The sequence below is a fragment of the Zea mays genome, chromosome 4, assembly GCF_902167145.1.
Source record: "Zea mays cultivar B73 chromosome 4, Zm-B73-REFERENCE-NAM-5.0, whole genome shotgun sequence".
NCBI classification, from domain to species: domain Eukaryota; kingdom Viridiplantae; phylum Streptophyta; class Magnoliopsida; order Poales; family Poaceae; genus Zea; species Zea mays.
The window spans coordinates 248,553,322-248,614,269 of record NC_050099.1 but is presented as its reverse complement, the minus strand read 5'-3'; the positions used below and the strand labels follow the sequence as shown (position 1 = coordinate 248,614,269).

At 45.4% G+C, this 60,948-nt stretch overlaps 2 protein-coding genes and 6 non-coding genes across 8 annotated transcripts; 6 read left to right on the top strand and 2 right to left on the bottom strand.

Annotated features, from left to right (window-relative positions):
• Positions 1-1,306: 1,306 nt before the first annotated feature.
• Positions 1,307-3,010, bottom strand: LOC103654975 (splicing factor ESS-2 homolog). Its single transcript, XM_020552963.2, has one exon. It carries the CDS (start codon positions 2,906-2,908, stop codon positions 1,448-1,450), a length of 1,461 nt encoding a protein of 486 aa, XP_020408552.1. The 5' UTR covers positions 2,909-3,010; the 3' UTR covers positions 1,307-1,447.
• A 7,944-nt stretch (positions 3,011-10,954) lies between these two features.
• Positions 10,955-12,663, bottom strand: LOC103654973 (splicing factor ESS-2 homolog). The gene has a single exon (XM_008681791.3). The coding sequence runs from the start codon at positions 12,552-12,554 to the stop codon at positions 11,073-11,075; it is 1,482 nt and encodes a 493-aa protein (XP_008680013.1). The 5' UTR covers positions 12,555-12,663; the 3' UTR covers positions 10,955-11,072.
• Positions 12,664-15,427: 2,764 nt separating this feature from the next.
• Positions 15,428-15,500, top strand: TRNAA-CGC (transfer RNA alanine (anticodon CGC)). The gene has a single exon. It is a non-coding gene; the product is annotated as a tRNA-Ala (tRNA).
• A 1,392-nt stretch (positions 15,501-16,892) lies between these two features.
• Positions 16,893-16,965, top strand: TRNAA-CGC (transfer RNA alanine (anticodon CGC)). The gene has a single exon. It is a non-coding gene; the product is annotated as a tRNA-Ala (tRNA).
• Positions 16,966-18,398: 1,433 nt separating this feature from the next.
• TRNAA-CGC (transfer RNA alanine (anticodon CGC)) lies at positions 18,399-18,471 on the top strand. Its single transcript has one exon. It is a non-coding gene; the product is annotated as a tRNA-Ala (tRNA).
• A 694-nt stretch (positions 18,472-19,165) lies between these two features.
• Positions 19,166-19,238, top strand: TRNAA-UGC (transfer RNA alanine (anticodon UGC)). Its single transcript has one exon. It is a non-coding gene; the product is annotated as a tRNA-Ala (tRNA).
• A 2,192-nt stretch (positions 19,239-21,430) lies between these two features.
• TRNAA-CGC (transfer RNA alanine (anticodon CGC)) lies at positions 21,431-21,503 on the top strand. The gene has a single exon. It is a non-coding gene; the product is annotated as a tRNA-Ala (tRNA).
• A 666-nt stretch (positions 21,504-22,169) lies between these two features.
• Positions 22,170-22,242, top strand: TRNAA-CGC (transfer RNA alanine (anticodon CGC)). Its single transcript has one exon. It is a non-coding gene; the product is annotated as a tRNA-Ala (tRNA).
• Positions 22,243-60,948: the final 38,706 nt, after the last annotated feature.

Here is a 60,948-nt window from a genome sequence, read left to right as displayed (position 1 = left end):
TGTATTTTTATACAAAAAAAACCTGATAGGACCATGGTAAAGATTTCTGTATTGTCTTTGTTTTGGGGATATAATGAGAGCATACCGCTTCTATCTCACATATTCAGAGTATGTAATGTTGGTCAAGCCGTTCGCTTGGCTTTATTCGGTAACAGCTTCTACTGTGTGTTGTTTATATAGATTGCAGATTGTAGCTGTCTGAATAACTCATTTTAATCCGAAGCGAACAAACTAGTAATTCAAAATTAACCCCCGCAAATGCAGGATGCCACATCATTCCAGAATCACAGAAGCATGTCACAAAAATATAATATATTGAACGAAGAATCAAGGATTGAGGATGGAAGTTCAAAAACATCGGAACTACAACGTTCAAAAAATTTGGAGTATGGACCAACAAAAAAATTCGAGAGGCTGAGATATGCAAACAACTAAATATCTTCCTCTGCTGACTGTCTCTGCAGATCGAGCTAACAGCATAAGGACACTACTGCCCTCTCCCTTTTCTTTTCTTTTCCAACCAGTGTTGGTAAACACCAAATCCAAGTGATAAAACCAATGAACTGCCGGATCTGACAGAAGCCTGATCTCAATCTGGTCGATACAACAACAAAAACTTCCACAGAAAGGCGAGCACACAACTGCCCAGAAATCAGCCTGAGGTTTTTGGCTCCCCACCGTGGCACACACCAGCATCTAGCGTGATGAAACCAGAAGCACCACAGCGTCCTCCACAATACTGTCATCTCCCAGAATCACCACCCACCCCCTTCCCCCGACCCAACCAGTGTTGGTAAACACTCTCAAACAGACGACGATTAGAGAAGGCAAGCAAGACTGGAAATAGACAAAAGTCCTCTCCCCCAAAACCCTAGGGCTCTATCACTAGGAGAAGGTGAGGTGTCTGTTTATATATGTTTCCCCCCAATGAAACAAACTATTACAATCGGACTCATTTTGTTATATACTTCTATGCGGAAAAGAGTACAAACATAAGAAATATAAACCCCAAACTATTAGGCTATCTCCAGCAGCTCCCTTATCTCACATCTTTCAAACTCTATTATCAGAATTTTTTTTTTTGCAAGACCAGATGCACAATCTGCCTTAAAAGTGCAGTACAATGACATGGATTTTTTTTTTTTTTTTTTTTTTTGCCAAACCCACTGTTACAAAGACGACAAATGGTCTGCCACTCTGCCCAGACGCCTATGCCTTTGAAATTTAAAATTCAAGTTGGAACTTAGCAATTTAGTATGCAAAGATATGCTCATGACATTGATTTTGGTAAGGGTGGCTCAGATAATATAAGAGTAAATAAGCATCACTTCATCATTTCATGTCTTCCATCATTATACAATTTGTTACAGTACAGGATGGGCCACCTACCCATTTTATGAAATAACATTAAGTGGTTTACTAACACTCACCAGGGAGGGGTGGAACCCTACCTTGTGGATGGAGAACGCGATGCAAGGCCAGGGTCTCGTGAAAACCTTGACTTGGGAGTGCTCGCAGACGGGGTCGAGCCTCTGTAGCTTGCACGGAGAGATTCGTCAATGGCGCTGGAGGACTTTGCCGACTTGGAGATGGCGTTCCTCACGAATTTTTGCGCGGCCCGCGAGAGGGTTCTAGGGCTTGCGCTGACACCCCTCGCAGGGGAGGGGAGGGGCGGCCTATGGAAGGTATTAGACCGCTCCTTTATTTTCCGAGCGGCGTCCCTCGAAAGCAGGTGCGCCTTGACATCGCGAGCAGGAGGCGGCGGCATCTTGAAATGCGCTCTCTCGCTACCGCCCGGCGTCTCATCGGAGTCCAGCCTCAGCGGTGTTCCATCGATCTCACCCCAGGTCATGAACGGCGACTCGTCCACGCCGGGTGCCGGCGACGGCGTCCTCACAAAACTGTACCCGTTGCCGGCCTTCTTGTCCGACTCGAGGTAGAAAGGGTTCGGGGTCTTCCTCAGGTCCTCCAGATCGTACTTCTTCAACTTGTCAGGGTCGTGGTAGGCCATCCCTCCCGGAGTAGAGCCTGCAACCAGCGCGTACAGTATGGCGGCCCCCTCCTCCTCCTTGGGCCTCGCGTCATCAGCCGTGGCTCTGCCATGTAGCCTGGTGTTCGACTTGTTTATCTCCTTGGTCATCCCCCTGAGCCGCTCTGCGCGCTCCTCCTCCGTGAGGGGCGCTTCCCCCTGGTCAGCCGGGTAGTACATGAGCTGGTTCTTTGCCGTGAACTTGGCGACCTCGAGCGTGCTCGGTGGCTGCCCCGATGTACCGTACCCGTCCGTGATCCTGTTGCGCTTGGCGTCCTCTGACGGTTTGCTCCCCGCCTCGGCAGGCGGCGGCGGCTCCAGCAGGTGCGCGTAGCGCTCGCGGCGGCGCTGGTTCACCTTGTCTAGGATGCGCGAGAAGGAGTCGTTGTCCTCGCTGGTGAAGCGGCGGAAGAAGCCGTCGAGGGAGACCGCGGCCGCGACGTCGTCGTCGTGGTCGGCGTCGGGACCTCTCACGCCGCCGGCGACGGATCCGGCGGGGGTGGTGAGAAAGGACGGGGAGCGGAGCGCGGTGGAGGTGGCCGGCGTCGGCGTGGGGACGGGCCCCGCCGCGTGGCGCTGGGCGCGGCGGCGGCGGTCTAGGATCTTGAGCTGCGCGTCCCGTAGGATGAGCGGGTCGTGGGACCGCACGGCCTGCAGCCAGTCGAGGCGGTCCCGGAGGCGGGGCAGGTCGGGAAAGTAGTCGCGCTCGATGATGCGCTCGATGGCGGCGACGTAGGTGTCCTCGTCGAGCACCTCCGACCGGCGGCGCTTCGAGGAGGGGGCGTTGGAGGGGGGCGGGGAGGCCGGGCGAGGGGTGGAGGGCGCGGGTGTGGGCGACGGTGAGAGGAGGCGGGGCGAATTGCCCGGCGAGCGGAGCATCGCGGCGGCGGTGGCGAGTCTAGGGTTACGGCGATTGGGGGATCGAAGAAGGGGAACTTGACGCGGTTTCGGCGTTTCGCTGTGTGTCAGGTACTCAGGTGTCGGGGGATGGGGGCTGGGGCGGGGATGTTATATAATGGCTCGACACGGATTCGGAAAAGCCGTTGGCTTTCTCTTAGGCGGTTAGTTAGTTATGGATCTAGTTTAATGGATTTAAGTTAACAAATACTTAGGTGTTAGTCGAGAATTACAACAAAGTCTATTAATGAAACTTCCTCAGACGTCCTATTAGTTGTCATTTTGAACAAGATTTAAGTCAAGCTTAAAAAAAATTGACTACAAATAACTATTTTATTATGTAGTTTTAAAATATAATGTTTATATGTATCGATTTGTCTTAACAAGTATACTATCGCATCGACCATCATTTGCCAGCAGCTATGATGAATACTTAGAACACTTATTTAGCACTGCTATCTGTTACTGAATTATGTGCCACATATACATATTTAGTGAGTCTTTCCAAAGCTCTACCTTTTTTCGAGCATAACATGTACTCATTTGCAATCACACTCACGCTTTTTGGACAATCACACCGACCATCATTTGCCACCTGCAGTGCTGGTAAGAAACTTGTAAGAGCGAGGTAAGATGCTTACATAATTTGTGTTCCACCACCACCCTTGAGAGTAGTTATAGGGTTTATAGTTTATTTGTTCCCTTTTGTTTCTATTATGTACTAACAATGACAGGACCAAAGACCTAAGCGGACAAGGATAAGGACACTAAGCCTACTGATAGCGAGTGTGTCCTCCATCTGGATTTGAAGGAGATGATGCGTGTATTGACTAAATCTTTTGAGAGCCACACCATTGATGCTGATTTGTCTCCCTCAAGTTCTATATATCCATCTTTCATCCCTTTTGATGCAAATACTACAAATGAATATACTGAGTGGGAAGCAGCAATGGATAAGATTTTTGCACGACGTCGTATATGTGATAGGCGAAAAATTAAAATTGATGCTAATACTTTAACGAATGATTTGTTAGTTTGGGCTGAGGCTAGTGCCGTTATATGACGACTCGTTGACGCAGATTCGAAATATACTAGAAAGCGCGTCGTTGGCGCTCTCTCTAAGAGGCAGTTCATTAGCTATGAACCTGGACCTAACAAATCATTAGAACCAAATCAGACTAACGGATTTGAGTAACAAATAGGTGTTACTCGAGAATTACAACAGAGTCCAATGGTAGACCGTATGGTGTAAACTAACTGGTTGATACAAAAACATTAAGTGACCGAGTAATCTAGGACATTCGGTTTCCAAAGTTGTTTCTTTATGTGTCGGTTGTTGTTGCTATTGTTAGGGAAGAACAAGTTTTTTTGTTGAAATATTACTCTATGGTAATCTACTGATTATTTTTTGTCTATTGCTTAAGGTTAGTCTTGTTGGAGCTATTGTTATATTGATTTTTCTCACTATATACCTTTTTGGGGGTAAGACGTCAAACTGAAGTATGAAGTACTTATGTTATTTATAATACAAAAATCCTTTAATGATTTATCATACTAACAATATATGAAGTGATTTTATGAAGAATCTTCTGCATTCAAGGTTGCGGAAGGTAACAACTTCTGCATTCAAGATTGCGAAAGGTAGATGTTGTGTGAAATCGGTAGGACCAAAACTAGGGTTGTGATCAATGCCTTTTTAAGTAGTTCAAAGGCATGTTGATGGTCTGTCATTCATATAAATAGCACATTCTTCTTGAGAAAATTGAACAAAGGTCTACTTATTGTACCAAAATGACGCATGGTAGAACCCAACCAGCCCCAAAACGCTACATAGTTTTAACCGAGGTTGGAGTCGCCCACTACTCAATGGCCTGGAAGGAGCAGACTTGTCTTCACTGACCATAATTAACTCCACCACTGTTCATTCAAGGACTTGCTTGTTCTGACCATACAAGGTCACGTTAGTTCCACGATAAGGTATTGTCAACCATTTTTGAACCCAATCCACTCTCATCGCCTAAAAGTTTGCAACCAATCCATGTCGACCACCATGTCATAACAATGTAATAGGATGAACAAAATATCCGAGAGAGAAAAAACAATCATGGATTTGTCATGGTACCCTTAACCACTTATCTTGATAGTGTACAACATCACCATTAGCCACCCTGACATTTAAGAAGACTGGCACCACTTTGGTACTTTGTAATTTGTGACAAAGTTGCTCATTGACAAAAGTATGGGAACTTCCACTGTCGAACAAAATGAGCACATGTTGATTTTGGATGAGGCCCTGAAACTTTAAAGTATAGCCACTGTCAGATCCTCCCCATGTTGTCTGGGACATGGACATAAGCACTAGTTCAAAAGTGTTGTCAGTTGTCCATGATTCAGGTTGTTCATTCATCTCGAAAGGTAGTAGACTCCACACCTCCTCCATAGCATAAAGTTGAGCTGTTGTTGCACACATATGCCCTGGAGTCCACTTGTTAGCACATTTATCACACAATACCCTTGCCATCCGATAATGACGCAGAGAAGATAGCTTTTCATCTATAGAGCCAGAGGCAGACGTTGTCACTATTTGATCCCATTTGAAGGGTTCAGAGCATCGTCCCCATTGTATCCTTGACCGGACATCAACTCCTCCTCCTGCACCAATGCCAAGGAACAAGCAGTATCCAAAGTAGGTCTTTGCACCATAATTACAGATTTGATGTCCTCCCGTAACCCGTCAACAAAGCGCATGGTATAGTATAGGGGGTCCGCATTGGATTCATATGCCGATAGATGATCGACTAAATTGGAAAATCGTTCGACATACTCGAACACGGAACTGGTTCGAATTAGCGACCCATGTTGCTCACGACCGAAACAATCGTGTATTTGAGTGCAAAATTCATGCCAGGACCAGTACCGAACGCGGTGCTTGATTGATTGCAGCCAACACACCGCCCTTCCTTCGAAATGCATATAAGCAACGTGAATCCATTTAGCTAGGCCAACATCATACATATCAAAGTAGTTTTCGTAGCGTGTTTTCCACAATTGAGGATTATCTCCATCGAACTGTGGGAAATTGACACGCGGTAAATTCCCTTGGCTGGAACGACACTCCTTACGCCCCCATCCCATTCAATAAAACGCCACTAATAAGACGTATCATCGAAGCGAACATGGGCTAGCTCATGGAACATACCCTTGACTGGGTCGTGAGGCTGAGGAAAATTTTGACCAAACCCATGCTCCCTGTAACGATGATTGAACCGATGGTCGTTTGGCCCGTCTACGGTGGAATTCCGAGCAGGTGGGCGCTCGTACGTTGATTTGATGTTGGTGATGAGACCAGGCTTGGTGAAGTCTTGCACCATGGACTCACACTCCATGAACTTGGTTGTCCGTGACATTTCCAGAGACATGTTGTCGAGTCGCCTCTCGACTCCAGGACACCATGCTTCAATTTCCCCTAGATCCATCTCGAGGGAGATCATACGTGCCTCAGTCTTCTCATCAGAATCCTTGGCATGCTGTTGCAGTGCCTGTAGCGACCCGTCATCGCCTCGGTGATTCGAGTCTCCATCAGCGACATTTCGTCGAGCAGTCGCTGCATAATCACGTCCATGCCCGCGACGACAGTGGAACGCGGGCGCCGGTCAGGTACTGAGATGAAGCGTCTAGGGTGGAACCTCCTCTGATACCAAATGTTAGCTCTGATCCATAAGCGGCTAGAGAAGAGGTAGAGGAAGGAGGGAGAGAGACTTAGGGAAGGGGAAGTTGTATTCCTCTGATACCAAATGTTAGCTCCTCTGCCGACACATCTTCCTTGTAGTTGCTAACAGAGGTCAAGTCTGACATCGGCTTCACCTTTGTTGCCACTATTGATGAGAATCAACATTCAAGTAATTCACTTGAGAGACCTCCGTGGCAAAAAAAAAAGAGCAGAAATCATAACAATATTCTAACATCAATACAATGTATTTATCATCGTTTGGAGTAAAAAAAGAAATAAAGAATCCGAAAGAGGCAAGGAGGTGGAAAATGCGGAAGGAAGCCTTCACATATCATGAAGATACTAATAATAAAGTTCTAGAACCATTCGGCGATAATATTTTACATAAATCTAAGTTATTGGACGCGTGCCAGAAACTGAAAAAAAATAAGATAGGGAAAAATGAATGGAATGGTGGTGGTGAGGCTCTCTCGAGCCGCGTTCCCAAAATTTTATCCCCTAATAAAATAATACTCTCCATCTTTTACGACACGTTCTAAAAGATCTTATTCTCTATATATTCTTCATCTCCGGTAGCGTCCTCTAAATTTGATTCTATATATCTACCGTGCTAATAGATTTGATAAACTAATTTATTTATTCATCATTTCGTGTAGAAACAAAATTTAAATTTGATTTTTCACGATAAAAACATGTTCAAAATATGTTGTGATGGAAAATTACTCATTTTCATATGTAGCCACTGTTGATGAGAACCAACATTCAAGTAATGCACTTCAGAGACCTCCGTGTGGCAAAAAAAGAGAGCAGAAATCACAACAATATTCTAACATCAATGCAATGTATTTATCATCGTTTGGCGTAAAAAAAGGAAGAATCCGATAGAGATAAGGAGGTGGAGAATGCGGAAGGAAGCCTTCACATATCTTGAAGATACCAATAATAATGTCCTAGAACCATTCGACAATAATATTTTACATAAATATGAGTTATTGGACGCGTGCCAGAAATAGAAAAAATTAGATAGGGAAAAATGAGTGGAATGGTGGCGGTGAGATTCTATGCAGCCGCGTTTTCTAAATTTTATCCCCTAAAAAATTAGATAGGAAAAAAATGAGTGGAATGTGTTTTACGGCATGCTTTAAAAGATCTTATTCTCTATATATTCTTCATCTCGAGCAGCGTCCTCTAAATTTGATTCTCTATATCTATCGCGCCAATAGATTTGATAAACTAATTTGTTTATTCATCATTTCGTGTAGGAACAAAATTTAAATTTGATTTGTCATGATAAAAACATGTTCGAAATATTTTTGTAATGGAAAAATTACTCATTTTCATATGTAGCAAACAAAATTTGCCGCAACTTTGTATCATATATTTAACCGGTTTTGTACACAAAAAAAATGGAAGTGCATGTCAAAATTGAGTTATGGAGAACATAAAATAATTACATATCGTGATCTACATTGGTAATCATTTTAAGTACACCACATTCGTTTATGAAAAAAATAATTGGATATACTCATAACATTGATTTTGGTAAGCGTGGCTCAGATAGTAGAAAAGTAAATAAGCATCACTTCATCATTTCTTGTCTTCCATCATTTTATACAATTTGTTACAGGACAAGCGTCTCCTAGTTGACTTTCTGGCGTCAAGAATGGATTTTAGATCCTGTTATATTTATCTTTTTATTTTGTAAGACTTTCGTTATGTAATAAATACTCTGATTATATTGTGACATTTATCTCTATACACTATGTTATTATATATGTTGTCTTCTTTGACGCATGTATGAGATGCACCCGGCTTTGTCTTTTAAAACCGGGTGTGACACTATTTTATGAAATAACATTAAGGCTTCGTTTGAGTACTTACAATTCACATGTATTGAGATAGATTAGAATGTAAATTAGTTTAATTTACACCATAATTTACCTCAATACATGTAGATTGAGATTAATATACCAAACTAGTTCCAAGAGGTTTACTAACACTCACCAGGGAGGAGGGACGTCGTTCTCGTCCTCGCCTGACATCGCTGGAGTCGGCCGACGGAATAAGAGTTTGTTTTTGTTTGGCTTCCTACCTATCGTATCGTACGTATCACCAGATGGCAAGATACTGTGCATCATAAAAGAATGTTCTTAACTTTCAGGATGATGAATCATTTGGGTGCCGATAACAATGTTCTTAACTTTCACCATTGAGCAGTCATGTCCATGGTGGTATACTCAGTTTTCATGCACAGTTGATGAACACTAGCCCTCCGATGTACTATTAGTTATCGTTTAGTACAGCGACACTGTTTCCAAAATATAAAATTAACCAATTTTTTATATTAAAATATAAATAAACTCTTAATACATTTATACTTTTATAAAAATAATTGTTAAAACAAATCTGTACATATAAACATTATGTTTTAAAACTACATAACAAATTAGTAATTTATACTCAAAATTTTATAAATTTGACTTAAACTTTATCTAAAACGATAACTAATAACTTAAACCTTGTCCAAAACTAACAGAGGCTACCCTAATTCCTATAAGCTGCCGGTGCCGAGTCTCTATAACTGGGTTCCTTGCATCGTCTGGGATGTGCGGTGGAACTCTCTCTATAACTAAGAATGTTTTGGGTGGACACCTCTATATCAGATTAATTAATTCCAAAAGTTTTTATCATAGAAAAGCTCCATTTTCTGCCATCGAATTGTATTTTTATACAAAAAACCTGTGTAAATCTGAATTAGGTAGCAGCAACTCACCGTGCCTGTTATTTTGCTGTTGGACAGGTCTTGCTGTTGGACAGGTCCTATGTATAGGACCATGGTAAAGATTTCTGTCTTGTCTTTGTTTTGGGAATATAATGAGAGCATACCACTTCTATCCCACATATTCATCAGAGTATGTAATGTTGGTCAAGCCGTTCGTTTGGCTTTATTCCGAAACAGCTTCTACTGTGTTTTGTTTATATAGATTGCAGATTGTAGCTGTCTGAATAACTTATTTTAATCCGAAACTAGTATTTCGAAATTAACCCCCACAAATGCAGGATGCCACATCATTCCAGGATCACAGAAGCATGTCACAAAAATATAATATGTTGAACGAAGAATCAAGGATTGAGGATGGAAGTTCAAAAACATCGGAACTACAAAGTTCAAAAATTTTAGAGTATGGACCAACAAAAAAAATGGAGACTGAGATATGCAAACAACTAAATATCTTCCTCTGCTGACTGTCTCTGCAGATCCAGCTAACAACATAAGGACACTTCATTTTGAATATGACTCCACGATCTAAGGCCAGAAGACGCAACTGAACTTGAAACCACCGCATGCAAGTGATAAAACCAATGAACTGCCAGGTCTGTCAGAAGGCTCATCTGATGTCATGATCTACAACTCAACTCTCAATCTGGTCCAATAAAAAAAAACTGCCCAGAAATCAGAAGCACCACAACGTCCTCCCACACTACTGTCCCCTCCCTTTTCTTTTCTTTTATTCTCCCAACCAGTGTTGGTAAACACCAAATCCAAGTGATAAAACCAATGAACTGCCGGATCTGACAGAAGCCTGATCTCAATCTGGTCGATACAACAACAAAAACTTCCACAGAAAGGCGAGCACACAACTGCCCAGAAATCAGCCTGAGGTTTCAGATTGGCTCCCAACCGTGGCACACACCAGCATCTAGCGCGATGAAATCAGAAGCACCACATCGTCCTCCACAATACTGTCATCTCCTAGAATCACCCCCCCCCCCCCCCCTCCCCCGACCCAACCAGTGTTGGTAAACACTCTCAAACAGACAACGATTAGAGAAGGCAAGCAAGACTGGAAATAGACAAAAGTCCTCTCCCCCAAAGCCCTAGGGCTCTATCACTAGGAGAAGGTGAGGTGTCTGTTTATATATGTTTCCCCCCAATGAGGCAAACTATTACAATCGTACTCATTTTGTTATATACTTCTATGCGAAAAAGAGTACAAACATAAGAAATAAACCCCAAACTATTAGGCTATCTCTAGCAGCTCCCTTATCTCATTCCTTATCTCACATCTTTCAAACTCTATTATCAGATTTTTTTTTTTGCAAGACCAGATGCACAATCTGCCTTGGAGTACAATACAATGACATGGAAGTTTTTGCCAAACCCACTGTTACAAAGACGACAAATGGTCTGCCCAGATGCATGACTTTGAAATTTAAAATTCAAGTTGGAACTTAGCAATTTAGTATGAAAAGATATGCTCATGACATTGATTTTGGTAAGGGTGACTCAGATAATATAAGAGTAAATTAGCATCACTTCATCATTTCATGTCTTCCATCATTATACAATTTGTTACAGTACAGGATGGGCCACCTACCCATTTTATGAAATAACATTAAGTGGTTTACTAACACTCACCAGGGAGGGGTGGAACCCTGCCTTGTGGATGGAGAACGCGATGTGAGGCCAGGATCTCTTGAAAACCTTGACTTGGGAGTGCTCGCAGACGGGGTCGAGCCTCTGTAGCTTGCACGGAGAGATTCGTCAATGGCGCTGGAGGACTTTGACGACTTGGAGATGGCGTTCCTCACGAATTTTTGCGCTGCTGGCGAAAGGGTTCTAGGGCTCGCGCTGACACCCCTCGCAGGGGAGGGTAGGGGCGGCCTATGGAAGGGCTTAGACCGCTCCTTTATTTTCCGAGCGGCATCCCTCGAAAGCAAGTGCGCCTTGATGTCGCGAGCAGGAGGTGGTGGCATCTTGAAATGCGCTCTCTCGCTACCGCCCGGCGTCTCGTCGGGGTCCAGCCTCAGCGGCGTTCCGTCGATCTCACCCCACGTCATAAACGGCGACTCGTCCACGCCGGGTGCTGGCGACGGCGTCCTCACAAAACTGTACCCGTTGCCGGCCTTCTTGTCCGACTCGAGGTAGAAAGGGTTCGGGGTCTTCCTCAGGTCCTCCAGATCGTACTTCTTCAACTTGTCAGGGTCGTGGTAGGCCATCCCTCCCGGAGTAGAGCTTGCAACCAGCGCGTACAGTATGGCGGCCCCCTCCTCCTCCTTGGGCCTCGCGTCATCAGCCGTGGCTCTGCCATGTAGCCTGGTGTTCGACTTGTTTATCTCCTTGGTCATCCCCCTGAGCCGCTCTGCGCGCTCCTCCTCCGTGAGGGGCGCTTCCCCCTGGTCAGCCGGATAGTACATCAGCAACTTCTTTGCCGTGAACTTGGCGCCCTCGAGCGTGCTCGGTGGCTGCCCCGATGTACCGTACCCGTCCGTGATCCTGTTGCGCTTGGCGTCCTCTGACGGTTTAGTCCCCGCCTCGACAGGCGGCGGCGGCTCCAGCAGGTGCGCGTAGCGTTCGCGGCGGCGCTGGTTCACCTTGTCTAGGATGCGCGAGAAGGAGTCGTTGTCCTCGCTGGTGAAGCGGTGGAAGAAGCCGTCCAGGGAGAGCGCGGCCGCGACGTCGTCGTCGTGGTCGGCGTCGGGACCTCCCACGCCGCCGGCGACGGATCCGGCGGGGGTGGTGAGAAAGGACGGGGAGCGGAGCGCGGTGGAGGTGGCCGGCGTCGGCGTGGGGACGGGCCCCGCCGCGTGGCGCTGGGCGCGGCGGCGGCGGTCTAGGATTTTGAGCTGCGCGTCGCGGAGGATGAGCGGGTCGTGGGACCGCACGGCCTGCAGCCAGTCGAGGCGGTCCCGGAGGCGGGGCAGGTCGGGGAAGTAGTCGCGCTCGATGATGCGCTCGATGGCGGCGACGTAGGTGTCCTCGTCGAGCACCTCCGACCGGCGGCGCTTCGAGGAGGGGGCGGTGGAGGGGGGCGGGGAGGCCGGGCGAGGGGTGGAGGGCGCGGGTGTGGGCGACGGTGAGAGGCGGCGGGGCGAATTGCCCGGCGAGCGGAGCATCGCGGCGGCGGTGGCGAGTCTAGGGTTAGGGCGATTGGGGGATCGGAGATGGGGAACTTGACGCGGTTTCGGCGTTTCGCTGTGTGTCAGGTACTCAGGTGGCGGGGGGCTGGGCTGACTGTGGGGCGGGGGCTGTTATATAATCATTGGTTGACGCGGATTCCGAAAATATACTAGAAAGTGCGCCAACGGATAGGATGTTCCTAACTTATCTAATATTTTAGATAGATATACATAGAATTTAAAGTTAATTTTCGGCAATGTTATTAAAAATATTATGAAGTATTTAAATATTTTTTTGTATAATCTTTTATGTACATTATTTTCTCCCTACAACAAAAAAGGTGAAAAAACATCCGAATCCGTATTCGAATAGACATCCGAATTTTATATGAATTATTTAAAAAGATATAGAATGGATTTAATGTTTATTTTTTGTGAATATTAATAGTCTCAATGCTAAAAACAAGAATATAAATTTACATAGCAAATTCTATATGTTAGTTGTTCACAATCGAAGAAAAAAGACCAAAAAATGACATCCAAATAAATATCCGGATCCATCCCTACCAACGACGCTCTAGGCGGTTCGTTAGGTATGGATGTGGCCTAACAAATTCTTAGAACTAGAGATGGCCAAAGGGCCGCCCGGCCCAGCCCATTGAAGCCCAATCTATTTTGGGCTCGGTCCGTCTGGCACGTTAGAAAATCGGTGGCTGAGATGAGTGTGGTGCGGAGGCTTTTATATGGCCCGTTAGTTTCCGAATTCCGATTATTTCGGGTTCGGTTGGCTAGAAACCGCGCGTCGCACCTAAACTGTAAAACAATTGAACGGTTGTGCTGCACAGGGCAGAAGTTGTGACAGGCCGCCTGATTGACGACACGTGGCAGGCTAGCGCATCCACAGCTAACGTTGATGACCTCCTGATCGCTCTTTGGCTTGGCTTGTTGTTCGGCTCTGTTGTTCCAAAAACACGCACGCAACTTATGCCCTATTTGAAAGTGTAATATTTTTGTAGTTTTAAAATAATACTATATTATTTAATGATACTATAATATTAAAACTCAAAAGTTGTTTGGTTTGTCAAACAAAACACAGCTTTAAATACCATTGTTTACAAAAAACATGGTATTTTTGGAGTTTTCGAAACTCCACTAAAGAATCTCAGTTTTCTTCTCTTGTCTCTAAATATACCTTGTTTTTCCAATTGAATCAAAAAGATCTCGTTTTCGAGCAATACTATGGTTTTACTGTGGTAAAGTAATACCGTAGTATTTGTGTCATGTACAATTGTAAATTATGGTGTATCAAAACTACAGTATTTCAAAACTCCATTTCCAAAACAGGCCCTTAAGGGTGTTTGAGAGTAAAGTTTTTTTCATAGTTTGAAAGAATACATTATTGTCAAATATTACAGTATTATATATACAAAGGTGTTTGGCAAGGTAGTTGTTTTTAAAACTGAAGTATTGTGAATATTGTTAGACCTCAGTTTTCAAAACTGTAATATTTTAAACTGTGTTATTGTTGTGACTAGAATATACTGTCGTATTTTCAAAAAATGTGGTTTTCAAAAACTTGGTTATCAAACAGTGCCTTAGTTCTTCTCGGAAACACACATGGGCACCTCCCACTGCCATCGTTTAGTCAGGCGGTCAGCGTCACCACCAAGGTTGTCATCATCATCGACATGAAAGGACACCACCGCTGATGTCGTTAAGGGAGGTCGTCATCACCACCGTCACCGTGGCACCATTGTCGTGTCTGCTTCATGTCCTAGGCTGTGCAGTATGGTGATGCAGGCTTAAAACACTTTGTGCTCCAGCACTTGAGATGTTCGATGAAATGATCAGCGATGTGAAATCATTTAACTCATTGTATATGCCAAAAAGTTAGCTCATGACTTGACGTATATGAAGAAGGTGATGCGACTTCACATCGTCGAAGAGACAAAGGTAAGGGGGAGATGGGCACAACAAAAAAGACCTGGTATTGTTTCGATTAGCCTGACATTGTATATGAAGATGGTGTTGCACAACAACAAAGACATGATATTGTCTAGTTTTTTATGTTTTGTTTCGATTAGTTTGATGTGGCTTGCAAATAGAATGCATCATTTTCCAGTTATTAAAATGGTTCAACCATATTGCAAATAAGAAAATAGATGTTAGAGTAACATGACGATCAAGAATATCCTAATCTGGTAAATTAGTCCAAACGAGTTTATTAATATGATGCCCCGATACAGTACAAAATTGAGCTTTTGATAAGGATCCGACAAGGGGAGTTGCAAGGACTATGGTATCAAATTTTTTAATTCGAGTATCTACTAGAAAAGAATTCTCTAACATTTGATTCCTTACTAACAAAGTATTTATTGGTACACTCGAAAGGTACCCTAGAAAATCGAAGCAAGAGTTTGTTAAAAATGTATTTATTTTGTTGAGTTAGATATAACTGTGTTTAGAGACCCTATTGCTGCCGTGTTAGTTAGGTAGTGAATAATTTGTACATGAAACAAAAATGTTGTAACGAAGATTGCATGTAGATTGCATGTGATACTTACGACAATGAATTTTTAAACAGGTCTAATAACAGAATGTGCTCTTTGGAAATCCAGTCATCCAAACATCTAGATTCTAACCACTAGCTTCTTCCCACAGTCAGGTTTCCAAACATCTAGATTCTTACCATTCATTTTCTCACCACAGTTAGCTTCTCTACACAACCAGCTTCTCAGAAAAGCTTATGAGAAAAAAGCCAATCCAAACAGACCCTATGACGACTCGTTGCGCGGATTCAAGAAATGCTAATGACAACATTAGTTTATTTATTCTATTAGAGCATAATAGCTCTACTTTACCATATCATTGGGGGTGTAGCTCATATGGTAGAGCGCTCGCTTCGCATGCGAGAGGCACGGGGTTTGATTCCTCGCACCTCCACGTTTTTATCCTTTGCTTTTTATGCTCTTGCTACCTTGGTCCCACCTAGTAGTGGACTCTATTTTATGCTCTCGCTACCTTGGTCCCACTTGGCAGTGGACTCGATTGGTCACGTCTGTCCTGTACCACGCGATAGGTCGATAGCATGCAGCTATGAAAAATATCGAAAAATAGCTAAATTGGTTTTGTTTTCATATTTTTTTTAATGGGACAAAAAACGAAAAAGGAAAACCAACGGTCGAAATACACGATCGGAATTGTCAATTATTCAAAAACGTTCGAAAACGGTAACTCTAGTCGGAAAGACACATATTTTGTAGTTTTCACAAATACATAATAAATTTCTATTTTGTCTAATTTTTAAGATATCAAATACATTAACAATTCTTCTTCATCATTCAAATTATTTAGAGTAATTATAACTCTTGTTTTTCTCTTACTCATTCACTTGAACACAAGTATATAGCTTGCATAAATCATACGCTAAATATACCTAATGTTATATAAAAATGGTAACCAACTTCTCAAAAAAGCTTATGAGAAAAAAGCCGATCTAAACAGACCTTGTGACGACTCGTTGACGCAGATTCGGAAAATGTTGATGACAACATTAGTTTATTTTTTCTATTTGAGCATAATAGCTCTACTTTACCATATCCTTGGGGTGTAGCTCATATGGTAGAGCGCTCGCTTTGCATGCGAGAGGCTCGGGGTTCAATTTCCCGCACCTCCACTTTTTATCATTAGCTTTTTATGCTCTTGCTACTTGGTCCCACCTAGTAGTGGACTCTATTTTACGCTCTCGCTACCTTGGTCACCCACTTGGCAGTGGACTCGATTGGTCATGTTAGCCCTGTACCCCGCGATAGGTCGATAGCATGCAGTTTGATCGAAAAAATAGCTAAATTGGTTTCGTTATCATATTTGTTTAGCGGGACAAAAACAAAAAAAGGAAAACTAACGGTCGAAATACACGATCGGAATTGTCAATTATTCAAAAACGTTCGAAAACAGTAACTCTAGACGGAAAGACACATATTTTGTAGTTTTCACAAATACATAATAAATTGTCATTTTGTCTAGCTTTTAAGATATCAAATACATTAACAATTCTTCTTCATCATTCATATTATCTAGAGTAATTATAACTTTTGTTTTTCTCTTACTCATTCACTTGAACACAACAAAAGTATATAGCTTGCATAAATCATACGCTAAATATACCTAATGTTATATAAAAATGGTAACCGGCTTCTCAAAAAAGCTTATGAGAAAAAAGCCGATCCAAACAGACCTTGTGACGACTCGTTGACGTGGATTCGGAAAATGTTGATGACAACATTAGTTTATTTATTCTATTGGAGCATAATAGCTGTACTTTACCATATCCTTGGGGGTGTAGCTCATATGGTAGAGCGCTCGCTTCGCATGTGAGAGGCACGGGGTTCAATTCCCCGCACCTCCACTTTTTCTCATTTGCTTTTTATGCTCTCGCTACCTTGGTCCCACCTAGTAGTGGACTCTATTTTACGCTCTCGCTACCTTGGTCCCACTTGGCAGTGGACTCGATTGGTCACGTCGGCCCTGTACCCCGCGATAGAACGATAGCATGCAGTTATGAAAACGATCGAAAAATAGCTAAATTGGTTTTGTTTTCATATTTGTTTAGCGGGACAAAAAACGAAAAAGGAAAACGAACGGTCGAAATACACGATCAGAATTGTTAATTATTCAAAAACATTCGAAAACGATAAACTCTAGTCGGAAAGACAAATATTTTGTAGTTTTCACAAATACATAATACATTGACATTTTGTCTAATTTTTAAGATATCAAAATACATTAACAATTCTTCTTCATCATTCATATTATTTAGAGTAATTATAACTTTTGTTTTTCTCTTACTCATTCACTTAAACACAACAAAAGTATATAGCTTGCATAAATCATACGCTAAATATATCTAATGTTATATAAAAATGGTAACCAGCTTCTCAGAAAAGCTTATGAGAAAAAAGCCGATCCAAACAGACCTCTTACGACTCGTTGACTCGGATTCGGAAAATGTTGATGACAACATTAGTTTATTTATTCTATTGGAGCATAATAGCTCTACTTTGCCATATCCTTGGGTGTAGCTCATATGGTAGAGCGCTCGTTTCGCATGCGAGAGGCACGAGGTTCAATTCCCCGCCCCTCCACTTTTTATCATTTGCTTTTTACCCTCTCGCTACCTTGGTCCCACCTAGTAGTGGTCTCTATTTTACGCTCTCGCTACCTTGGTCCCACTTGGCAGTGGACTCAATTGGTCACCCACTTGGCAGTGGACTCGATTGGTCACGTCGACCCTGTACCCCGCGATAGGTCGATAGCATAGCATGCAATTATGAAAACTATCGAAAATAGCTAAATTGGTTTTGTTTTCATATTTGTTTAGCGGGACAAAAAACGAAAAAGGAAAACCAATGGTCGAAATACACGATCAGAATTGTTAATTATTCAAAAACATTCGAAAACGATAAACTCTAGTCGGGAAGACAAATATTTTGTAGTTTTCACAAATACATAAAAAATTGACATTTTGTCTAATTTTTAAGATATCAAAATACATTAACAATTCTTCTTCATCATTCATATTATCTAGAGTAGTTATAACTTTTGTTTTTATCTTACTCATTCACTTAAACACAACAAAAGTATATAGCTTGCATAAATCATACGCTAAATATATCTAATGTTATATAAAAATGGTAACCAGCTTCTTAGAAAAGCATATGAGAAAAAAGCCGATCCAAACAGACCTACACGACTCGTTGACGTGGATTCGAAAAATATTGATGACAACACTAGTTTATTTATTCTATTGGAGCATAATAGCTCTACTTTATCATATCCTTTGGGGGTGTAGCTCATATGGTAGAGCGCTCGCTTCGCATGCGAGAGGCACGGGGTTCAATTCCCCGCACCTCCATTTTTTATCATTTTCTCTTTACGCTCTCGCTACCTTGGTCCCACCTAGTAGTGGACTCTATTTTACACTCTCGCTACCTTGGTCCCACTTGGCAGTGGACTCAATTGGTCACCCACTTGGCAGTGGACCCGATTGGTCACGTTGGCCCTGTACCACGCGATAGGTCGATAACATGCAGTTATGAAAACGATCGAAAAATAGCTAAATTGGTTTTGTTTTCATATTTGTTTAGCGAGACAAAAAAGAAAAAAGAAAAACCAACGGTCGAAATACACGATCAGAATTGTTAATTATCCAAAAACATTCGAAAACGATAAACTCTAGTCGGAAAGACAAATATTTTGTAGTTTTCACAAATACATAATAAATTGACATTTTGTCTAATTTTTAAGATATCAAAATACATTAACAATTCTTCTTCATCATTCATATTATTTAGAGTAATTATAACTTTTGTTTTTCTCTTACTCATTCACTTAAACACAACAAAAGTATATAGCTTGCATAAATCATACGCTAAATATATCTAATGTTATATAAAAATGGTAACCAGCTTCTTAGAAAAGGTTATGAGAAAAAAGCCGATCCAAACAGACCTTGTGACGACTCGTTTACGTGGATTCGGAAAATGTTGATGACAACATTAGTTTATTTATTCTATTCGTGCATAATAGCTCTACATTACCATATCCTTGGGGGTGTAGCTCATATGGTAGAGCGCTCGCTTTGCATGCGAGAGGCACGGGGTTCAATTCCCCGCACCTCCACTTTTTATCATTTGCTTTTTACGCTCTCGCTACCTTGGTCCTACCTAGTAGTGGACTCTATTTTACGTTCTCGCTACCTTGGTCCCACTTGGCAGTGGACTCAATTGGTCACCCACTTGGCAGTGGACTCGATTGGTCACGTCGGCCCTGTACCCGGCGATAGGTCGATAGCATGTAGTTATGAAAACGATCGAAAAATAGCTAAATTGGTTTTGTTTTCATATTTGTTTAGCGGGACAAAAAACGAAAAAGGAAAACGAACGGTCGAAATACACGATCAGAATTGTTAATTATTCAAAAACATTCGAAAACGATAAACTCTAGTCGGAAAGACAAATATTTTGTAGTTTTCACAAATACATAATACATTGACATTTTGTCTAATTTTTAAGATATCAAAATACATTAACAATTCTTCTTCATCATTCATATTATTTAGAGTAATTATAACTTTTGTTTTTCTCTTACTAATTCACTTAAACACAACAAAAGTATATAGCTTGCATAAATCATACGCTAAATATATCTAATGTTATATAAAAATGGTAACCAGCTTCTTAGAAAAGCATATGAGAAAAAAGCCGATACAAACAGACCTACACGACTCGTTGACGTGGATTCAAAAAATGTTGATGACAACACTAGTTTATTTATTCTATTGGAGCATAATAGCTCTACTTTATCATATACTTTGGGGGTGTAGCTCATATGGTAGAGCGCTCGCTTCGCATGCGAGAGGCACAGGGTTCAATTACCCACAACCTCCACTTTTTATCATTTGCTTTTTACGCTCTCGCTACCTTGGTCCCACCTAGTAGTGGACTCTATTTTACGCTCTCGCTACCTTGGTCCCACTTGGCAGTGGACTCAATTGGTCACCCACTTGGCAGTGGACTCGATTGGTCACGTCGGCCCTATACCCCGCGATAGGTCGATAACATGCAGTTATGAAAACGATCGAAAAATAGCTAAATTGGTTTTGTTTTCATATTTGTTTAGCGGGACAAAAAACAAAAAAGAAAAACCAACGGTCGAAATACACGATCAGAATTGTTAATTATCCAAAAACATTCGAAAACGATAAACTCTAGTCGGAAAGACAAATATTTTGTAGTTTTCATAAATACATAATAAATTGACATTTTGTCTAATTTTTAAGATATCAAAATAAATTAACAATTCTTCTTCATCATTCATATTATTTATAGTAATTATAACTTTTGTTTTTCTCTTACTCATTCACTTAAACACAACAAAAGTATATAGCTTGCATAAATCATACGCTAAATATATCTAATGTTATATAAAAATGGTAACCAGCTTCTCAGAAAAGCTTATGAGAAAAAAAGTCGATCCAAACTGACCTTGTGACGACTCGTTGACGCGGATTCAGAAAATGTTGATGACAACATTAGTTTATTTATTCTATTGGAGCATAATAGCTCTACTTTACCATATCCTTGGGGGTGTAGCTCATATGGTAGAGCGCTCGCTTTGCATGCGAGAGGCACGTGGTTCAATTTCCCGCACCTCCACTTTTTATCATTTGCTTTTTATGCTCTTGCTACTTGTTCCCACCTAGTAGTGGACTCTATTTTACGCTCTCGCTACCTTGGTCACCCGCTTGGCAGTGGACTCGATTGGTCACGTCAGCCCTGTACCCCGCGATAGGTCGATAGCATGCAGTTTGATCGAAAAAATAGCTAAATTGGTGTTGTTTTCATATTTGTATAGCGGGACAAAAAAACGAAAAAGGAAAACTAACGATCGAAATACACGATCGGAATTGTCAATTATTCAAAAACGTTCGAAAACTGTAACTCTAGTCGGAAAGACACATATTTTGTAGTTTTCACAAATACATAATAAATTGTTTTTTCTAGCTTTTAAGATATCAAATACATTAACAATTCTTCTTCGTCATTCATATTATCTAGAGTAATTATGACTTTTGTTTTTCTCTTACTCATTCACTTGAACACAACAAAAGTATATAGCTTGCATAAATCATACGCTAAATATACCTAATGTTATATAAAAAATGGTAACCAGCTTCTCAAAAAAGCTTATGAGAAAACGCCGATCCAAACAGACCTTGTGACGACTCATTGACGTGGATTCGGAAAATGTTGATGACAACATTAGTTTATTTATTCTATTGGAGCATAATAGCTGTACTTTACCATATTCTTGGGGGTGTAGCTCATATGGTAGAGCGCTCGCTTCGCATGCGAGAGGCACGGGGTTCAATTCCCCGCACCTCCACTTTTTCTCATTTGCTTTTTATGCTCTCGCTACCTTGGTCCCACCTAGTAGTGGACTTTATTTTACGCTCTCGCTACCTTGGTCCCACTTGGCAGTGGACTCGATTGGTCACGTCGGCCCTGTACCCCGCGATAGAACGATAGCATGCAGTTATGAAAACGATCGAAAAATAGCTAAATTGGTTTTGTTTTCATATTTGTTTAGCGGGGCAAAAAACAAAAAAGGAAAACCAATGGTGGAAATACACGATCAGAATTGTTAATTATTAAAAAACATTCGAAAACGATAAACTCCAGTCGGAAAGACAAATATTTTGTAGTTTTCGCAAATACATAATAAATTGACATTTTGTCTAATTTTTAAGATATCAAAATACATTAACAATTCTTCTTCATCATTCATATTATTTAGAGTAACTATAACTTTTGCTTTTCTCTTACTCATTCACTTAAACACAACAAAAGTATATAGCTTGCATAAATCATACGCTAAATATATCTAATGTTATATAAAAATGGTAACCAGCTTCTCAGAAAAGCTTATGAGAAAAAAGCCGATCCAAACAGACCTTGTGACGACTTGTTGACTCGGATTCGGAAAATGTTGATGACAACATTAGTTTATTTATTCTATTGGAACATAATAGCTCTACTTTACCATATCCTTGGGGGTGTAGCTCATATGATAGAGCGCTCGTTTCGCATGCGAGAGGCACGGGGTTCAATTCCCCGCACCTCCACTTTTTATCATTTGCTTTTTACGCTCTCACTACCTTGGTCCCACCTAGTAGTGGACTCTATTTTACGCTCTCGCTACCTTGGTCCCACTTGGCAGTGGACTCAATTGGTCACCCACTTGGCAGTGGACTCGATTGGTCACGTCGGCCTTGTACCCCGCGATAGGTCGATAACATAGCATGCAGTTATGAAAACGATCGAAAATAGCTAAATTGGTTTTGTTTTCGTATTTGTTTAGCGGGACAAAAAACGAAAAAGGAAAACCAACGGTCGAAATACACGATCATAATTGTTAATTATTCAAAAACATTCGAAAACGATAAACTCTAGTCGGAAAGACAAATATTTTGTAGTTTTCACAAATACATAATAAATTGACATTTTGTCTAATTTTTAAGATATCAAAATACATTAACAATTCTTCTTCATCATTCATATTATTTAGAGTAAGTATAACTTTTGTTTTTCTCTTACTCATTCACTTAAACACAACAAAAGTATATAGCTTGCATAAATCATACGCTAAATATATCTAATGTTACATAAAAATGGTAACCAGCTTCTTAGAAAAGCATATGAGAAAAAAGCTGATCCAAACAGACCTACACGACTCGTTGACGTGGATTCAAAAAATGTTGATGACAACACTAGTTTATTTATTCTATTGGAGCATAATAGCTCTACTTTATCATATCCTTTGGGGTGTAGCTCATATGGTAGTGTGCTCGCTTCGCATGCGAGAGGCACGGGGTTCAATTCCCCGCACCTCCACTTTTTATCATTTGCTTTTTACGCTCTCGCTACCTTGGTCCCACCTAGTAGTGGACTCTATTTTACGCTCTCGCGACCTTGGTCCCACTTGGCAGTGGACTCAATTGGTCACCCACTTGGCAGTGGACTCGATTGGTCTCGTCGGCCCTATACCCCGCGATAGGTCGATAACATGCAGTTATGAAAACGATCGAAAAATAGCTAAATTGGTTTTGTTTTCATATTTGTTTAGCGGGACAAAAAACAAAAAAGAAAAACCAACGGTCGAAATACATGATCAAAATTGTTAATTATCCAAAAACATTCGAAAACGATAAACTTAGTCGAAAAGACAAATATTTTGTAGTTTTCACAAATACATATTAAATTGACATTTTGTTTAATTTTTAAGATATCAAAATACATTAACAATTCTTCTTCATCATTCATATTATTTAGAGGAATTGTAACTTTTGTTTTTCTCTTACTCATTCACTTAAACACAACAAAAGTATATAGCTTGCATAAATCATACACTAAATATATCTAATGTTATATAAAAATGGTAACCAGCTTCTTAGAAAAGCTTATGAGAAAAAAGCTGATCCAAACAGACCTTGTGACGACTCGTTGACGTGGATTCGGAAAATGTTGATGACAACATTAGTTTATTTATTCTATTGGTGCATGTCGGAGAGGAAATTCTCCGGCCAGGTGGCGGAGTGCACCCCCCTAAATCCTAAGATGAGGAGGGGCTTAAGCGTTTCGCCGGTCGTGCTAAGCAAACATCAAGCACATGGACACGCGAGAGTTTAGAGTGGTTCGGCCCACCGGAGCGTAACACCCTACTCCATTGTGTGTTGGATTGCTGTGGAAACTTGAGGGTCTAAGCCTCCAGATTGAGCTTGTTTCGTAACGTCGTATGCCTCCCCTTTTATAGCTAAGGGGGGCATGTACAAAGGGCTTTGAACCCTGACATGTGGGCCCAGAGACATAACAGATGGAATACCCAGAGCAACTAATGTCGGTTACTTTGTGTTATCTCCCTGTGTCTCGACATCCACCACTTGAGTTGGATTGGCGTGCAGCAGAAGGTTCCTTGGTATCGTACAAGTCATGATGGTCGCTACGCGCGTGCAGCTGTGTGAGCGTACTGTCCGCTATCTGATTGGACTGGCACACCGCCTGCCATCAGATTGGACAGGGCACATTAAATGTCGAGTCAGCACATCGCCTGTGTGCAGGGTGGACAGGCGACGCGCGATCTCCACAATAAATGTAGAGATCGCGTGGCCTAGAGGCCTTACGTCAGAGTCTGCCCGCCGGCTTACGTCACGGGTCGTAGGCCACGCGGTAGCTCTGGGTCCCCGTCAGGGCGGGGAGCGGAGGCGCGCCTGACAAGACCCTGACAAGTGTTTGTGTCGGACCCCTGTACGCCTTTGACTTGGGCCAGGGTATTCTTCGTCCTGAGACCTTGTCTTGGATGGTCCGGACCTCACTTAGAGGGGTCCGGGTCCCATTCAGGGGAACACAGAGGTCCCGGGCCACAAGTGCTGGGGTTCGGCACTTTCTCACGGGAGTCCGGATCCACTGATGATATCACTGTATACGCTACCTTTTCTGGCCACCTGGTGGTCCCGGAGTCGCCCACGTGGTGGTGTAAGGTGTTGTTTACCGCGCCTTCTTACTATCAGTAAGGGGTACCCCTGTTCCAGGGTACCGACAGTGGCCCCCGGGCCCGCCTCAGGGGAGGTTACAAGCCTGTAGGCGGGGCCAAAGCCTGGTTGATGTGCCATTCTCGGGCACTTGCTATCGTAGCCGCCTCCAGCCCGCCTTTAGTCATGTCGCCTGCCACGTCTGACTCCGCAGCTGGCAGGTACGTGGCCCCCGCTCCCGGCGGTTTCGTCGGGTCGCGCGTGGGCCGCCGCCTAAATTAAAAATATCCTTCAATGACCCCTAGGCGACGTGCAGTCGTGCGTGACGGTTTGCTTCCGGGGGGACGGTCCGTCTTCTACACACTCGGAGGCCGATTTTCTAGGTGCGTGACATGTGGACCCGGGCCCCCACGTTGGGGACCGAGTCACTGTGAGCACTAGGTGCGCGTTAGATGGGGTTGGGATGTGAGCGGGAGAGCCTTCTTTGAGAAAAGGGGACTCATTCCGCGGCCAGCAGTTGCGCATTCGCACTTTCTTCAACTGCTGCATCCTTTCTCCTCCGAGTCTTCTGCGTCTCTGTTGCACTCGCACTTCTCTGCTTTTCGCCCCTGTAGCAGCCATGGCTTCTCTGGTTCATCCCGAGCGTTACAAGACCGAGGGGAGGCTCGACACGGTGCGCCGCCTGCTCGGATGGAGTGCACCGTCGCACGCCGCGAGAATCCGGACTTGCGCTTCTCCCCTTGGCGATCTCGCTGCCGGGGAGTTTGTGCTCTTTGTCTCCTACCTCTCGTGTGGGTTGGCGTTGCTGATCTCCCCCTTCTTTATGTTACTGTTGGAGGTGCTCGGTCTCCAGCTCCAGCACCTCACCCCACTCCATCCTCCAGGCGGCCATCTTTGCTCACCTGTGCGAGATGTTCGTGGGGGTGGCTCCGTGCACCTCTCTCTTCCGCCACTTTTTCGTGCAGGTGAAGTCCGGGAAGGCTAAGGACCATCTCGATGCGTACTACTTCTAGACAAGGGCGGATTCGGCCGGCGCCTATATCCCCTCCCTCAGCGGCGCGAGGTGGGAAATCTGGCGAGCCGAATGGGTGATCGCGAGTACCGAGGCCAGCGATCGTCTCGTAATTCTGAGTGACGGGCCGAGGCTCGACAGGAGGCAATGGAGAGCTAAGCCGCTGTTGGCGCCGGAGTTCGAGCCCGTATTGGGCAGGATCGAGTCCCTGGCAACTGGCGGTCTGACGTCGATGCATGTGGTCGGTGACTTCTTGCAACGCCGGATCGCGCCGCTGCAGGCGAGGGCACGCCTGAGCTGCTGGTTTACTGGCTCGAACGACCTCGGTCGGGTCCATCGCGGGCCATGCACCGACCTGTCCTGGGAGGAGCTAGAGCTTCTGGTGAAGATCACTGGTGAGTCCTTCGTTGTCGAGTCCTTGATTCCTCCTGAGGGCATTTCTTCGCTTTGCGACAACCAAGGGTTGAGGTCAGCGATCCTGGATTGGTTGCCGACTCTTGACGAGAGCGGCATAGCGGTTCGCCAGACCGGTGGCCGGGACCCCCACCGTGGGATTCAGATCCCCGGTGTACCGGCCGAGGGTTCCCGGCCCACTGATGCTAGCTCCAGAGCTCCCCCGCGACTCTCAGCCCCTCGGGGAAGGGCAAGGGAGCCGCGAGCAGTTCTTCCGCCCCGGGTGGTTCCGGGAGGTCGGAGGGAGAGAGGTGGTACCGCCTGCGTCGTGCCGACGGGTCTTTCGTCGCGGATCCGCCCCTTGATTCGGGCCTCCCTCAGAAGCGCCAGAGGACAGCTAGTGGGGTCGGGGAGGCCGGCTCCCAGGGTTCGCAGAGGTGCGTTAGTCCTCCACCAACACCACCATCAGCTCCGCCACCACCGCCGCCATCATCATCTGGCTTGCCACTGCCACACGGGCAGCAACATCAACAACAGTAACAGCAGCAGGGGTAGTGGACGTCTCGCTTCCAAGGTCGTTGGAAAGTCTAGGGCCCTAAGTAAGTGTACCCCTTTTCGTTTTCCTCATTGGTCTAGTTACCATGTTGACGAGTGTTAACCCGTCCTTTGCTCATCAGGGCTTCTTTTCCCTCTGCCTCCAAAGTCACTCCTACTGGTGAGTCCAGCTCCCAGCAGCAGGTGTCTGTTGGCCTTGGTGCTGGCGACCTGCTATTGCTGAGGCGACGCCATCGGTCCCCCAGGTTCTGGCTGCTGCCGCGGCAGCGTCATCGGGCCCCCAGGTTCCGGCTGGTACTGCCGAGGCAGTGCCGTCGGGCCTTCAGACTCCAGTAGCGGCAGCACCGCCAGCGGCTACTGCGATCCTGACGGCAGCGGTGACGTCGTCGAATATACCATCGGCAACGGCGGAAGCCACGGGAGGGGTGCCCGATTCCATCCCACCGCCCATCCCGGAGGAGCCAGAGATCATTCTTGGGCGGCCGCTCCAGACCGGCACTGGGCCAGAAACGGCGCCTCCTCCCCTCCCTCTGGTGCTGTCCCGCGCTCATCAGGCTCTCCGGGAGACTGAGGCGGCGATCCTTTGGGAGTGGGAGGCGCTCGAGGCTGAGCACCAGCGCCTTGGTGATTGGTGCACCCAACTGGAGGAACGTACCAAGGCCGCGTCCTGCCAATTTGCTTTGGAGCGGTCCGATCTTGAGCAGGGGCGTGAGGACCTCAAGGAGGACTTGAAGAAGGTGCTTGAGCGGGAGCGGAAGGCGACCCGAGAGGAGAAGAGGCTGGTTGAGAAGAAAGAGCACTTAGACCAGCGAGATGCGGTCATCACAGAATTTCATGAGAAATTGAAAGCCTATAATGCGATGCTGGAGAAGCAGTGGGATGAGTAGACCGCGACTGAGGCGGCACTGTAGAAGCTGCAGCAGGAGCTTGATGACAGGACTAGCAACATCTCTCTCGCCGAAGAAAACCTCAAGGCGAAGGATGCCTCCCTGGAGGAGTGGGCGATGGATCTCATCCAACAGGGGAAGGACCTCGCCTAGAGGGAGGAGATGTGGGAAAGGCGGGACAAGTTGCTGGCCGAGCACAAGCTTGAGGCGGAGGTGAAGGAGAAGAAACTGGAGGAGAAAGAGCGAACGCTGGAGGAGCGGGTCCGTCGGTTCCAGGCGGCGCAGGCGGCACCGGGTTCCCAGGCGGCAGAGGCAATGAGGAAGACACTAGAAGATCTCTGGGCGGAGCATCGCATTGGGGTCCAGCGTATGGCTGCATGGGCCGACGAGGCAAGCTCAGCTCTGGTGCCGCTGGGGGTGAGCCCCATCCCAGTGTCGAAGCAGTCGGTGTCCATCTTCGACGCGCTCCCGGTGCTGGATTCCGCTGCTGTCCGTCTCCGACGCCTGGATCAGATCCTTGGCGCCCGCTTAGAGGCTGAGGGCAGCAGACTCTGCTGGGCGGTGATAGAGTACATCGTGACATGCTTCTGGAGCCGCGACCCAGCCTTCTCCTTGGGGCCGGTGATCGCCGGTCCGGTGGCCAATACTGAAGACGCCGCCTAGGGGAGCGTGCAGGACGCTGTCGACATGGTGGCCAAGCGCTTCCACCGAGATCCCGCTGATGACGAGTAGTCGGATCTGCAGAGAGAGAGCAAGGGTTCCGCTGGAAGCGGCTTATCATATTTTGGTTTTGTAAGATACATTTAAGTACTACTTGTCAAGCAACATTACAACTTATTTGAATGCTACTTTCTGTTGGGGACCTTCGGCATCCGAAGGTCCTCAAAAACAGGATTTAACAGTATTTCTGGAAGTATAATGTGTGAGCAGGTACCTTCGAACTCAAGTCGGTATCACGGCAGGAGAAGACCAGGATAATACGAAGGTCTTGATACAACGCCGAAGATGTTAGCAGGAGAGCTTCGGCGTGGTTGCAGAAAATGAAACCGACTTAAAGATGAAAAGGCTATTCAGACCTCGATAGATTACTATAAAATTATTATCAAATGTAAAGGGCATGAATGTAATTTTGTATGGGCTGTGCCCCGCGCATATAAATAGGTGAACAGTACCCCCGTACTGTTCACGCTTACTTGGCATTCGCTTTTTGCGTCACGCTTGTACTGTCATCTCCTTCCGATTGAAGGTACACTTGTGATTCAACGATGTTTTTGTATATGCCCGATAATAATATATGATTGTTCATGTTGTCTTTTACATTCTTTATATTTCATCCTTCGTCATTGTTTGATGAATTTATGAAGGTATGTCCTTCATAACCTTCGTCCGCAAGCCATTACATCCTAAGGGAAATAATGCTTCGGAGGACGAAGGACTTTAACGATTAACATTTTCTATGTTGCCTTGTTCTTAACTCATAACACTTGAGAACAAGTCCCCAACATTGGCGCCCACCTCCGGTGAACTCACTTCCACTCTGAGTTTTTTGAACACCTTCGGCGATCATAAACCTTCGTCATGGCGCCGAAGAAGGCTTCAGCGACTGGGGCTGCAGCTCTGCAACCACTGGACCACAATCAGGAGACAGTCTCCCTGCGGGAGGCCCGAAGCCAGAAGAGGAAGGCTGTCAGTCCGACACCACCAGAGGACGAGATAGATCAAGAAATCAGAGATATGGAGATGCTTCATCAACAAGTACAGAGGAAGAAAGAAAAGATGGCCAGGCTAGCTGAACTGCAGAGGCAGATAGACGAAGCCTCTGAAGAAGTTCGTCATCTTGCTCAGGATGAGCAACACCGAAGGCCTCAGCATCAAGACCTTCATCAGGAGGGTTTTCCCAACGAAGATGACTGGTATGACAATTTCCATCATGGGAATTTTGTTTTTGATGATGCTTCTCCTCTGTCCGCTGAGTTGCAGGCTACACCTTGGCCTCCGTCCTACAAGCCGCCTCAGCTCCCCGTATTCGATGGCCACTCAGACCCGAAGCAGTTTTTGATGAGCTACGAAGCAACAGTGTCTTCGTATGGTGGCAATGCTTCAGTCATGGCCAAATCTTTCGTTATGGCTGTCAGAAGTGTTGCTCAAACCTGGTATTCCTCCCTTCGACCAGGAACGATCACTTCATGGCAGAAGCTGAAGGACTTGTTGTTAACTAGCTTTCAAGGATTTCAGACGAAGCCGGTCACTGCTCAGGCTCTGTTCCAGTGCACTCAGGATCATGAAGAATACCTTCAGGCGTATGTCCGAAGGTTCTTGCGTTTGAGGGCACAGGCACCAACGGTGCCCAATGAAATTGTCATCGAGGCCATGATCAAGGGGCTTCGGCCAGGTCCGTCAGCTCAGTACTTCGCCAGGAAGCCTCCTCAAACTTTGGAGAAGCTTCTCCAGAAGATGGATGAGTACATTCGGGCCGATAATGATTTTCGCCAAAGAAGGGAGGAGGCTTTCAGGTTTTCTGAAATGACCAGGGGCTTCGGAGGGAGGTTCTACCCAAGGCACGTGAGATCAATTCATAACTCTACACAAAATGATGACAGAGGAAGCCAGCAGCAAAGGCCACAATGCTCCTCACAGGCTTCGGGGCAACAGCAAAGCTCCTTCCGACCACCAGCTCCAAGAGGCAGAGGCGCCAGGGGCTTTGGAGGAAGATTTGGAGATCAACCGAGAAGAATCTTTTGCTTATTCTGCGGTGAGAACAAAGGCCATACTACCAGGATGTGCCATGTTACCATTCAGAAGCAAAAGAAAATAGCTGAAGCCGCAGCACAACAAGCTCAGCCGAAGCAGGTCATGCATACAGCTTCGTATCATTCGCCCTACATCCCAGAATATGTGGGCAACCATCCTGCAGTTTCTGTTGCTTCGGCGAGTCAGCCTCAAGCTTCCTGGCAACAGCCTCCGCCTCCACCCCCGTTGCAACAAGGCCAGCAGCCAGAAGGGAGCCAGTATGCTCCACACCAGAGGGATTTCAGAGAGCAGTCCGAAGCTCGTACAGTCAACAGCACTGTGCCAGAGTCGAAGCACATCTATTGACGAATATCCTACCTTAATAACAATATTTTTTTCATTCAGTTTTATTTTCTGTAATAAAGGACATGGTCTAGGCTTCATGTAATTAGTTTCGCTGATTCCTACAAGAAAAATATGTTTTCTTCACAGGCTTGTGATAATAAAAAGGACCTTCGAACTATCGAAAATTCTTCAAAGCAACAAAAAGTCGTTCTAAGGAACACAGAGTAAGTTTGACGAAATCACAAAAAGTCGTTCCAAAGGGAGCGCAGTGTAAATTTTCTGCTCCAAAGTCGTTCCAAAGGGAATGCAGAGCATACAGCGAAAAGTCAACGCTGATACCGCCTAAGTAAAAGGCGAAGCGCGAAAAGTCAACGCGAATACCGCTGAAAGTAAAAGGCGAAGAAGCTCCTAAGGGAGGCTTACAGCGAAAAATAAACGCCGATTCCGCTGAAGTAAAAGGCGAAGAAGCTCCTAAGGGAGGCTTACAGCGAAAAATAAACGCTGATTCCGCTGAAGTAAAAGGCGAAGAAGCTCCTAAGGGAGGCTTATAAAAGATTGTGTTTTATTGCAGGGATGTGTATGTATCTTCGGAATAAACATCATCTCACATAACATAACATCATCACATCATCTTGCATAGCATTAAGCATCATACATCATTTTGCACATGGCACAAGAGGTGGATACATTATTAATCTACAGAAGAACAGTTTGAAAGGGAAAAATCATAGTCACAAAAAGATACATCATTGATCTTCGGAAATGTAGCTTCGGAAAATATTTTTTCACGAAGCCTGGATATTTTTCATCAGAACATTGGATATTTTCTTCACGAAGCATGAAAAGAAGGGAAGGTGTTTTTTCGTCAAAGACTCAAAAGCGGTACGTGTAAAGTTTCATGCATCGTAAAGAATTGAGTAACAAAAATAGATATATTACATTTGGGGTTACAAAATGTTACACTATATTACATTTCAGAAGTTTTTACAAAAATACTTAATCTTCTCTCAAAACGACTTCTGCAGCCTCGTTCAGGAGCCGGTTGACGACTTTGTCCATAATATCTTCAGCCATCTTTTTAATTTCGTCGTCTCCCTTCGGCTGAGGGCCCGAAGACGCTTTAGTCGGATCTGAAGCAAGATAGGATACGGCTACATCGCTATTACAAATCGCAAACAAATCTTAAAACCTAAGATTACAACACGATAAAAACCATTAGTTAATACCTAATTGACCTTCGGTCTCTGTGCTTTTTTCAGCAGCCTCAGCTACTTCTCTAGCATCGTGAATGCCTTTTTCACTTCTTCGAATAATTTCTCCGGCCATTTCTCGGCCACCATTGTCCCAGATATCAGTAAAAAATTTTCCACCAATTATACTAGCTTCAGCCGAAGGATCTCTTGCATCTTCAAAGGACAAAGCAGCTTCGGATTGAGCTAAAATTTTTACATGTTCGCAGCCCTTCTTCTCTAAGATGGTGGCAATCCCTCTGGCACCAGAGAAGGCACATATATCTCCTCGGCTATTTAAAATTTCTTCGAAGGCTTCAGCTTCGTGGTCAATCCATTCGATGACACCTTCGGGGTTGCCTCTCGAAAAGTTTTCCTCACTTGAAAATGCGTCGACCTTGGCGAAGCTAGCCTTTAACTTCTTAACACAATCTATAGATTTGTTATAGCATCTCTTTTTGGACGAACGAAGCTCTTCAACAGTCACTTCTAGGTGATCTGTCCATTGATCGCTGAGTTCACGCTTTGTTTCTTCAAGTATACGTTCTTCCTTGGCTCTGGCCAGTTGTTTCCGAAGGTCTTCAATTTCGCGCTTCTGAGCTTCAGCTTGATTTTTAAAAGCAGCTTCGTCTTCCTTTATTTTATTTATCAATGAGTATAATATTTTATCTTTTTCGAGACCTTCGTTCCTCAGTTCAATTACTTCGGAACGAAGGTTGCTCAGGGCTATAGTACACCCTTCGTCTTCAGCATCTTTCTGTGCCCTGAGGGCATTGCTAAGTATCAGGCCCTGCGAAGAGGAATATGTGTGCATTAATAGGTTTTAACAAACGAAAAATTTTGGATTCAACAAGAAAAATACAAGAATTTCATTTGTCGTACCTTTAAGCTATTGTAAGCCAGGCTGTCGGCCAGATCGTTCTTCGACAGCACCGAGAGCCCGTCTTCTAAAGTTGGGAATCCGAAGCTCTTGCTCATCTCCCGACAGACAGAAATCTCCTTGCTGTCGGGAAGACAGTACAAGAAGTCTTCTTCTCCACTGCCATTGAATATTAACGCCCCCTTTGGATATTTCAGTTTTTGGGCGTAGTGCTGGGCCTCTTGTTCTTCTTTTTCTGATAGCTTTTTCCCCGAAGCATGACGAACAATATAATCACGAACTTTGGGGGATGCTTCGGGGGCAATAACACCGGTTTCTTCAACAAAAGTTGGCTTTGTTATTTTTTCTGCCTCACTTTCCAAGGGTTTTATCTTTGCGGGCTCTGAGGGCCCAGCTTCGGCTTCAGTCTCTTCCTCTGGAGCTTTAGAACCAGAAGTTTCAACTGTTGTTTCAGGAGTGACAGCAGCCTTCTTCGGAGGTGTGCTTGAAGATTTGATCGTTTCCAGTACATCTAGCACATTAGCCATTCTCTTCCTTTTCGGAGTTACTGCTGGCACTTTTTGATTTTTTACTGTCTCAATGTTTGCTGCAGGACTCAAAACTTCTGATGTTTTGGAGCCCTCAGTTGCTTCTTTTACCTCTTCCATTTTTTCTGTGGACGGCGCTTCGGCCTTCTCTTTCGTTTCTAATAACAAAATCTTTGATTGTTCCAATTCTATCTTTGGTGGCACTTCGGCCATTTCTGCGACTTCTGGCAGCAAAGTTGGCTCGGTTGGTTTTTCAGCTTCGGTTGCCGAAGAAGTTTCTCCGGTAAACTCAGGCACCGAAGCTGGTTCAATATAGCGCGGCCGATGCGTAAGGACCTTTATCTTCTTCCTTTTCGGTTCTGGCTCGCTAGGAGCAGCTGCAGCTTCTTCTTTTGCAGAGGTTGTGTTTTTTCTCTTCTGCCTTCGAATGGGATGGCAATAGTCAGGGTAGACAAACCCGATGGCATCAAATACCCGATTCAGCCTCTTCTTTTTTCGGCCTCCGAAGGCTGCTGACATTGCAGTGTCTTCGGCCTTCGAATAGGTCCCAAGCAGCTCATCACTTAAATTTTCAATGCTTTTTAACCAGTCATCATCTGGCTCAACGAATTTATCTCCAAACTTGAAGGTATACTTCAACCTGATAAGTCCACCTTCGTCGGCCTCTTTTATGGTTTCTTGTGGCATTTCCCATTTCTCCGCAAGCGGCCATACCCTGAAGGCGATATGCTCTTGTACTAAATCCCTCGTTCCAATAAAAGAACAGATAACACCGAAGGCCCTCTGGCATTCTTCGGCAGCCTCACTCATTTCAACCTTCGGCCTCCGAAGGCCGAAGCTTTGCCAAATAGGGCGCATAATTATACCTTTGATATCTTCTCGCGCTGTCAGATCATTCTTCACATAAAACCATTCTGTCATCCAGTCGCCGGGCCATCTTTTCCGAAAGGTCGGCACGGGACAGCTTGACCCGGACCGAGAAACGAAATTGTAGCAGCCAAAATTATTGTGATACTGTTCCTTACCCCAAGGTTTTGTTTCGTATGATAATTCCTGAATATTGCAGAAACTTTTTGCATCAGGCTTCAGACCTTGGCTTCTCACGGCCCACACGAAGATATTTAGCCTTATAATTGCCTCGGGGGTAAGTTGATGGAGATAAACTTCGAATATTTTCAGTACCTCCACAACGAAGCTGCTCAAGGGAAATCGCAGTCCAGCTTTCAAAAAGCTTCGGTACACTACGACTTCATTCTCTTCAGGGTGTGGGCAAGTTTTTTCACCTTCATCGGCCCTCACAATGGACAAATCCCGGAAATACCTTCCTCTCATGTTGACAAGATGATTCTCTTTGATAGTTGATTTACCATAAACTGAATGGCTCGGTCGCCAGGGACGATCTTCGGAGTCCTCGCCACCACTGTCCACATCATAGCTATCACTGTCACCAGTATCTTCGGACAAACCTTCCAGAATCTCCTTGGTAATCTTTTCTGTATTGGTCTTTGACATCGCTATAAGAAACCCCAAATTTTTCTCTTCGTCAAGGCTCAGCTTCATCTCAGCAACAGTCTTCTTATCTTCAGACATCTTCGGAGACGCTAAAAAACTATTTTCAAAGCCGAAGCTTCAAAACCAAAAGCCTAGCAAATCGCAGTGCACAAGAGCTAAAAATTGAGTAAGCGGGAGCAGTTGGCCAGATAGCGTGTCAAATGAGTTTGCGGTATGCCCGTATTTATACGCCAAGAGCGTTGAAAATTCAAAGACCCCGCTTGTCAGTGATTGTTGCTATTCTAGCAAAGGGAAGATGTTTTTTCGGACCTTCGGCGTAAAGCCTTCGTTCATGTCGCAATCTAAATTCGTTATTTTAAACAAATTAATATTGCGAGGGGCTACTATTGGGGACCTTCGGCATCCGAAGGTCCTCAAAAACAGGATTTAACAGTATTTCTGGAAGTATAATGTGTGAGCAGGTACCTTCGAACTCAAGTCGGTATCACGGCAGGAGAAGACCAGGATAATACGAAGGTCTTGATACAACGCCGAAGATGTTAGCAGGAGAGCTTCGGCGTGGTTGCAGAAAATGAAACCGACTTAAAGATGAAAAGGCTATTCAGACCTCGATAGATTACTATAAAATTATTATCAAATGTAAAGGGCATGAATGTAATTTTGTATGGGCTGTGCCCCGCGCCTATAAATAGGTGAACAGTACCCCCGTACTGTTCACGCTTACTTGGCATTCGCTTTTTGCGTCACGCTTGTACTGTCATCTCCTTCCGATTGAAGGTACACTTGTGATTCAACGATGTTTTTGTATATGCCCGATAATAATATATGATTGTTCATGTTGTCTTTTACATTCTTTATATTTCATCCTTCGTCATTGTTTGATGAATTTATGAAGGTATGTCCTTCATAACCTTCGTCCGCAAGCCATTACATCCTAAGGGAAATAATGCTTCGGAGGACGAAGGACTTTAACGATTAACATTTTCTATGTTGCCTTGTTCTTAACTCATAGCATTTGAGAACAAGTCCCCAACACTTTCCCTTTGTTATGTGCGTTGTTGTCAACTTCTCCCCTGGTTCCTGGCCCCTCTAGGATGCGGTCTCGACTTGTCGAGGCTGGATGCCAGTATATTTAAGGAGGAGTTGGTGACCTGACCCCCAGGAGGGTATTTCGACTGGGACCTGGACCTGCACACAGCCTCAGCTAGGGAGTTTCAGTAGTCCACCCATCAGACCCATTAACTGGTATCCTTCATCCTTTGACTTATGACCTGTAGGATCTGGCCTGGCTGGCCGACCAGTGTGTCTGGAGCCCTTTCTTTAGAGTCGGACCTCGGGTTTCCGGACCTACAGGATTATAGTTCCGGATGCCATATACCAGCGATGGAGGGAATCCGTGTGGGTGGGTTAGTTAAAAATAATGGTTGCAAGATTAAGCAGGATAGGACCTCCATAAAGCAAATCTGGGGTGGGGCGAATTTTCTCTTCATAACTTCATGAGCGTAAACCAACAGTCCGGGTTTATAAGGGCGGACCTTACCGGGCTGGCGTACATATGTGTGCACCTAGTTACAAAGGAAGAAAACTGCACCCCCCCCCATTTTGCTTTTATGGGAAGAACTTACGGAGGTGCTCTATGTTCCAGGGATTGGGTAGAGATTCGCCTTCAGTTGTGGCAAGGCGGACACACCCGGGTCGGCATACTTCCGTCACCTTGAAGGGTCCTTCCCAGTTGGGGGAGAGTTTATGGAGCCCTTCTCGGTTCAGTACTCGCCTTAGGACTAGGTCCCCGACCCTGAGCTCCCTACTATGCACAAACCGTTGGTGGTAGCACCTGAGCACTTGGATGTACCGTGCATTTCGGATGGCTGCTTGCCACCTACGCTCGTCGATGAAGTCCATGTCTTCACACCGCAGCTGTCCCTGCATAGATTCTTCAAAGGCTTGGACCCGAGGGGAGCCCATGATGATTTTCGGGGGAAGATAGGCTTCGACCCCGTAGACCAGGAAGAACGGGGTCTCCCCGTTGTCTCGGCTGGGTGTTGTCCGGTTCCCCCATAGCACGGAAGGGAGTTCACTGACCCAATTCGCACCATGCTTCTTCAAGTAGTCGTAGGTGCCCGTCTTGAGTCCCCTGAGGATTTTTGCATTTGCTCTTTCCGCTTGGCCATTGCTTCTGGGGTGGGCCACGGATGCAAAGCAGAGCTGGGTGCCAATGCCATCGCAATATTCCTGAAAGACCCGACTTGTAAACTGGGTTCCGTTATCCGTAATGATACGGTTTGGGGCCCCAAATCTACAGACGATGGACTTGAGGAAGGCGACAGCGGCACCTTGGGTGATGTTGACCACAGGGGTGACTTCTGGCCACTTGGTGAACTTGTCGATAGCGACGAAGAGGTACTGGTACCCGCCAACAGCCCTGGGAAATGGTCCCAGGATATCCACCCCCCATACGGCGAATGGCCAAGAGGGTGGAATCATTTGCAGAGCCTGAGCTGGTGTGTGTATTTGCTTCACGTGGAACTGACACGCCTTGCAGGACTTTACCATCTCAGCTGCATCCTGGAGAGCGGTTGGCCAGTAGAAGCCATGCCGGAAGGCCTTGCCGACCAATGTGCGGGATGATGAATGACTTCCGCACTCTCCTCCATGGATCTCCGTGAGTAACTCACGGCCCTCCTTCTGGGTAATGCATCGCATGTGAATGCCATTGGCGCCACGGCGATAGAGATCCCCTTCCACCACCGCGTAGCGCTTAGCCAATCGCCCTATGCGCTCTGCGGACACATGGTCTTCAGGAAGGATATTTTCCTTCAGGTAGTCCCGGATCTCGGAGATCTATGTATCGGGACCACTCTGAGATATTGGCTGCGGTGCTAAGGGGCTGGCAGGCCCCCTGCAGCGCAGACAATCTTTGGTGGGTTCTGGGACGCCACCAGGACCGCTAGCTTCGAGGTGCTAGTCTCGCCCCCTTCGCTCAGTTCGGCAGGCTGGGCGGTGAGTCTCAGCAGCCGTCTTTCAAAGACGCCCTCAGGCACGGGTGCCCAAGTTGATGCCTTCACGGAGAGGTCATCTGCCGCTGAATTATCGGCCCGAGGAACATGTTGTAGTTCTAGAGCCGTGAAGTCTTTCTCCAGTTTCCTCACGTGAAGAAGGTAGGCTACGAGCCTGGGCTCATTGCAGCTACACTCTCTGCGAACTTGCTTGATGATCAGCTGGGAATCTCCCTTCACTAGGAGCCGGCGGATCCCCAGGGATAGGGCTGCCGATAGTCCGAAGATCAGTGCCTCGTACTATGCCATGTTGTTGGTGGCCTTGAACTCAAGGTGCACCATGTACTTCACTTGATCTCCGCTTGGATCGATGAGGATCACCCTGGCCCCGCCAACTTGTTGGCGGGCAGATCCGTCGAAGTAGAGCGTCTAGTGGGGCTCGGTGAAGACCGGACCCCTGGGCTCCACAGGTGTGGGGTCCGAATCGGGACCCGGACCCTCGGGGACGCTTGGGGAGGGCGTCCACTCTACGATGAAGTCAGCCAGGACCTGACTTTTGATGGCGTGGCAAGGTCGGAAGTCCAGCTGGAACTCAGCGAGTTCCGCGGCCCACTTGGCGATGTTGCCTGTGGTGTTAGAGTTGTGGAGGATGGCCCTCAATAGGAAGGAGGTCACCACCACAATCCTGTGCGCTTGGAAATAATGGCGTAGCTTCCTGGATGCAACAAGCACAGCATAGAGGAGTTTGTGCATCTCAAGGTACCTGGTTTTTGCCTCATGAAGGACCTCACTGACGTAGTAGACCGTCCTTTTTATGGTTCGGACCCTTGCAGTCGGTCTCGAGTCCTCAGGTTCCTGGCTTTCTAGTGCCGGTCTCTCGACGACCAGCACCATGCTCACTGCTTCTGCGGCCGCCGCGATGTATTAATGTAGCGGTTCCTCTAGTTCCAGAGCTACCAATATTGGTAGGGACACCAAGTGCTGCTTCAACTCCAGGAAGGCTTGTTTCGCCTCTTCGGTCCAAGAGAAAGGCCCGGACTTCCGCAACAGCTTAAAGAAGGGCAACACTCTCTCAGCCAACCTTGAAATGAAGCGGCTAAGGGCGGCTAATGATCCCGTAAGCTTCTGGACGTCCTTGACTCGGGTCGGGGGCCTCATCGCCTCAATTGCTCTGATCTTCTCCGGGTTCGCTTCAATGCCTCGGTGCGAAACCAGGAATCCTAGCAACTTTCCGGCGGAAATGCCAAAAATACATTTGTCCGGGTTTAGCTTCGTGCGGGTTGCCCGCAGCTTGTCGAAGACCAGAGTCAAGTCTTCCACTACGGTCGACCCTTTCTTAGTTTTGACCACGATGTCATCGACATAGACTTCTACTTTGTCCCTAATCAGCTCCCCGAAAGTCTTACTCATCGCCCGTACAAATGTAGGCAAGGCGTTTTTCAGACCGTACGACATAACAACATAGCAGTAGAGCCCATCTACTGTTATAAAAGCAGTATGCTTCCTATCTTCCCTAGACATTTGGATTTGGTAGAATCCAGAGTAAGCGTCTAAGAATGATAATAGATCGCACCCGAAGGTAGAATCCACGATTTGGTCTATATGTGGTAGTGGATACGGGTCCTTGGGACAGGCTTTATTCAGGCTAGTGTAGTCGATGCACATCCAAAGCTTCCCATTCGCTTTGGGGACGATGACTGGGTTGGCCAGCCATATTGGGTGATGAACCTCTTCGATGAAGCGAGCGTCTAGCAGTTTTTGGACCTCCTTTCGGATGAAGTCCTGCCGCTCAACAGACTGTCTGCGAGGCTTCTGGCTCACCAGCCTGGCGTTAGGGCTAATCTTTAGGCAGTGCTCAATCACCTCCCTGGGGATCCTAGGCATTTGTGACTGCTCCCATGCAAACACGTCGGTATTTGCCTGGAGGAAAGTGACGAGCGCGAGTTCCTATTTCTCGTCCAGATCACCCGCAATGCGAGTGGTCTAGGTGGAATCCGCAGCGAGCTGGATGGCTTTGATGGGGACACCATCAGCTTCGGACGGTCGTACCTTTGGTGCCTTGGTACCGAAGGTTGAGGGATTCCTCTCTCCGTCGGCTGGGCGAGCAGTCTCTGCCGCCAGGGCGTGCAGCTTCTCTACGGCTGCAAGTGCGGCGGTACAGTCGCCTTGTACGGTGAGGACCCCAGTTGGGGATGGCATCTTGAGGACCAAATACCCGTAATGGGCAATGACCATGAACCGGTACAGGACCGACCTGCCAATGATGGCATTGAAGGGGAGGTTGACTTCCTCAACATCGAAAACGACATTCTCCGTGCGAAAGTTCTCCTCAGTTCCGAATGTAACCGGGAGTGCGATGCTCCCAAGGGGATACACCGGCTGTGGGCCTACCCCGGAGAATGGGCGTGAGGGTCCCAGACGGGACCCCGGGATTTGCAGCTGCTTGAACGCAGCATGGCTGATGACGTTGAGGCCCGCCCCGCCGTCAATCAACACATGGTGCAGTCGCATGTTGACGATGACAGGGGCAGTGATAAGTGGCAGTATGCTGGCCCCTGCCATGTTGTCGGGGCAGTCAGGTGCCCCGAAGGAGATGGTGGTGCTCCTCCATCGTTGATGTGGGGCAGCCTTCGAGACCCCTGGAGTTTCCGACAGGACCTCACGACGTAGGGACTTGACGTTCCTGTGGGAGGTAGGTTCCCAGCTTCCGCCGTACATGACGTACAACTTCTTGCGGTGGTTGTTGTCATCCCCAGAGTCAGAATCCCCAGTGAAGATGTCCTTGAGGTCCCCCTCGGGTGATTGATACCCGAGTTCCCGTTCTCCCGCAGCCACTTCACCATCGTCGACCTTCTCCTTATTAGGCCAACGACGGGGCGGGGAGCCATCCTTGGACGACTGCTCGCGTCGCTCACTGACACGTTTCGCGAGCTTGATGATCTCGCGGCATTCCGAGGCGCCATGGTGAGCGCTAGGATGCACTGGGCACGAGCCGCTGCAGCCTCCCTGTGGCCGGGGGCGCTTATTGAGGTCGCCTCGTCCTCTAGCCGCGGCTGCGACAGTTGGAGCGGCAAACTGCATCCTCTCATAGCCGCGGTTCTTCTTCTTCTTTTTGCCGTTCTAGGAGACGGCACCCGACTAGGCAGCCCTGGTCTGTGGGGCTGAGTGCCATGCGCGGCCCTCGGCGGCTCTAGCGCATTTGTCGGCCAGAGCGAAGAGCATGGGGACAGTCTCCACGTCATGCGTGGCCAATTTCTCCAACATTTTCTCATCACGTACACCCTGGCGGAAGGCCGTGATGATGGAAGCATCGGAAATGCGAGGTATAGTACCTCGCACCTTGGTGAAGCGGGAGATGAACGTCCGGAGAGTCTCCACACCGTGCTACTGGTAAGCACTGGCGAAGTCGCCAAAAACCGCACGCAGAGCTCTTCCCAGGAGTAGATTGATCCTGGGGCGAGGTTCATGAGCCATATCCGGGCTGGCCCAGACAAGGCGACATGAAAATATGTCGCCATCACAGCAGTGTTCCCACCTGCTGCTGTGATGGCAGTGACGTACACCTGTAGGAACTCCGACGGATTTGACGTTCCGTCGTACTTTTCCGGTAGGTGTGGCCGGAACTTGGGTGGCCATGATGTCGTGCGGAGATGACCCGCGAGGGCGGCGCAGCCCACGCCGGCCAAGGGGACACCCGCTTGGGACCGGGTGCCCATTGGGGCCTGCGGTGCTACCGTAGCGAAGTCTTGACCGAGGTTGTGGCCCTCGATGTTCTAGCGGCGCTCGCGTGCCCTTTCCAAAGAGATCCGAGCGTCCTCTCCCACGCGCCTGCAGTTGAGTTCGACCCAGAGGTCGTTGGTCTGTGTGCCCCTTACTAAGGGTGAGCGCACAGACGTCGACGCCTCATATTAGCGCAGGGATGACCGTGACCTCGACCGGGTCGAGGCAGAATGCGCCATGCCGAGCAGTCGGTCGATGTCGTCCCGCCACTGCTTCATGGCCCCTGGTGAGGCCGTGGAGCTTGGAGGGTGTCGCAGGAACTCCCTGGCTGCTGACAACGCTCCTGAGCCGCCCTCGACGGTGTCTGAGATGTCTGTGCAGCTGTATGCTGCCGTGCTGCGTGTACAGCACCAGTGCCCGGCACTGGGCGATTGGGAACCTGTGGCGTGGAAGAGACAACTTTTTCCTTCACCAGGAAATCCGTGGAAGTCTCGGCGTGGTGCTCAATAATTTGCACCATCATGCTGAGTGAGAAAACCGGCAAAAACCTAATGCCTAGGCCCGTACCTGGCGCGCCAAATGTCAGAGAGGAAATTCTCCGGGCGGGTGGCGGAGTGCACCCGCCCTAAATCCTAAGATGAGGAGGGGCTTAAGCGTTTCGCCGGTCGTGCTAAGCAAACATCAAGCACATGGACACACGAGAGTTTAGAGTGGTTTGGGCTGCCGGAGTGTAACACCCTACTCCACTGTGTTGGATTGCTGTGGAAACTTGAGGGTCTAAGCCTCCAGATTGAGTTTGTTTCGTAACGTCGTATGCCTCCCCTTTTATAGCTAGGGGGGCATGTACAAAGGGCTCTGAACCCCGACATGTGGGCCCAGAGACATAACAGATGGAATACCCGGAGCAACTAATGTCGGTTACTTTGTGCTATCTCCATGTGTCTCGACATCCGCCGCTTGAGTTGGATTGGCGTGCAGCAGAAGGTTCCTCGGTATTGTACAAGTCATGATGGTCGCTGCGCGCGTGCAGCAGTGTGAGAGTATTGCCCGCTGTCTGATTGGACTGGCACGCCGCCTGCCATCAGATTGGATGGGGCACATTAAATGCTGAGTCGGCACATCGCCTGTCTGCAGGGCGGACAGGCGGCGCGCGATCTCCGCAATAAATGCAGAGATCACGTGGCCCAGAGGCCTTACGTCAGAGTCTGCCCACCGACTTATGTCACGGGTCGTAGGCCACGCAGCAGCTCCGGGTCCCCCCCAGGGCGGGGAGCGGAGGCACGCCTGACAACGACCATCTAGCAGACAGGCAAAACGCTTACGCCCCTCCTCATCTTAGGATTTAGGGCGGGTGCGTTCCACCACCCGACCGGAGATTTTCCTCTCCGACATTTGGCGCGCCAGGTAGGGGGCTTTGGCATTAGGTTTTCGCCTGTTTTTCTGCTCGACACCATGGTCCAGATCGTCGAGCACCACGACTTCATTCCCGAGGACTTCCCGATGGAGGAAGAGGCTGCGTCTTCCATGCCACGGGCCTCCAACCGCCCTGCGCCTGGAGCTGTTGTTATGCGCTCTGTGTGGCAGCACACTCCCGCACAGACATCTAGGGCTCCGTCAAGGGCTGCTCCTGGGGCGTTGTCTGCAGCCAGGGAGTTGCTACGCCACCCTCCTAGCTCCACGGCCTCGCCGGGGGACATGAAGAGTGGCGTGACGATGTCGATCGTCTGTTTGGCATGGCGCATTCTGGCTCAGCCAGGCCCAGGCCTTGGTCATCCCAGCGTCAACATGAGGCGTCAGCATCGGTGCGCTCACCTTCAGTGAAGGCCGCACCGACTGAGGACCTGCGGGCGGAGCTCAACCGCCGGCGTGCGGGCGAGGATGCCCCAATTTCTCTGGAGAGGCCTGATGACCTGCGGACAGAACTCAACCACAGGCGTGCGGGTGAGGACGCACGAGTCTCTCTGGAGAGGGCGCGTGAGCGCCGACTAAACTTCGAGGGTCACAACCTCGATCAAGACTTCGCTGCGGTCACACCACAAACACCAGTGGGTGCCCGGATCCTGGCGGGTGTCCCATTGGCCGGCGTGGGCTGCGCCACACTGGCAAATCATCTCCACGCGGCGACTTGGCCATCCAAGTTCCGGCAATAACTGCCAAAAAAGTACGACGGTACGTTAAACCCGTCGGAATTCTTGTAGGTATACGTCACCGCTATTACGGTAGCAGGTGGAGACACTGTTGTAATGGCAACATACTTCCATGTAGCCTTGTCTGGGCTGGCCCGGACCTGGCTCATGAACCTCACCCCAGGATCGATCTACTCCTAGGAAGAGCTCTGTGCGCGGTTCACAGCAAACTTCGCCAGTGCTTATCAGCAGCATGGCATGGAGGCTCACCTCCATGCAGTGAGGCAGGAATCTGGGGAAACTCTCTGGGCTTTCATCTCCCGCTTCACCAAGGTACGAGGGACTATACCTCGTATTTCTGATGCTTCCATAATCACCTCTTTCTGCCAAGGGGTGCGTGATGAGAAGATGCTGGAGAAGTTGGCCACGCATGACGTGGAAACTGTCACCACGCTCTTCGCTCTGGCTGACAAGTGTGCCAGAGCTGCCGAGGGCCGTGCATGGCACTCGACACCACAGATCGGAGTTGCCCAGATGGGTAGCTAGGGTGCCGTCACCTAGGACGGCAAAAGGAAAAAGAAGAAGAACCGCGGCCATGAGAGGCCGCAGACTGCTGCTCCGATCGTCGCAACTGCGACTGGGGGCCGGAACAAGCGCAACAAGCGCCCACGGCCACAGGGAGGCAACAACGGCTCATGCCCTGTGCATCCCAACAGTCGCCACAGCGCCTCAGAGTGCCGCGAGATCATCAAGCTGATGAAGCGCGTCAGCAAGCGGCGCGAGCAGGCTTCCAAGGATGGCTCCCCACCTCGTCGCCGGCCTGGCAAGGAGAGGGTCGATGACGGTGATGTGGCCGCGGGAGAACGGGACCTCAGGTATCAGTCCCCCGGGCAGGTCCTCAAGGACATCCTCACTGGAGACTCTGACTCCGGTGATGATAACGACAGCCGCAAGAAGCTGTACGTGATGTACGACGGAAGCTGGGAACTCACCTCCCGCAGGAACGTGAAGTCCCTGCGCCGCGAGGTCCTGTCGGCGACCCTAGGGGTCCCGAGGGCGGCCCCACACCAGCGGTGGTGGAGCACCACTATCTCCTTCGGGGCATCCGACTACCCCGAGAACATGGCAGGGGCCTGTAGGATTACGGGGAGGCTACACTAGCGCAAAACAAAATTTTCAACCCCATAATACCAAGAACTACTGCGGTTATAGGTCATGGAATTACCACTAGACGCGCAGAGCAGCGGAAGACGTCTCGATGTAGACGAACGCGTCGAGCAGTGCCGTGCAGTCGCCGGCGTCCTTCACGTCCTCGCACGGTTCGTCCAAGTGCTCCAGATGCAGCACCTCCGAGGTATCCACACGTACAGGGAGGAAGCGCCGCGTACCAAACTGCTAGGTTCGCGACGGCGGCTTGGCGAGGGCGAGAGGTGGGCGGCGGCTGTTAGTTCGCAGGTGGCGAATTAGGTTATCTCTTAACCGCGCCCCCGCCCCTCATTATATAGGCGTTATGGTGGGCTTCTGACGCCGAGGCCCATCATTAACCCTAAAGCCCAGTCTAATTTCGGATCTAATCCGAATTAGGCTTCCTTCCCCTTAAGTGTGTGACCCTATAGGTTCACGTACAAATAGACATAGCCCGAGTACTCTTACTTGGCCCAATAATTGACAGCGGCCTCTAGCAAGACATGTCAACTCCTATGTGTACGTAAAGATCATATCAGACGAACCATTGCGACATTACGTACATGCTGTTCCCTTTGTCTCACGATATTTGGTCTGGCTCTAAGCTGACCTCTCTTTCTCGATACTGTGAATTGGAATCCTTTCAATGGTTAACTCTTAACCCTAGCACGGCCATGCATTTCTTGATCCAATCACTCGAGGGGCCCAGAGATATCTCTCTCACAAAGAGAGGGACAAATTCCATCTTGACTGACCATGCCTCACAGCATGCTTCCTGACAAACCCAAAACTACCTTTATAACTACCCAGTTACGAGATAACGTTTGATAGTCCCTAAGTAAGTCAATTCACATCTTGAGAACATGCGACAATCTCAGGTCTAAGGATACAGTATTCATGTTGCAAGAAGAGAACTATATTACAATATCTCACGTTGGGTCGGTCCAGCCTCATGTCATACATGCACCCACATTATTAGTTTAACATCTCCATGTTCATGACTTGTGAAATGTAGTCATCAACTAATACATGTGCTAGTCATCGACTCTGACTAGGGACATCATTTAGAATAACCATATAAGTAAAGAATCTCACAAACAATTCACATAATTGCTAATCAATACAAGGTGCCTTCCATGGATATTCAATTAAGCAATATATATCATGGATACAAAGAAATATGCTCATCTCTATGATTATCTCTAGGGCATATTTCTAACAGGGCCGGCATACTGCCGCTCATCACCGCCGCTGTCATTGCCAACATCAAGCTGCATCATGTTCTGATCGACGGTGGGGCTGGGCTCAACGTCATCAGCCACGCTGCGTTCAGGCAGCTACAGATCCCAGGGTCCCGACTGGGACCCTCTCGTCCATTCTCCGAAGTGGGCGCTCAACCGGTGTATCCCCTTGGGAGCATCACGCTCCCGGTTACATTCGGGACTGAGGAAAACTTCCGCACAGAGAACGTCCAATTCGACGTTGCGGAGGTTAACCTCCCGTTCAATGCCATCATTGGCAGGCCGACCCTGTACCGGTTCATGTCCATTGCCCATTACGAGCATTTGGTCCTCAAGATGCCGTCTCCAGCCGGGGTCCTCACCATGCAGGGTGACCGCGCCGCTGTGCTTGCGGCTGTGGAGAAGCTGCATGCCCTGGCGGCAGAAACTGCTCGCCCGGACGGCAGAGGGAGGGACCCCTCGACCTCCGGTACCAAGGCGCCTACTAAGGTGCCAAAGGTGCGGCCATCCGGAGCAGACGGCGTCCCCGTCAAGGCCATCCGGCTCAGCGCGGATTCCCCCTAAACCACTCGCATTGCGGGTGATCTGGAGGAAAAATAGGAACTCGCGCTCATCGCTTTCCTCCAAGAAAATGCAGACGTGTTCGCATGGGAGCCGTCGTAGATGCCTGGGATCCCCAAGGAGGTGATCGAGCACCATCTAAAGATCCACCCTAACGCCAAACCGGTGAGTCAGAAGCCTTGGAGACAGTCCGTTGAGCGGCAGGACTTCATCCGAAAGGAGGTCCGGAAGCTGCTAGACGCCGGCTTCATCGAAGAGGTTCATCACCCAGTGTGGCTGGCTAATCCAGTCATCGTTCCAAAGGCAAACTGGAAGCTTCGGATGTGCATCGACTACACCAGCCTTAATAAAGCTTGTCCCAAGGACCTGTATCCACTTCCACGTATAGATCAAATCATGGATTCTACCTCCGGGTGTGACCTCCTGTCCTTCTTAGATGCTTACTCTAGTTTCCATCAAATCCAGATGTCTAGGGAAGATAGGAAGCATATCGCTTTTGTAATAGTGGATGAGCTTTACTGCTATGTCGTAATGCCTTACGGTCTGAAAAAACGCCTTGCCGACATTTGTGTGGGCGATGAGTAACACTTTCGGGGACCTGATTAGGGACAAGGTGGAAGTGTACGTCGATGACATCGTAGTAAAGACTAAGAGAGGGTCAACCCTAGTGGAAGACTTAACCCTGGTCTTTGACAAGCTGTGGGCAACACACACAAAGCTGAACCTGGACAAGTGCGTCTTTGGTGTCTCCGCAGGAAAGGTTCTGGGGTTCCTGGTTTCGCTCCGGGGCATTGAAGCAAACCCGGAGAAGATCAAAGCGATTGAGGCGATGAGGCCTCCGGCCCGTATCAAGGACGTTCAGAATCTTACGGGGTCATTAGCCACCCTTAGCCGCTTCATTTCAAGGCTGGCTGAGAGGGCGCTGCCCTTCTTCAAGCTGTTGCGGAAGTCTGACCCATTCTCTTGGAGCGAATGGTAGAACAAGCCTTTCAAGAGTTGAAACAACACCTGGTGTCCCTACTAATACTGGTAGCTCCAGAAACCGGGGAGCCGTTGTATTTATACATCGCGGTGGCTACAGAAGCGGTGAGCATGGTGCTGGTCATCGAAAGGACGGCACAAGAAGGCCAGGAACCTGCGGACTCGGGACCGGTTATAGGGGTCTGGACCGTTCAGAGGCCGGTATACTACGTCAACGAGGTCCTACATGAAGCAAAGGCTAGGTACCTTGAGACGCACAAACTTCTCTATGCTGTGCTTGTTGCGTCCAGGAAGCTGCACCACTATTTCCAGGCACACAGGGTCGTGGTGGTGACCTCCTTTCCATTAAGGGCCATCCTCCACAACTCTAACGCCACAGGCAACATCGCCAAGTGGGCCGCAGAGCTCGCTGAGTTCCAGCTGGACTTCCAGCCTCGCCACGCTATCAAGAGCCAGGGCCTGGCTGACTTCATTGTGGAGTGGACACCTCCCTCGAGTGCCCTTGGGGGTCCGGATCCCGATTCGGACCCCACACCTGCGGAGCCCAGGGGTCCGGTCTTCACCGAGCCCCACTAGACACTCTTCTTCGATGGATCCGCCCGTCAGCAGGGTGGCAGAGCCGGAGTGGTCCTCATCGACCCAAGCGAAGATCAAGTGAAGTACATGGTGCACCTTGAGTTCAAGGCCACCAACAATATGGCAGAGTACGAAGCATTAATCTTCGGCTTGTCGACCACCCTATCCCTGGGGATCCACCAGCTCCTCGTGAAGGGGGATTCCCAGCTGATCATCAAGCAAGTCCGCGGGGAATGTAGCTGCAACGAGCCCAGGCTCGCATCTTACCTCCTCCATGTAAGGAAGCTAGAAAAAGACTTCGTGGCCTTGGAACTGCAACATGTTCCTCGGGCTGACAACTCGGTGGCAGATGAACTCTACAAGAGGGCATCAACTTGGGCACCCGCGCCCGAGGGCGTCTTCGAAAGACGGCTGCTAAGACCCACCACTCAGCCTGCCGAACTAGGCGAAGGGGGCGAGACTAGCACCTCGCAGCTAGCGGTCCCGGTGGCGTCCCATCTACAGAACCCACCGAATACTGTGTGTGCTATGGGGGTCCTGCCAACCGCTTAGCGCCACAACCAATAGCTCAGAGTGGTCCCGATGCATGGATCTCCGAGATCCGGGACTACCTGAAGGAAAATATCCTTCCTGAAGATCATGTGTCCACAGAGCGCATAGTGCGGTTGGCTAAACGCTACACGGTGGTAGAGGGGGATCTTTACCGCCGTGGCTGAAAGTTGCCTAGAGGGGGTGAATATGCAGGTGGAAACTTTTTCAACAAAAACTAAAAACGAACTGGGTAAAACCGGTTCAACCGGTTTGCACGAGCTCAACTAAAGAATGAGATATAAAACTGAATTGATCTCAAAATCCACCCAGTTAACTTTGGAAATGAGATGTTCTAGTTGATCCACAGTGTTCAAAGTAGTAGATCTGAGAAGGGCACTTCTCAAAATCCACACACCAAAAAGATATAAACAAATCTTCCACGAAATGGTGAGAGAACGAAGAACACAAACACACAATGAGCAAGAACACAAGAGACACAAGATTTATACCGAGGTTCGGTCACACCACCAAGGTGCCCTACTTCCTCGTTGAGGCGCCCACAAAGAGCCAGGTCTCTTTCAACCCTAATCCTACCTTTGCCGACCACAAAGGTCAAGCCCACACAATAATCTTTGCTCAAACGAGCGGGTAATACAAACTTTCTTGTGGTCTTCCACAAGATTTGGAGACTCACAAGAGACACCTAGTCGTCTAGGAGCTAGAAGCTCCAAGAGTAATGAATCCACAAAGAACTCGATGTAATACCAAAGCTCGAATCAAGAAGAGCAAGAAGGATTTAGAGATGAAGCACCAAAATCGCAGCTCTTCAATCTCACTCAAAGATTTCTCTCCAAAGATTTGAAATGGGAGAGGCAAGAGGTGTGTGAGCGAGAGTGGGAGGTGTTTCTCAGGTTGGAAGTGGAGTTTTGTGCGTGCTCTCCTGTGGGGAAGAGTGTGGCAGGTGTATATAAAGGTGCCCCCAAAAGCTGGTGGCCGTTGGGGAAATCTGACTGAAAAACGGTTGAACCAGATTCCACCGGGGTTTTCGGTTCACTGGCGGACTCAGCTGGAGACTAGACCGGACTCAAATTCGGTTGAACCGTTTTCAAATTCGGTTGAACCGTTTTCATATTCGGTTCAACCGGTTTCAAATTCGGTTGAACCAGATTCAAAATTCGGTTGAACCGGTTTTCCAAAAATCTGCACACGACGTTTTCTGACTGGCAGACTGGCAGGTCAGACTGTGACAGAGGGGAACAGTGCAGAAACCAGTTGAACCGGTTTTAATTCCGGTTGAACCGATTTTTGAAACTGTTGCACAGATTTTGAGAAAACTGAAGTGAAACAAGGGTAGAATGGAAGTTTTAGATCAAGGATTTTGAGCTTTAGTACCAACATCAACCTTCTTTATGGATCCCCCTTGATAGTACGACGATTCCTATACTCAAGTCAAATAAAATATAATTAAGTAAACTCCTTGAGTCATTGGTGTCTCAAGTGTGATTTCTCCATGGTGTTGCTTCATAAGGATCACAAACATCTTTGTCTCACCTTTTGAAGCAAACACAAATCGAGCCTGTGACTTGTGCCATTTCACCATATATGAGTTCAAATCATGGCTTCAAGTCACCTTACTGATGCATCAACATGTTGTAACTCTTCATAGTTGATTAGTTCATCGACTTAGTGCAAGTATTCTCTTCTTCACCTTAGCCATGGTACCTCGGTCTACAAGTCGTCGCTTGGCCTTCACCTTCGCTTAGTTCCTCGAAGCCCTTTTCTTGCTATCTTCACCCTATCAAGCCATTCTTGAGTCACATCCTATTGAGCATCCATTGAGAGAATCATTTCTTCAATATTGTGAACCTTGCTTGAATGTCATCTAGATATAACTAGTAAGATCAATCAAGCTCCAGTTTGATTCTCATATATTCATATATGGACTAATAGTAATATGGTCAAGCCAATTCACGGTTCCTCATATCTTATTTACTTTGGCTTGACCAATCCTCTTAATCACCTCAACCTCTATTATGATCATATTTATGCATAGTGATTTCTCATGTCTTGTCCATATATTCAAACCAATATAGAGACCATATTATATCCATTTGCATTGTCTCACTGGTTATTTGACCTTGTGTTAAACCTTGTTCACTGATCATTATACACTATTCAAGTATGTTCATCATACTGAATTTCCTGTTCAACACTTAGCAAACTTGTTAGACCTTTAAATGTATTGTTATCCAAATCACCAAAATTCACAAAAGGGATGACTGCACTTTCAATCTCCCCCTTTTTGGTGATTGATGACAACATATTTAAAGCTTACATAAGATTTGATAAATAAGATTTTGAAACCTATGATATAGTTTCCTCCCCCTAAATATGTACATTTCAGAAATACAAATTTTGTACTCAAATGCCAAAAGCACATATTTGGGTCAAAGAGTGAAGACAACTTATATCATATTATTCATAGGGTGCTTTGTGTCATAAAATAAACGTGATGCTCATGACATAGAATGCACTTATAAATTTTCTACATCTTATGTTTTTCTTATGATTCCCCCTTTTGTTAATTATACTCCCCTTTTCAAATGTCTTCTAACACTTAGTTACATAGGACTAAAGGTAAGCTTTAATGCACAATTTACCCCCCTTTGTCATAAATCTCCAAAAAGGATACAAAGGATATAAAGGGAAGAAATTTTGATTAAGCAGGATTTAAACACATTATCATGAAAAGGGTCCTTAGATGGCACAAAGGTAATGGATAAGTGTCAAAAGTGATGTACCTTTGCGATTTACCTTTTCAAGGGATTTCCAGACTTGTGTTGGATTTAGAATTCATTAGCAATCTCTTGTTGGCATAAATGTGACATAAGTCCAAGATATCTAATGAATATTGTCATACTAATTCGAAAGATAAATCTTGATACCTGGAGTCTAGATGTCACCTAGCATTTTCTTATCACAACAAGAGGCAACATGAAAATTTCACAAGTATGGATTGTACAACTAGTGACCATGTACGAAAAATACCAATTGAAAAACACCAATTGATACAATTTGATAGATGAACAGATCACTAATTGCATTACACTAAGTTCTCCTCAAGATTTATTGCACACATATATATGAATTCAATTGATATCAGTTGAGAGTACTTATTTGTAATTTAAAGTACCATTAGCATAAAATGAGTATCAATTGAACATAATCATGCAACATAAGAAACATGTGCGCTATTTAATCAATTAATTTCTAGACAGGAGAATTTACAAGCTATGCTACTTTAGGTATTTGTAATCCAAAAAGATGTGATACATATTTACCAATTTTAGATGACGTTGGAGTAGCATATACAATAGAAACTCATTCTCTTATGAAATGTATAGAAGATACATTTATTGGAGCAAAGAATCTTTGATACCCATCAAAATTTGCAGTGGAAGCGATTGTCTTTGTTTGAAGATTCCTTTCTAATTTGAGACTACACACATAATAGACTTGAAAATGAAGTTAGTCTCAAAGATTCAAATTATAGACCATTCTCCCCCTAAATGTGTGCATACAAGTGATGAATACTTGTTTAGCTTATGCACTTGGACTTGTGAGGCCAGGGGATTAAGTTCTACAATTTGAACCTTGGTACAAATAAAGTATGAAAATATGAAATTGCACCAATTTAAGGAATTACTCATAATCAAACGGTATACTAATAGACACGATATGCAATATTTTAAGCCAAGATTCAAGTGCAACCTTATGATGTGACTTAAGATATTGCATATACATGCATACACTAACTTGTAAGAGCCTAGATACACAAATGTAATACAATAGTTCATGGAGTGACAAACCTTTGTTCCATGCCATATGGTCTTCATTATAATCATGAATTTCTATCTTAGCTTTTGATAGGCTTGACATTTCAAAGAGAAACTTATCCTCTTTAAACGATCAAGAGAAACTCATTCTCTTCAAAAAAAACTACACAAATTCACTAAAAGAAAATGTTAGTCTTTAAGGACACAAGATATATAATGAGCTCCCCCTAAATGTATGCATCAAGTACTCGAATTACTTGTAACATGCACTTGATTCAATTAAGATTCTTAGAGGAGTTGATCATATATCTTGGTCAAGGCATAATATATTTGAAACAATTGAATTTATGCTAGAGAACACATATCGTTCCCCAATAGAACTAATCCATGGGGTGACATGTGGTAAATATTTGATCATTTCCTTGGAACCACTCATCCTCATTTGATGTTCTCCAAGGTGTGAGACTACAAAACATGAACTTGAAGAAATCATTAGCCTCACAAGATATAGGCTAAACTCTTCCTCAATTTGTGCATGCAAGAGTACACAAAGTACACTTATGCACATTAACAATACGAGGTTAAAGAAGATGTTTGCACTATATCTTGGTTTAACATAACATGCTTTACATAGATGATGAAAACTAAACCAATTGAAAGTTTAAGAACTGAAAGTATATCAATTGAAATCCTGAAGGGTAAAGCATGCTAATATGAACCTCAAACCTCATAATGAAGGATATCATATAAATATGTCACTACATCTTCATTATTTGGTTGACAAAAAGTGTAACTCCCTTCTTGAATCACTATGATTTCTTTTCTCTTTATGATTTCATCCAACCAGGCGATCTTGAACTTCATTCATCTTGGCTTGGTTCAATCATACTTGATATGAGACCCATTGAAACTCAATGATTGAAACAACCAAGACTCTTATATCCATAGGTTTTGAATCCATCTTGAAAGCACTTGGAAGGACCTTATTGAGACACTTAGAAAAGAGAGCATTATAAACACAAGGGAGGGTTTCACAAATGATGATCCTTATATACAGATGGCAAATGAATCATCATTATTGAAACCCAAAAGGATAGACTAAATTCCTTTAAATTAGTGCACACATATAGTTGATGTCAAAGTTATATGCACTATTGAACATTTTATATTGCGAGGAATTTAACCTATACTATGGTACATTCCACTAAGGATAAAATACTAAAACAACTGAAGGAGAGGAAGTTTTCATACCTTGGCCTCTTATCAACTTCATCTTACTTTAGTTGAATATTATCCTTTAAGCTTGTGATTTATCCAATTTAATAATAAGCACCATCTCTCAACATAGATTTTCTTATGGATAAACTCAACACAAGAGATGACATTAGTAGCACAAGCACTAGTTTCTTATTTAGCAACCCTTTATATGTGGAAGACAAGTGTGTTGCTAAAATAGAGAAACATCATAATATGGACTAAATTTCCTTGAACCCTCATGCACAATATATTTTGAATGACATGGATAATATGCATGGTTATTCAATGAAGTCTAAAGGGATGACTTAATCCATATTATGGTGAGTGTCTAATATAGAAGAATCAAATCCAAATTAACTAGATAGAGAATATGTCACATAATTTTGGATTGTTCACCATATGATAATATTCATTCAACTTCCAATTAGACCTTTATTTCATAATCAACAACTGATGTATATCCTCAAGTGCTTCTTTTTCCTTAGTGGCTACACAAGTCACAAAAAGATAAGATTTTGAAAATAATATGCACTTGAGATTCAGTTGTTACCACCCTAGCTACTATCTCCAAAGATGATTTATACATTCATTTATCGAGCACCCAACTTGATCCATTGAAGGAGTGATCCTGCAAAACAAGTTTAAGCTTCATATCTTGGTACCCAATTTGAATTGGGTCCTTTGAGATTAGTGGTAAGAGCCTTGAGTACCCACACAATTTTATTGTGGCCTTTCTCTTTGTGTAGGCACCCACATATACTTGACAAATAGATAAAAACTAGAGTTAAGAATTGGGTACTAGAGTTTAAAGTAGATAAAATCTTACATGGTTTCAAGTCAATATTTAATCACATAGATAAAAACTAGAGTTAAGAATAGGAGCCTTTTCTCCTTTTATTAATACATCGTTGTGTTGCCTTCTTGATGATGAACCTACCTTGACTTTTGGTGCACCTAGCTTATCAAGGTTAGTCGCACAAGCATTCATATCATAAAGACAAGTTATGCATGGAATTTACAACTTAGTGATCCAATCCTAGTGTGAAGCATATGGATACCGATTGAAGTAGATTCCTAAGATATCAATTTGTAGGTTTCCAAAATTTAGAGATTATGGATCACTAATTGTACCTTTTACAGTTTAAAAATCATATCCATGTTAGTGCATATGTATGAGATGAATATCAACAAAAAAAATTCTTATGCACTTTTAGATTTAACGATAAGGGAATTTTAAACTGCATCAAGAGTAGCTATTTAAAAAAACAAAGATTACAATCCATATGAATGAGATACAAATTTACCATTTTGGATTGTCTTAGTATAGCTTACTCAAGGGAAACTTATTCTCTACGACACAAGATATATAATGTTCTCCCACTAGATATGTGCATCAAGTATTTGAATGACTTACCACATGCACTTTCAATTCTGTTAAGAGTCTCATGAGGAGTATATTACATATCATGGTCAAGGCATGACAAATTTGCAATGAATTAACTTATGCCTAAGAATACTTACCACCATATAGAACGTACCATTTGTTATACCAATTTGACAGATCTTATTATCTGTGGTGGTGTCACCTTAGTATTCTTCTTTTCATCATTTGTGGAGACTTCCTTCTTTGTTATCTCTTTTCCTTTTAAAACTAGTCGATAAAACACTTTGAAAAGAGGTATTAGTAGTACAAGGAAGTATTTAATGAATGATGAAATCTATATATAAATGGTAAACAAATCATCATTTATGAGGCGTAAAGGCATAAATTAAATTTCTTTTAAGTTAATGCACATGGAGCAGTGAATTCACAATATGCACTAATTTACAAATTTAAGCCAAAAGGAATTTAACCTTCATATTGACATTCCTTTCCATAGAATATATTATTACCAATTGAAAGAATGCCACTTGGAAGGAACTACTATTGATCAACTACCAATTGAAGCAATTTGTTCCATACCTTTGCCTTGAGCATTCTTAATCTTTCTTTTAGGTGAAGATTAACCTTTAAAGCTTGTGATTTTATCAATTGAAAGAGCACAATCTCTACTTATGAATTTCCACGAAATATCTTAAAAGAGATTGTATTAGTAACACAAGCAATAGTTTCCTATTTAGCAACCTCTAGTATATGAATGACAAGAAGGTTACTAAAACAAGGAAACCTCATGATATGAACTAAATTACCCTTACAAGCATCATGCATAACATCAATTGTAAAAAAGATGAAAGTAGTATGATTATTTAATTAAGTTTTTCATGGCAAGTTTAATTCATAGCATGGTGAGTGATTAATGTAGAAGACTCAAAACCAATTTAAACAAGAATGAATACATCACATAGTATTGGTTCGATCTTCTTTGAATGTTGAATGGCACACTCCATTTGGGAAACACATTCTCATGTTGTGAGACTACATAAACACTTGGATAAAAACATTAGTCTCACAACTCTATTCATATAGAGAATTCCCCTTTTGATAAGTGCTTTAAGAATTTGAATTTCTCACTTAGCACTCTATTCGAACATGGGATAATCCTCTTTATGTCTAGGTCATGGCAATAATACGATAATTCATTTGAAATATGCCACAAATTAATTATCATCAATTAAAGTATGTAGATTGCCACATGTAAGAATAACAAATATGAAATCTACCATATAATTTGATCCTTTCCAAAGCAAGGTAAAATATTTTAAGTTCATTCTCATGTGCTTCATTTTTCCTATGTGGCTACAAAAGACACAAAGGAATATAATAATTAAAAGCAATGTGCACCTAAGATTTATTTTTTACCATCCTTTGGATATCCCTTAGTTGTAGGCCTTTTGCTTGATTCCCACAAAGGTTAATCCGTATTCCCTACAACACAAGTTCTTGCTAGAGATGAATATGAAGTTAGTGATATATCAAGGTTAGCCAATAAGGACTTAGGCACCCAAATAGCTTTGGTCCTAGAATGTGGTGAACTCATCACCTTTCTAGCACAAGATTCAAATTTGGGTCTCCTAAGCATATTTGAATGTATTGACAAGTTAGGCTTAGGAGTTTTACCCTTTGGACAAACCTTGAATAGATGACCTTTTTCACGGCAATTGTAGCAAATGCGGTGCTTATCCTTGCAATGCGTTTGCCTTTTGTTTTCATCCTTTTTGATGGTCATCTTTCTTGATAGTGCAAGATCTTGGTTCTTCATGTGGGGGCATGAATCAATTTCATGACCCTTCTCCTTGCATCCATAGCACCTTCTATCGCTTCTCTTTGATCTTTCTTTGTTGAAGCACATAGGTACATTGTTAGAGCAAATAGTATGAGCATTAATTTTATTACCATGAATTTTGCTCATGCCCTTCTTGGAAAGCTTGGTATTCTTTTGAAGGGGTTTTGTGCATGCTACGGTTGTCCCCTTCTCAAGCTTTTTCACCATATTATCACGGTTATCTTGAGAAGGTTGAGCATGACATTTTCCCTTCAAAAGAGTTAAGCTCCTTCTTAGCCTTCCAACTTCTTCCTTGAGCTCTTTATTTTCTTGTGTGATAGAAATATCACTAATTCCTGAAATTTCTAGCTCAATGGAAGATTGGCTTTCTTGAGAGCAACATTTGTTAGCACATGATAATATAGTTTCTACTTGAGTACATGTACATATGTGAGGTTGGTATGATTTCAAATTAGTTAACACAACCTCATGTGCCATTTCTAACATGATATGTGAATCCATAAATTTATTATGAGAGCACACAAGCATATCATGTTTTACTTGCAAAGCTAGATTTTCAATATTTAGCCTTTCTATCGTGTTCTTGAACATAGCATTTTTATTTTCTAATTGAGCAACATATGATGAATGATTAACAGCTTTAATTTGCTCAATTGAAATGTCTTCATACCTTTGGACCAAATCATCATGAGAGCACTTTAGCTTCTCATGCTCTTTGGTCAACTTCTCTAAGTCTTCGATTTTTCTGATGAGGAAGTCTTCTTGCTTATGAAGCATTTCTTTTTGTTCTTCCGCTCTTTTCATGAGTTTGAGCAAGCTCATCCGATGTTTCTTGCTAAGCTGAGCAAAGAATTGTTGAAGATCATCCTCATCTTCACTATCACTTTCTTGATCCTCCTCATCCTCACTTTCGCTTTCACTATCACTCCCATTAGCAATAAAGCACATATGAGAAGTGGATTTGAAAGACGAACCTTGTGAAGAGGTGGATTCGTCGTTTGGTCTCCATCGATCATTTTCTTCTTCAATTTTGTTCTTCGCCTCATCTTCCTTCATTTTGAGGAACATCCTTTCAGCGATTCTCATGGCAAGATCTATTGCCCTAGGATCAACATCTGCAACAAAAGATGAAGTCGAGGCAACCTCAACTTTTTCAAGCTTAGAAGCACTTTCGTTTCTTAGTCCCCCCGACATGATCTTTCCTCACGCGGTTAAGCGTTAGAACGAGGATTAGGCTCTGATACCAATTGAAAGTTGCCTAGAGGGGGGTGAATAGGCAGGTGGAAACTTTTTCAACAAAAACTAGAAACGAACTGGGTAAAACCGGTTCAACCAGTTTGCACGAGCTCAACTAAAGAATGAGATATAAAACTGAATTGATCTCAAAATCCACCCAGTTAACTTTGGAAATGAGATGTTCTAGTTGATCCACAGTGTTCAAAGTAGTAGATCTGAGAAGGGCACTTCTCAAAATCCACACACCAAAAAGATATAAACAAATCTTCCACGAAATGGTGAGAGAACGAAGAACACAAACACACAATGAGCAAGAACACAAGAGACACAAGATTTATACCGAGGTTCGGTCACACCACCAAGGTGCCCTACTTCCTCGTTGAGGCGCCCACAAAGAGCAAGGTCTCTTTCAACCCTAATCCTCCCTTTGCCGACCACAAAGGTCAAGCCCACACAATAATCTTTGCTCAAACGAGCGGGTAATACAAACTTTCTTGTGGTCTTCCACAAGATTTGGAGACTCACAAGAGACACCTAGTCGTCTAGGAGCTAGAAGCTCCAAGAGTAATGAATCCATAAAGAACTCGATGTAACACCAAAGCTCGAACCAAGAAGAGCAAGAAGGATTTAGAGATGAAGCACCAAAATCGCAGCTCTTCAATCTCACTCAAAGATTTCTCTCCAAAGATTTGAAATGGGAGAGGCAAGAGGTGTGTGAGAGAGAGTGAGAGGTGTTTCTCAGGTTGGAAATGGAGTTTTGTGCATGCTCTCCTGTGGGGAAGAGTGTGGCAGGTGTATATAAAGTGCCCCCTAAAGCTGGTGGCTGTTGGGGAAATCTGACTGAAAAACGGTTGAACCGGTTCTAAAACCGGTTGAACCGGATTCCACCGGGGTTTTCGGTTCACTGGCGGACTCAGCCGGAGACTGGACCAGACTCAAATTCGGTTGAACCGGACCAAAATTCGGTTGAACCGGTTTCAAATTCGGTTGAGCCGTTTTCATATTCGGTTCAATCGGTTTCAAATTCGGTTGAACCTGATTCAAAATTCGGTTGAACCGGTTTTCCAAAAAAACTGTACACGACTTTTTCTGACTGGCAGACTGGCAGGTCAGACTATGACAGAGGGGAATAGTGCAGAAACCAGTTGAACCGGTTTTAATTCCGGTTGAACCGATTTTTGAAACTGTTGCACAGATTTTGAGAAAACTGAAGTGAAAGAATGGAAGTTTTAGATCAAGGATTTTGAGCTTTAGTACCAACACCAACCTTCTTTATGGATCCCCCTTGATAGTACGACGATTCCTATACTCAAGTCAAATAAAATATAATTAAGTAAACTCCTTGAGTCATTGGTGTCTCAAGTGTGATTTTTCCATGGTGTTGCTTCATAAGGATCACAAACATATTTGTCTCACCTTTTGAAGCAAACACAAATCGAGCCTGTGACTTGTGCCATTTCACCATATATGAGTTCAAATCATGGCTTCAAGTCACCTTACTGATGCATCAACATGTTGTAACTCTTCATAGCTGATTAGTTCATCGACTTAGTGCAAGTATTCTCTTCTTCACCTTAGCCATGGTACCTCGGTCTACAAGCCGTCGCTTGGCCTTCACCTTCGCTTAGTTCCTCGAAGCCCTTTTCTTGCTATCTTCACCCTATCAAGCCATTCTTGAGTCACATCCTATTGAGCATCCATTGAGAGAATCATTTCTTCAATATTGTGAACCTTGCTTGAATGTCATCTAGATATAACTGGTAAGATCAATCAAGCTCCAGTTTGATTCTCATATATTCATATATGGACTAATAGTAATATGGTCAAGCCAATTCACGGTTCCTCATATCTTATTTACTTTGGCTTGACCAATCCTCTTAATCACCTCAACCTCTATTATGATCATATTTATGCATAGTGATTTCTCAGGTCTTGTCCATATATTCAAACCAATATAGAGACCATATTATATCCATTTGCATTGTCTCACTGGTTATTTGACCTTGTGTTGAACATTGTTCACTGATCATTATACACTATTCAAGTATGTTCATCATACTGAATTTCATGTTCAACACTTAGCGAACTTGTTAGACCTTTAAATGTATTGTTATCCAAATCACCAAAACTCACAAAAGGGAGGACTGCACTTTCAGTGGCGCCAATGACATTCTCATGCGGTGCATCACCCAGGAGGAGGGCCATGAGCTACTCGCAGAGATCCATGGAGGAGAGTGCGGAAGTCATTCCTCATCCCGCACACTTGTCGGTAAGGCCTTCTGGCATGGCTTCTACTGGCCAACCGCCCTCCAAGATGCAGTTAAGCTGGTAAAGTCCTGCAAAGCATGCCAGTTCCATGCAAAGCAGATACACACACCAGCTCAAGCTCTGCAGATGATTCCACCCACCTGGCCATTCGTCGTATGGGGGGTGGATATCCTGGGACCATTCCCTAGAGCCGTCAGCGGGTATCATTTCCTCTTCGCCGCTATCGACAAGTTCACGAAGTGGCCTGAGGCCACCCCTGTGGTTAGCATCACCCAGGGTGCTGTTGTTGCCTTCCTCAAGTCGATCGTCTGCAGATTCCGGGTCCCAAGCCGTATCATTACGGACAACTAGACCCAATTCAGAAGTCGGCTCTTCCAGGAGTATTGTGAGGGCATCGGCACCCAGCTCTGCTTTGCATCTGAGGCTCATCCAAGAGCAATGGCCAGGCGGAGAGGGCAAACACAGTAATCCTCAGGGGGCTCAAGACAAACACCT

Coding starts and splice junctions, on each gene's coding strand:
- LOC103654975 (XM_020552963.2), bottom strand. CDS start 2,908: ATGCTCCGCTCGCCGGGCAATTCGCCCCGCCTCCTCTCACCGTCGCCC.
- LOC103654973 (XM_008681791.3), bottom strand. CDS start 12,554: ATGCTCCGCTCGCCGGGCAATTCGCCCCGCCGCCTCTCACCGTCGCCC.